The sequence below is a fragment of the Diadema setosum genome, chromosome 18, assembly GCF_964275005.1.
Source record: "Diadema setosum chromosome 18, eeDiaSeto1, whole genome shotgun sequence".
Taxonomy (NCBI): domain Eukaryota; kingdom Metazoa; phylum Echinodermata; class Echinoidea; order Diadematoida; family Diadematidae; genus Diadema; species Diadema setosum.
Window position 1 is genome coordinate 24,344,685 of NC_092702.1, and position 72,089 is coordinate 24,416,773.

Consider the following 72,089-nt stretch of genomic DNA (forward strand, 5'->3'; position numbering starts at 1 on the left):
GGATCACTCGAAGATTTTGGAGTGATCGCTTTGGTCACGCTCCAAAATGAGTGAAAATGAAAATTTTTACTCAAATTTTTCACTCTAATTTCACTCTAAATTCACTCTTTTCTGTTCTTCACTCCTTCAAGAGTGAATTGATTTTTTTTTTTTTTTTTTTTTTTTTTTTTTTTTTTAGAGAGTAATATGAGCAAACACACGCGGGAACTTTTCTCAAATGCGGATAAGGAACACAGTCACTGGATTTTCATGTTGCTGAAATTTCATCCGCTTGCTTACCTCGTCTGTATCGTTGCTTAGCAAGATTTATACTCGCCTTATTATGTCGCAATTTTCTCAAATTCTGGAAAGAAAATCGTTTATGAATCAAGCACCAGAGATGGTTACAAAAGAGTTGGACCTATATACACGCACTCGTAGCGGTGGGATAGTGAAACAGCCTGCTTTGTTTAGCTTGTAGAAGACTGTTGTTAACATGTAAATTGTCTGCCTATTTTCTCCCTTCGTTTTAGTCATGTCTGTACTCTCATACTCAATATATGTTATATCTTTTGTGTCCTGAATATGCATTATCTACAAGAATTGCATTCACTGTCTGTTATACTATTCATAGGCCTATACATTCTATGTTTGTTTGTACTCTCATACTCCGAGAGGGGGTCGAAAGAAATAATAAATTCCTATTAATTTTACTAATTCTACAAGAAAAAGTGCATCTTGTCATTGTTGTCTTTAAAATTCATGTGCTCAGTCATGCATGATTTTTGTCAACATAATTAGGTATCAATGGAAAGAAGAAGAGTTCTATTTTTCTCACAACTAACATTACGCTCTCCATAGGCGACAATTATTATGAATTATTATCCATACGGAGGATTTTTGGAGCCCAAATACAAGTGTTATTTTGTCGACGCACCTCATAACCTCCGACCCACTTAGAAAGTTTGTTGAACTCGACCGATATTTTTTGCCGAGGCGACCAATATTTAAAATATTGGACGGCAAGAGGGGGATTCCCCAAAGTTTTTATAAACTGCACCGTGATTGGCTGAGATATATACGAGATGACCTGAAATATGAAGTAAAAACGTCTGTGATTGGTCAATCACGAATTAACTAAAATTTCGTTTTTTTTCAAATTCAGTGTGAACAAATTTCATATATCAATTGATTGAAATTGTTTTGCATACAATTTTTCAAAATATCACTTTCATACCAGGAATTAAATTTAGGTTTGATGAAAACAAGTTGCATTTTTATTTGTGCAGGCGACGATTGATCAGCTCAGCGCTACTGCTAGATAGCCCGCGCGCGATATACTATGTACATGTAGCCGGCCGCCGCCGCTTGCATTTACATGCATAATGTGTTGCTAAGTATAGTAGGCCTGACTTTAGGCCATACAGTACTACTGAAGTAAATCTTTCACGATCTACGGTAGATGTGACGTGAATTGTGTCTCAGATCTCGGATACAAGAACACCTAATTTTGGTCTAAATTAGCTAGATCTCGGCCTAACAGTAACATGACGGCTACCATGGATACATAGATCACTGTTTTATCAGGGAATGAAGTAGATTAACTTGCACTTGTAGCCCCTGTTTGGTGCAACATTAAATGATATGTTTCATGTTGCATAGTTTAAATGGTTTAAACTAGAAATAGGATGACCAGGATGCTGCAACAAAATGAAAGTGGGCAAGCAGCTCATATTCCTAAGCACTATGGTCACTACCATGGGCGTAAATCCAGGGGATGGGGGGATAATAATCCCCCCTGAAATGGAGGAGGGGGGATGGCCTGTACAATCATCCCCCCCCCCTGAAATTTGAAAAAAAATGGAGGAAGCAGAAATGTGATTGTATCAATTTTGGCATACTGCATGACGTTCGTACGCCCGCCTTCAGACAGTTAACAGAGCTGAACAGTATTCTATCTTGTAGGATAATGTATACCTAATTTTCTCAAGCGCTCGCTCGCTTCGCTCGCTCACTCGCAAAGAAAGTAATATCGACATGTATTATGGTCCAGACGTTGACAACGTGTAATAGCATAGGCTTACATGTAAACATGCTATGAAGCGAGCAACTCGGGACCATCTGCAAATTATGTACGAAAACGAACAAACAATAACAAAAACTATACCGCCATAATTGAACCCCCCTCCATTTCCTGAATCATTCCTGAAACGATGATGACTCTGATACATCTATGGACATACAGTGCAGGGATGATCAGGGTCGTCGAATCTATCTCGGGGGGGGGGGGGGAGGGGGGGGGGGGCAAAGGGGCATTTGCCCCGTCCCTACGGAAATGTTGGGGGCAGACAAATCATTTGTCCCCCAAGCAATTCCCGTGATGAGGACAAATCTCAAACTTTCTTTATGGAAAATTGAACAACTACCGCCACAATTATGCTCCGGATCGCTGAATTGCAATCATAAACACTAGTATGCAAAAGCTCCGCTACTGGGTCCCTTTCGATAGATTTTGTACACTTTTGACATTGACGTTTTATTTCCTTATATTTATCAAAGAGTGTGCAGCAGATCTTTCACTTACAAGCGCTCCCTCATATGCAGAGGCGTCGATGGAGGGGGAGGGGGATGGCTTCCCCATAAAAGTATTGGGGACAAACAGATCATTTTGCTCCTCGTAACTCCCGAGATGATAGAAGACTGTCTCAAAGATGGCTGAATTTCAATTCTGAAAATACAAAATCTCCCTCGCGTAGAAAGAGGAGGATAGGCCTCCCCCCTCCCATACCCTCCCCGTTCAATCATTTCTACTTAATACACTTTAGATTGACAAGATTTCAAAATGTTTCATCTAAAGTGTGCACCAGGTCTGTTACTTCAGTTTAAAGAAATGCAAATGTTCTTTGGGTGTGAGGAGATATTAAGATATTTTCAATTAACGGAGGGTTCCCCCCCCCCTAAGAGAAAAATAGTATACACTTGTGGGATTGAATTTTCACCAGATTACATCATAAATGTGTTTACAAGATATTTGTTGCTGCCAGTAATTGCCAGCAGTTGCGCCCGGTGCGCCCCCATCCCTTAATTTCCAAAGCGAAAAAGTACAGCTATACAAACGGCAGTTTTCGGACTGTAAATTGTCAAATTTTTCAAGCTCACTCGCTTCGCTCGCTCGCATTAACTTTAATCGTCATGCCATTCTCCTGATGTTGCTGCCGGGTAATTGCCAGCAGTTGCGCCCGGTGCGCCCCCCCCCCCTTTATTTTTCAAAGCGAAAAAACATAGCTACAAACGGCAGTTTTTGGACTGTGAAATGTCAACATTTTCAAGCTCGCTCGCTCCGCTCGCTCGCATTTAATCGTTAAGTCATTCTCCTGATGTGCTGCCAGTAATTGCCAGCAGTTGCGCCCGGTGCGCCCCAATCCCATAATTTCCTAAGCGAAAAAATATAGCTACAAACTGCCGTTTTTGGACTGTACAATGTCAAAATTTTAAAGCTCGCTTGTTCGCTCGCTCGCATTATTTTTAATCGTCATGCCATTCTCCTGATGTTGCTGACGGGTAATTGCCAGCAGTTGCGCCCGGTAGGGCCCCCCCTTAATTCTCAAAGCGAAAAAATATAGCTACAAACGGCAGTTTTTGGACTGTAAAATGTCAAAATTTTCAAGCTCGCTCGCTTCGCTCGCTCGCATTTAATCGTCATGCCATTCTCCTGATGTTGCTGCCGGGTAATTGCCAGCAGTTGCGCCCGGTGCGCCCCCCCCCCTTTATTTTTCAAAGCGAAAAAACATGGCTACAAACGGCAGTTTGGGGACTGTGAAATGTCAACATTTTCAAGCTCGCTCGCTCCGCTCGGTTATGTCATTCTCCTGATGTTGCTGCCAGTAATTGCCAGCAGTTGCGCCCGGTGCGCCCCCCCCCCCCCCCCGGTGCCAGGTAAAAATGGCAGAGGTAAAAATGGCAGGGGTAAAAATGGCAGGGGTAAAAATGGCAGAGGTAAAAATGGCAGAGGTAAAAATGGCAGAGGTAAAAATGGCAGAGGTAAAAATGGCAGAGGTAAAAATGGCAGAGGTAAAAATGGCAGGAGTAAAAATGGCAGAGGTAATAATGGCAGAGGTAATAATGGCAGAGGTAAAAATGGCAGAGGTAAAAATGGCAGGGGGAAAAATGGCAGGGGTAAAAATGGCAGAGGTAAAAATGGCAGGGGTAAAAATGGCAGAGGTAGAAATGGCAGAGGTAATAATGGCAGAGGTAAAAATGGCAGAGGTAAGAATGGCAGAAGTAAAATGTCAGAAGTAATGAGAGCGATTTCGTCAGATATAAACGTATGAAGAGGTTTTGAATGATAACCTAGCCAGAGCAAACTGTATTTATCGAATTATCAAATCCAAATTGCAGATTTGAAGAATATTGAGAGAATTATGTTTTAAAAAGATTAGAGCACTCTCATTATTCTGAGTTTGATTCAAGTGCAGTGGCGTAATCTGTCTGTGTGCAGAGAAATAATAAACCAGCTAAGAGCCTATAGTAGGCCTATGGGAAATTATTTTTATTATTCAGTATTATTATTGTTATTATTATTATTATTATTATTATTATTATTATTATTATTATTATTATCATTATAAGGGGGTTCCAACAATGCTGCAAAGCCCTTAAACAGTATAATCCTACGTTATTTCGCCCAATGAAGTTATCACACACACACATACACACACACACATACGAACCCACTTTTGGTATAAACATATACGCAGATATACATACTCTCACATACACACTCTTATACAAACGAATTCCGCTCACGTCCAGGCAAGTATATTGTCATTATTGTTCATTTTTTGAACTGTTTAGTGTAAAGAAGTGAAGGAGACACAGTCGAAGCAAATCGTTAATTTTTCACCTGTTCAATATTATTTGCTCCATCAGGTTTCGTAGGAGCCTATTTATCTCATAAGGCCTGATCACGACATAATGTAGAAGTTACAAAAAGCAAAAAACAAACTACAGCAGATGTATCGGCAGACATAAGTAAGCTCTTGCAAAATATTTTCTTACATTGTTCAAGTATTACATGGCGCAAAAACAAATATCTCGAAGTTTAATGAACACTTGTCTTTGTGGTCACTTTACAAACTTATGCCTATTAAAAATGGAGACGAACTTTAGCAGTAAACTGTTCTAGTGAGAGTAAAAACTGATAGTTTGCCATGGGATTTCTTTCAATCATTGTTGAACGAATCCGCAGGCGAAAAAATGTAAATGCTTGATGCCTTTCAAACTTAGCTGTTGCTCCAAAGTCAGATTCCATTATGTTATCAACATGGTGTGTTGCTAAAGATTGGTAGATTCAGCCACCGAAAATAACGTTGTTCCCTCGTTATACAACAACAATAAGAAAATACAATCCAATCCCATCCAGGTAGATTTAAATCACCGCCTATGACTACCATGATCGCGATTCAATTTACACAGGGATCGATGAAGCTCTGCAAGACTCTCTTTACATGTGCCGCGGAGAGAAATGTAACACTGCACTATAAAGTTTTCCCCAGTGGTAACAGAAACAGTAAAAGATCCCTGCCAATTCTTCATACCTGCATGTCTGTTATCAAGCAATTTTATTTTCAGAAGTTTGCACACTTTTTAAAATACTTATCAACATAGTATACGACCTACCAGATCTAAAGTAAGTTCGATATTTTACTGACAAGATACCTGTACAGCTGTATAGTGGTTAATATGTCCATTTTCAGGTGTACCGAGGCTCATCTTTTTACTGATATATAATTGGAATGTTGACTGGCCGAGCATTTTTCAAGTTACATGAGTGTCGTATATTTCTCCCCGTGTGACATTTCTCCCCGGTCTCCCCCGTGCTTTATTTCAGGAGAAGGCACGAAAAGCGCGTATTGCGACCACTGACAACTGACAACTTTACCTCTGACATTTTTACCACATAATTATTTACCTCTGCCATTTTTACCGCTGCCATTTTTACCGCTGCCATTTTTACCTCTGCCATTTTTACCGCTGCCATTTTTACCGCTGCCATTTTTACCTCTGCCATTTTTACCCCTGCCATTTTTACCCCTGCCATTTTTACCTCTGCCATTTTTACCTCTGCCATTTTTACCTCTGCCATTTTTACCCCTGCCATTTTTACTCCTGCCATTTTTACCCCTGCCATTTTTACCTCTGCCATTTTTACCTCTGCCATTTTTACCTCTGCCATTTTTACCCCTGCCATTTTTACCTCTGCCATTTTTACACCGAACCGCGCCCCCATCCCTTAATTTCCTAAGCGAAAAAATATAGCTACAAACTGCCGTTTTTGGACTGTACAATGTCAAAATTTTAAAGCTCGCTTGTTCGCTCGCTCGCATTTAATCGTCGTGCCATTCTCCTGATGTTGCTGACGGGTAAACATTTGATAATTCCTCTTTTGCTCCCGCTCTTCAAAGAGCGAGGATGTGTTGAGCATCCCAGCTTTTGACAGTCTTCCAAACTTTTGGTATTTCAGGTCAACTCGATTACAGTGACCTGATACAATGGCTCAAATATAAGTCTGCACTGAAAACTTGCTCAATCTTTGCAATGGCTCGTACTTGGTTAAATTGTTAGGAACAGGTTTACAATGATTTAAGAAACCGATGAGAAATTGGACAGTAATCCAGACATGTAGGATTTAACTGGGATGCCTTTGGCATAACCGAATCTTATTGTAAATAATGTATATGTGTTCTTTATATAACCATTAAAGGAAGCTATATATTTCCTTTAAAGACAGTTGTCTTTATAGTTATCGATCAGCAGTCATGGTAGTGAATTTATTTAATCACTCTTTGCTGGTGAGCATAGTATGTGATGGTGAGTGTAAATGAAAGTGTTTCACCATGCTATATGTGTGAATGAATTGGTGTGCATGTGTGTAGTTGTGATTGAGTGATATTGATGTTGTTTGATGTTGCATGTATGTGAAACCTTCCAGTAGACCGAAAGGTGGGGATATGTATTATTTTGAGTGTTAGTGTATGTTAACATAATATCACATACACATAACAATAAGCCCAACAAAAATTCTTCCGCTGCGTGTTAAATCTGTTAAATGAAAGATCCTCCCCCACCCTAAAAGTTTCGGCGCTACACACTGAAGAGTGTACCGGTACCATACCCCATGTCAAGATCAAGCACAGTAGGAGACAATACAGCACTCGGAGACAGAAAGGGTATTAGTGAATGAATAGTCGAAGAATGGAACCCGAGTTTAGCCCAGCCGTGGATTGAGATAGTTAAGCCGTGAAGCTTGTTTATTCGATCTGTGAATAGATCAAAACCGTAAACAAAGAAAATATTAGCACCTTGTTGCTAATACACATGCAGTAACTTGGACATGTGAATCACATGTAATACTCAGGCATGCCTTGTACACTGAACTTGGACTTCTGAATCACATGTACATTATTCATGCACGTCTTGTACACTATACATTTGTATATGATTAAATCTTTGCATTGCCTGACATGCATATAGATTCAAAAACTTCTCTTGTTGTCACTGTCTCTTATTACCTTCATAGTATATTGTATGTGTATTGTACATGTACACTTCATCTGGATTTATACCTGTCACATATTGAAAAGCGACTAATAAATCACCATGTTTCTGTTACATAGGGAATCTCAATTGAACATGCACCTTGAATGCTTGGAGTTTGCTACTATACACTTGTATGCTAGATGTATGCTTGCTGTATGTGGGAGTTTGCTACTACAAAGTACACTTGTATGCCAACATTACAGATTCTTTCTGTCTTATTGAATGAGCTTTGTATAATATGTAATACACTGACTCATTGTGCTCATTTACTGTGTACACATGCAGATTAATCTGAGCACTTTATTTTGCACTCTTGCACTGTACTTAGCCGTGTTGTGCATATCCTGTCTAATTTGTACTTCTGCACAAACATGTAATTTTGTACAAATACAACATGTGTTATCACCCCTTTAACTCTCAGTGACTTTGCTTCATACACTTGCAGTCACAAATCATACGGATATGAAACAGAACTTACACTGTACATACAACTGTATGTGAAAGTCAAACCACCTGTACTTATTCTTACATGTTATATGTCAAACATCACTTGCATCTACACTCTGATTGTACTGTAGACACTCATAATCTCACTTTGAGCTCGGTAATTTATGCTGAATATACTCAATGTAACACCTTACAACAAATCTACAACCTGAATTTCTGCATTTGCTTAGCACTATATTGTACACTCAACATTGTTACCTCCATACCATGGATTCTAGTTCCACTCCAGAAATGCAAATTAAACCTTACAGCACACCATTGAGTAGATTCTTACACTTTAGATTCCACTTTAGGCACTACAAACACTGTATGAACTGCTGTCATTAAGCACAGTTCTGTAATTACCTTACAATTTGTCTTGCAATACAAACACCCACACTGATGCATGTCGATAAATCATACACAAAGAACCTATTAACGTGTGGTGACCTTTTCCCACTATCAACTCTATTCACCAACAACTTTGTCTCTTTGAACATTATTGACATTTATATAACACTAAATCTGTCTTAATGTCAATTTCTGTCACAACTGTATCTTCACACAACCACCACATCAGGTTGATGAAATGACATTACACATAGTTCATAAATTCCTGGCATTACATGCCTTGACATGAACGTGCATTACATGAACATGCACCAATGTTCACGTGCAATACCTGTGTAACCACGTATGTACCACGTTGCAACTCACCAGTACGCATGCAACAAATTCAACACTGTAACTGAGTTCAAATGAGTTCATAAGTTCGCTCAAGCATACTCTTATTTGCTTTCTTTCAGTTTTTAATGTTCATTTCACATTTTCCGGTATTTACTTACTCCTGTAGCGGGACTAAACTTGACTTGCATGAGTCTTCTGCAGAAACGGGCGAGTCAGCATTCGCATCCCATAACGCGACCAGTCTTCACGTTGACACGGTCAGCTGCTAACTAACTGAATGGCACAACCAAATTAGAAACTGCGCGAAACGTGACAAATGACAACTTTCACTCACTGCGCATGTCGTCTATGGTGTCCTCAAATTACAAATAAGGCAAACTCAAACGCAAACTTTCCTAACCAGAATCAAAACCCGCTTCGCTCCGCGAGACATCCTCCCCACCCAATGAGGAAATCTCTCCTCATGATCGCTTAACACTGAATTTATCACAAACAAATCACTCGTCGTATCCCTCAGCTGGGTAGATCACCGCGATCTTCGTAACTGGACGTCGATACTCAGCAGTTGGCGTTTTCACCTTCACATTGCGCACCTTACCATCCGGTCCCGGGTAGACTTGGATAACGCGGGCGATGGTCCATTTCCCTCGAACCGCGTTCGCGTCAGCCATCATCGCGACGTCGTCGACACGTACGTTGCGGCGATCGACGTGCCATTTCTGTCGCGGTGCTAACAACGGAAGAACGTCTCTCGTCCAGCGATGCCAGAATGTGTCGACAATTCTCTGAATGAATTCGACACGATGCCTCGGATTTCTCGTTTCCCGGAACGGCCCTTGAGCGACGTCGCTAGATGCACGCCCCAACAGCATATCATTGGGACATAGGTAGTTGCCGTCATCGGGTTCGGTCGGAATCCTGCCAATCGGTCGCTGATTCACAAGGTTGGCGACCTCCAGCAGGCACGTATACAGCTCGAACGGTGTCAAGATCTGCTCCCCAATTGCCCTCTTCAGAGCATACTTGCAGCTTTTAACCAGCGACTCTGCACTGCCATTCTGATGGGGGGCAGCGGGTGTCGTGAATGTCCATTCCGTGCCTTTCTCTGCACAGAATTCTCGTAGCTCCTCTTTAGACCAGCCTATTACCATGTCTCGTAGTTCACGCTGTGCACCAATGAACTGAGTTCCATTGTCGCTTAGGATTTTCCCTGGCTGGCCCCTTATAGCGAAGAATCGCCGCAGCACTTGCAGGAATTCCATCGTGGAACAGTCTGTTGCAAGCTCAAGGTGGACGGCCCTTGAGTTTAAGCATGTGAACAGGACGCCGTAGTTTTTTGCAGTCTTGTTACGTCCTACCCTCACTTGGAAAGGACCAAAATAGTCACATGCCGTGTAGTGAAATGGCGGCGTATGTGGAGATAGCCTCTCGGTAGGCAGGTCTGCCATTTCCTGGGTCTCAGTCTTGTGGTCGAATGCTCGGCAAACTGTACATCTGAACTTAACTGTTTTTGCCAAATTATGCCCTTTCAGAATCCAGTATCTGCGTCGAGCCTTAGCAGTCGTTACAGCCACTCCATTGTGACCGCTCTCATGGAAATGCCGTGTAATCAGGGTAGATATCCAATGCCCGTATGGAAGTAGCACTGGATGCCTCATTTCAAATGACATTTCAGCCTTGTTTACTCTGCCCCCTACTCTGATTATGCCTGTTTCGTCTGTGTATGGGCTGAGGGTCTTTAATTCTCCCTTGACGACTCTGGCCTTCATTGACTGCTGGGTTTTCTGGATCAGGAAATTCTCTCCCTTCTGCAGGTCATCAGGTGTCAAAGTGCAATCTGTGTCTTTCTCACTCTCGTCAGTTTCTCCTTTGCACTTTGCTTTCAGCTTTCTCAGGAACCTCAGCACATATGACGTCACCCGGATCAATTTTCTCCAGCTGGAGAATTTGGCACAGTCTATAACATCTTCATCTGGTGGTTGGGAGATGTTTAGAACTGACTGATCTTTTCTCATTTCCTTCTCCATTTCAGGCATCTTTTCCTCTGCCTTGCCTTCTTCAGGCCAGTCTGACATAGGCTCACGAAGGAAGTCAGGTCCGTGTTGCCATCTGGCGGTCAGCTGATCTGCATCTAGTCCTCTCGACAGGTCATCTGCTACGTTAACTTCTCCAGGGATATGACGCCACTTACTCGGGTCAGTAGCAGTCTGGATTTCACCAACTCGGACAGCGACAAACATCTTGTAACTCCTGGCCTTACTCTTTATCCAAGATAGTGTTATCATGCTGTCAGTCATGAAGATAACATTGGCCAGCTCCATTGACATCTCAGTTCTGATTGCTGTGTACAACCTGCTTGCAAGTACCGCTGCTTGTAGTTCAAGCCTTGGGATAGTCAACTGTTTCAGCGGTGCCACCCTAGACTTTGCTGTCACAAACCGCACCTCGTACCTCGCCTCGTCTACCTCCCATCTGAGATACGCACATGCTCCGAATGCCTCCATAGATGCATCACAGAAAATGCAAAGAGTTGGCTTGCCTCTGGCGTGAGCTGGTGTCAGACATCTCTCAAATCTGACATTTGTCAGCTTTTCCATTTCATGGAACAGCTTTCTCCATTCTGTCTGACTCTCCTCGGGTAGTTCATCATCCCAGTTCAAGCCTTTCTCCCATAGCCTCTGCAGTCCGATCTTCGCTCGTATCACTATGGGGGTTGCAAATCCAATGGGATCGAAGATACGTGCAACTTGGCTAAGGATGCTCCTCTTTGTCATCTTGATTGCTTGAATTGCATCCTCATTCAGTTTGACTTTGTATGAGAATGTGTCTGAGTCATTTTCCCATACCACACCCAAGACTTTCTCATCAGTGATCGTCTTCAGTAATTTGGGCTTTTTGTCATTCCCATCATGTTCTCTGGAGAGCTCCTTGTTTGATCTCCATCCCTTTACTTTGAACCCTCCATCAGCCAGTACTTTATCGATGCTTCTGCTCAGCTCCTCTGCCTCTGTCACTGTCGGCACCGATGCACAGATGTCATCCATGTAAGTATCAAGCATGATGGTTGATGCTGCTTTCGGAAACATCTTAGCGCCTTCCTCCGCTGTCTTCCGCAATGCCGTCTGTGCCATAGCTGGGGATGGCTTATCACCGAAAGTGACAACTCTCATGATATAGACATCTGGCTGCTTATCCTGGTTCAAATTCCTCCACAGAAAGCGGTGGACGTGCTGGTCCCTTTCAGGTATCATCACTCTGTGGTACATCTTGGATATATCTGCGCAGAGTGCCACCTCGTGTTCCCTGAATCTCATCAGTACACCAAACAGTCTGTTCAGCAGATCGGGACCCTTCATCCAGTAGTCGTTAAGCGAGTGTCCCTGGTAGGAGGCGGATGAGTTGAATACGATTCGGATGGGGGTACTCTGCTTCTCCGGTCGAACGACCGCATGATGCGCAATGTAGTGCACTGGGCCTTCATACGATCGCACTTCATCCTTTGACAGCTTTCTGGCAAATTTCATTTCAACCATCTCCTGGATCTGTCTGTCATATGCGTCTGCATGGTTGGGATTTTTTGCCAGTTTCCTCTCAGTAGCATATAGCATTCTCTCAGCCTGGGCCTTGTTATCCGGCAGAAGATCCGGCTCCTTTTGCCATGGATAGGGAACGAGCCACTGCTTGCCGACCTTCTGACAGGAATCACTGATTAGCTTACTCTCATCCATTTCCTGTCTACTCAGTCCGTCTGGTTGGTACTGGCTGGGACTATGACAAACTCCCATCGACTCTGTTGTCCAAAAATCTTTCAAGTCCACAGCATCTGTAACCATCACATTCAAAACTGTGCTTTTGGCAGCCTGATGATCCGGGTCAGCTCCAAATACCACCCATCCCAGGGGGGTATGTCTGGCTACCAAATTTCCTTTCTGCCTGGTTTCTCCTGTGTGCAGCTTAGCATGATCAATTCCAACCAAGACATCAATCGATCCGCTGCTACGATGTAGACAGTTCTGTCCCAGGTTGAATGTCTTGCACAAGTCATCTGTCTGGACTTGTACTACGTCATCATTGATGGAATCCAGTCCGACAGCCGACACTCTGTACACTCTGTTGTCATCGAGAGATCGCAGTCTTAATCGGTAGATCTTCGTCTGGACCTCTTCAGTGACACAGCCAACTTTCGTGATGTTGATGGATATCGGCTTTCCCTTTAATCCTAGGTTTTCTGCAACTGATCGTCTGACAAGGCTAATTTGTGCACCAGAATCCAGTAGACAGTTAGCTGAGTAGCTCTGGTCCTTGGAACCCATCATAGTAACTGTCACAACAGGCAGAAGGGCTGTTTTCCCTGAAACACTTGCCACTATCTCACGGGCTATTTCTTTGTGCAGCAGAGGATGATGAAAGGATGTGCACTGTTCTCCATTCAATTTCTCTGTGCACCTCTTCCGTCGCTTGCAAGTTTTCATGTTGTGATCCCTGCCTGCTCTCTTCAAGCAACTGTAGCATGCATGATTGTCTTTCATCATTTGGAACCTCTCGGGCTGACTCTTTGACAGAAGCTTCTTACACTGGTCTACCCAGTGATCAGATGATTTGCAAATCCAGCACTTGTGGTCCGCCTGTTTGCCTGACTTATCCTCTTCAGCAATGTGACTAACTGAAGCACTGGATCGTTTGTCTTTCTGTTGAGTGGAAGACCGTGCATCTCGAAGAGGGGCTGATGCTCTTAATCTCATCTTCATTTCCCCACTCATCCAGGTTCGCAGTGCCTCAAAGGTAGCCTCCTGTCTATCCCTCTGTAGATAGCGGAACCAAACCTTGCGATCATTGCTGGTCATCTTTCTTTCCACCAGTGCCAGCATATGGCTGTTATCCATATCTCCCGTTCTCCCCACTTCCTTCAGTGTGTTGTAACTTCTCATTACAATGTGCACAAGATCGCAGAATCTTGCATCATCTCCCTCTTTGAGTGGGGGGAACCGCTCCATTTCATCCACGATTACATCTGCTACGAGCCTTGGATCGCCGTATATGGAGTCCAGCAATGCCCATGCTTCATCATAGTCATTTCCTATCCCTCTGATTAGCTCCAAAGGCTTACCGTGTAATGCTGTACGAAGGATGGCCATCGCGTCCCGTTTACTGTATCGGTCTATCAAATGGTGAAAGTCCGATTTGAACGTAGAGTACACTCTCACGTCTCCGCTGAAATGTGGCAGTTTGGGCCGCTCTACCTGTACTCTGAATGCAGACTCTACTTGTGGACTGTTAGATTCATCTGGTCTTTCAGGTGAGGCTACATTGCTGCTATCATTTACAGCCGGTTGTGTCTCAGCTCTCTCAGATGCCTCACTTGCTTTTGCCTTGATGCAATCCTTCGCCTTTATCTGCATATCCATGAAGTTTGACTGACACTCTTCCAACCAAGTGCCCTCTTTGAGAAACTGCTCGTCATCCTCGATGATCTCACAGTAGGCTTCATGTTTCTCCTCTAAGTCCTTATACGCTAACTCCAGACTCTGTAAGGACTCGGTGACCTCGTCAAGATTCCTGTTGCTGTCCAGCAATTTCTGCAAGGCATTCAATAATCGGGTCAGCTTTGCCTTGGCAGTCCTCCTCTTGATCTTGAGGTCCTTCTCTTTCTGTTCTGCACTCATGACTGCATGCAGTGTTCCCTCTGTCTCCTATTCCAGGTCAGCTAGGAATCGAAGATGAATAGTCGAAGAATGGAACCCGAGTTTAGCCCAGCCGTGGATTGAGATAGTTAAGCCGTGAAGCTTGTTTATTCGATCTGTGAATAGATCAAAACCGTAAACAAAGAAAATATTAGCACCTTGTTGCTAATACACATGCAGTAACTTGGACATGTGAATCACATGTAATACTCAGGCATGCCTTGTACACTGAACTTGGACTTCTGAATCACATGTACATTATTCATGCACGTCTTGTACACTATACATTTGTATATGATTAAATCTTTGCATTGCCTGACATGCATATAGATTCAAAAACTTCTCTTGTTGTCACTGTCTCTTATTACCTTCATAGTATATTGTATGTGTATTGTACATGTACACTTCATCTGGATTTATACCTGTCACATATTGAAAAGCGACTAATAAATCACCATGTTTCTGTTACATAGGGAATCTCAATTGAACATGCACCTTGAATGCTTGGAGTTTGCTACTATACACTTGTATGCTAGATGTATGCTTGCTGTATGTGGGAGTTTGCTACTACAAAGTACACTTGTATGCCAACATTACAGATTCTTTCTGTCTTATTGAATGAGCTTTGTATAATATGTAATACACTGACTCATTGTGCTCATTTACTGTGTACACATGCAGATTAATCTGAGCACTTTATTTTGCACTCTTGCACTGTACTTAGCCGTGTTGTGCATATCCTGTCTAATTTGTACTTCTGCACAAACATGTAATTTTGTACAAATACAACATGTGTTATCACCCCTTTAACTCTCAGTGACTTTGCTTCATACACTTGCAGTCACAAATCATACGGATATGAAACAGAACTTACACTGTACATACAACTGTATGTGAAAGTCAAACCACCTGTACTTATTCTTACATGTTATATGTCAAACATCACTTGCATCTACACTCTGATTGTACTGTAGACACTCATAATCTCACTTTGAGCTCGGTAATTTATGCTGAATATACTCAATGTAACACCTTACAACAAATCTACAACCTGAATTTCTGCATTTGCTTAGCACTATATTGTACACTCAACATTGTTACCTCCATACCATGGATTCTAGTTCCACTCCAGAAATGCAAATTAAACCTTACAGCACACCATTGAGTAGATTCTTACACTTTAGATTCCACTTTAGGCACTACAAACACTGTATGAACTGCTGTCATTAAGCACAGTTCTGTAATTACCTTACAATTTGTCTTGCAATACAAACACCCACACTGATGCATGTCGATAAATCATACACAAAGAACCTATTAACGTGTGGTGACCTTTTCCCACTATCAACTCTATTCACCAACAACTTTGTCTCTTTGAACATTATTGACATTTATATAACACTAAATCTGTCTTAATGTCAATTTCTGTCACAACTGTATCTTCACACAACCACCACATCAGGTTGATGAAATGACATTACACATAGTTCATAAATTCCTGGCATTACATGCCTTGACATGAACGTGCATTACATGAACATGCACCAATGTTCACGTGCAATACCTGTGTAACCACGTATGTACCACGTTGCAACTCACCAGTACGCATGCAACAAATTCAACACTGTAACTGAGTTCAAATGAGTTCATAAGTTCGCTCAAGCATACTCTTATTTGCTTTCTTTCAGTTTTTAATGTTCATTTCACATTTTCCGGTATTTACTTACTCCTGTAGCGGGACTAAACTTGACTTGCATGAGTCTTCTGCAGAAACGGGCGAGTCAGCATTCGCATCCCATAACGCGACCAGTCTTCACGTTGACACGGTCAGCTGCTAACTAACTGAATGGCACAACCAAATTAGAAACTGCGCGAAACGTGACAAATGACAACTTTCACTCACTGCGCATGTCGTCTATGGTGTCCTCAAATTACAAATAAGGCAAACTCAAACGCAAACTTTCCTAACCAGAATCAAAACCCGCTTCGCTCCGCGAGACATCGAAAATCTTCTTTGCTAAAATCCTCTGTAGGATAATAATGATAATATTGGATGTCCTATTTTCGATTAATACAAGGAAATATTGGACTCGCTAAGCAAAATACTGGACTCGTCTTCCACTCACTCGTCCAATATTTGTGCATAGCTCGTCCAATATTTCCTTGTATTAATCTCAAGGCCATCCAATAAATAGCCCACCAAAGTTGGATTACCTTTTATCTTTTTCTTTTTTGTACGCACTGTATGTTATTTCACGCTTGTTTGGAACTTGCTCAAAGTGAGAATGACTACCTTCGTTGTGTGTGCATCGTATAGGGATGAGAAGTTGCATTTTAATGTATGCACACCAAATTTAGAAATTCTACTTGAAAATCAGATAGCAACTGCACTTGTCTGTGTATTGTCAAGACAATGACAATTCCATGATAACAAACAACCGGTATCGTTCACCATGCGTGCGGACTGCGGTGTCATGGGCAATAAATATTTAGACTGACAGTTTGTCTTTAAAGATCCTATCTTTGCTTTGATGTAACTGCCGCCAGCTCTCATACATCATAATAACTTCATTTGTGACTGTTGTCATTTTTAAAAAGATTATTCGTAGCCAAGCTCAAAGTTACGATTAGCAGAGTGGAGGACTCCTGTGTCAATGTGTCTATCTTCATGCCATATTAGGAAGCGTACGCAGTTAACTTGCCATATATGGGGTAACATCGGGCGCATTAGCCAATCACAAGCTGTGAAATGGAGGGGAAAAAATAATACTGTTATTGTGCGCACGGGGCGTGCCTAATGCAAAGACTGCGTTGTATTATGCAGACCGACCGGTGTCGGTTCGAGATCAAGAGAACGTGTACTGTTTGATAGTCCCTACGGCGGGTGGGTCCAAGTTGTCAGTGACCTAGTCCCATCTGTGTATTTACGAGTGACGGAAGGGATAGCGTTGTAAATTCGTCTGGAAAGAAGAGACGTCCTTTGGAGTTGTACATAGCAGGGAAACTAAGACACAATGCCACCCAAATTAATACGCAGTAAGTGTACTGTTGCATTTTCTTTTGTTTGTTTCGTTTTCTCGCAAAATCAAAATCACAGCCTTCACTAATTCAGTGGCAATGGTCGTCTAAAACTAAAGTAAAGTGAAGAGCCATCATCATGATCATGCGGATATGGATACGCACTCACGGCTGCATGCATGCCCTCGGCTCAGCGCTGTCTCAGAAGATCGAAGAGGAACTAGACATAGAAATACTAGCACACCTCAAGTCAGGAGCCTATGTTATGGTTATGCTAGTACGATAGTACGATTTAATAGAGGGACGCAGTGCCCCAAAATCCCAGGTAGGATAGCGGAGACAAAACTATTGCCCAAATTTATAAAAGGCAAAGTTGGGACGATTTCCCATCCCCACCGCGCATTGCACTGGCCGGCCAGCCGCCGCGCCGCATGCCATTCACTGCACTGGACTGGGCACTACACTTGACTGCTTGCACAGAAAAATCCGTCTGTCCGGTTTTTTTTTTTTTTTTTTTTTTTTACATCAGCTCTCCTCCATCTCCTTAGACATTCCATGAAGCCAGACAGAGTCTCCGTGGAACATATCCCAGACAAGATACAGACCCATTTACATTTTTCGGTCAATTGACTGCTTTACTTAAAGTTTAAAGTCTAGACCGTACTTCCCCGTACTCGTATTAACGTTAGACAGAAAAATCTGTCTGTCCAGACTCCAGAGAAGTCTTTTATCATTTTTTTTACTTTATCGGCTCTCCTCCATCAGGGAATCCGTGAAGCCAGATGCAGTCCCTGCGAAACGTATCCCTGACAACCAGATACAGACAGATCTTTCGGTCACAGACCACCCTAGTAGGTGTCCTAGTTAAATAAAAAGCATAAAACCCTTAGATTTAGGTCCAGCTGAAACCAAGCAACACCATCTGTATTTTTCCCTGACCATGTAGGCAATCCTGCTAAATTATTTTAGGCTTCTCTCTATCAGTGTTTCAGTCATATAATTTACCGTTGACATTGTCATTGCGATGGCCTACATACGTAGGTGAGTAGTATGGTGGGTTCTCTAATTAAATTTCATTCCAACCGCAGCTGCAGTGGCCAAAGTCAAATCCGATTTCATCTAGGCGTTTGTTTACTTGTTTGTGTACAAAATAATTCAAAAAGTTTTGTATGGATTTGGATGAAACTTGCAAGAAAAGTTGATAATGACACAAGGAACAGATAATTAAATTTTGCTAGTGATAATATAGATTTTTAAAGGATTTTTGATCTTTTGCAGATAATGTCAATGAACTTGGAGTTAAAGCTGCGCGTATTTTAGGCTTGCATATCCTCTAAAGCATGTGCTCTGCTTGGGCGAGGCGCTGCGCAGCTGGAAGCTGATGACGTAAACAAAAGGCTTCTATATTGTCTTCTACAACATAGTCCAAGGTGGACAAGGCGTCAATGAAAGTAACAGATTAACCCCTCTGCTAAATAATTTCTTGGACTCCTTAACAACGTCAGAATTTCAGAGCTTGGGTATTTGTTCCAACTTCATCGTGTCACTGCCGGCAACCAGGGATAGCCTGGTGGTAGTGTCGCTGCCTGGAAAGCAATAGATGACAGGTTAGAATCCTGTGGTTCCCTTTTTTCTGACATGTTTGTTAAATTATTGATCAGCAGTTGCAATCCTACAAATTTCATTTGTAGAGGGAGACAAATTGATGAAAACTCAACCTCAGCCTTTACCCCTCTGCTTAATAATCTCTTGCTTTCAGCGAAATTATTGTTGCTCAACAAGTCATGTGGTATTGGCAAAAGAATGTTGAAGTCAAGTGTAAGTCTTAAACACTTGAGTGTGATTGCTTTATTGCCCTTTGACAATTAATGTGTGGTCTTGGGGCATGATTTGTTTGCAACAGAGGTACAGAACTTGTGTTGTTTTTATACCATCTTTTCCCAAACTGTAGGATGGCTTGAAAGATAAACACATATGTAACAATTGCTAGAAGGTTCAGAATGTTTGATTGACCATGTACACCTACTATCATGATGAATAGGGTAATATTAATGTCTTCTTCATATCATCAATCCAGAGACTTTATTGGGATCTACCCCGGAGACAACTCGTGGGGCCCGTTGTTGCTTAACTGGGGACCCCAAAGGGAAGAACTTCCTGTACGTAAATGGCAAGAGTGTGTTTATCAGGGATATTGAGGTAAGAAGATGACGTCATACTGTTTAATACCTGGCAGCATGGGGATGCCATGGAGTGGGAGGCTGTCCTGGCTCGGATATACACTCAGCAAGAAAAAAAAGTAAACTCGGTTTCAAGTTCATATTTCTCATAGAAGATTTTGATAAAAATCAATGCATCATATACCATATCAAAGGTAATTTAATTGGCTGTCATCATGGTAAAGTAAAACAAAGGGAAATTTTACACATGAGTGAACACAAATTCGTTTCAAGATAGCAGTGATAATAAAAGACTATAAATGAGAGATATGAATGGAATAGCAAAAATAAGTTTTCATTCCCTTGTATTTCTTTGCAACTTCAAACAAATACAAAGTGGGAAACTAGAGGGCAAAATAAGAATTTTCTGTCACAACTTAAACTTCAAATGACATCAGGAGTAGGGGCAAAGATGATGAAATGGACAAAATTTCTTGATTTCATTCTTTTAATTTAGGAATTTAAGAATTCATGAGACAAGTTCAACCAAATATTACTTTAAATTGTCCTAATTTGAAATAATATTTCAAATTTCTACCGTTTTGTTAATATTACTTCTTCTCTAATGTCATTTGAATTCAGATTTCATGAAGATTAGATCTTCATTTTTCCTCATTATTTTTAGCATTTCTTTATCTTTGGGGGGTTCCAAAGACATTGTAGAGATCATAGGTTTATTTTTGCGAATTAATTTGTGTTCTTATTGTTTTAAATTTGTCTTTTGTTCTTAGATATGCAAGAGCACTTCCACATGAGAGACAGCTTATTCATTTTTGCAATTTTTACTTTTGTGCATTGGAAGAGAAAAACGAATGTATTCACATGTCAGGTTGATAGCCAATTACATTACCTTCATATGGTATAGAAAACATTAGGTACTGTTTACCATTGGGAGCAGTGATTTAAAAAATGTCAGAGATATCACATTTGATGCATATAGATGTGTAGGTCAGTTGTACAGTGAACTCTCGTTATAACAAAGTCCTTGGGACCAGCAGTCTTCTTTCATTATATCGAAATTTTGTCTTAAACCAAACAAATAAACAATAAAAAACATAGAGCTGATAATGTTGCAGCTTGAATTTTTTCTTTTGTTGTAATAGGAATTTCGTTATAACCGTGTTCATTATAACGGGAGTACACTGTATCACAAAACATCCTACATACTATGTAAGCATTTTGCAATGAAGCCTTGAATATAAGGAGATATCACTATTTTTCTCTCTAAACCATAACTGTAGACGGCTTTGTCCAGAAACATTTTCATCATACTATTGTTCACAATTTGTATATTTAACAATACTGAACATTGATTATACTGATTCAAATTTTATACACTGGTTGTGTCTATCCCCAACTCATATTTTAGAACTATTTTGAAGCACTAAAGCTGACTTTCTGTTTCATATGCAAATGATAAATTATGCCTTTAATATTGAGCCAAACATTCTGGGAGAAATGTGAACTTGAAGAAGTGTTTACTTTCTTTTTTTGCTGGGTGTATTTGAGAATCTTTGTCACAAATTGTGCACAGTTTTATCACTGATCTCTATGTGAAGAACACCCACAGGAGAAGAATCGTCACTGGAGTCAACTGTTGCCGATGAGGATACGCGTTCATGCACATAATCGCTGACGGGAGCTAGGTGTGGTGTTTTTTTTTTTTTTTTTTTTTTTTTTTTATTTACCCCAGTGAGCAGCAAGTGAAGATCAGACCACTCATGTTACCCCCCACGCTACTGGGTCTTTAACCCGTTGAGGACGAGTCCCGAGTATACTCGGGCAGGTGTCTGTGGGAAATGCATGTTGTAGCAAAATCAGTCTGTTCTCATTGGGTAAAGTTTCATGGTGACTACAAACAATGCAGGAACTTGATCCTTTTGGTCTTTTTACTTACTTTTGCATTGAATTGTACTTATTTCATTCAAGACAACATTACGTTTCAGCCAGAAATTTAAAGGGACAGTATAGTATCGGTGGAGGTGAGGATTGAGCTTTTAACTTTCTGTGAGGTACCGTACTAAGAAACCACTTGTGAAATGCTACAGAGCATATAATTCTAAGAGGAATTCAAAGTTTATTTGATGAAAATCAGGTTTTGAAATGGCTGAAAAAAAAAAAGTGATCCTAATAAAAGGTGGTCCCACCTTTTATTAGGATTGCATTGTTTTGGATATCTCGGCCATTTCAAAACCAATTTTCATCATATAAAGGCTGGATTCTTCTTGGAATTACATGCTCTTTCATATTTCATAAGAGATCACTCATTATCTCACCAAGAAAGGTTAGAAATCTGAAGCCTTGTCTCAAACATCATCCCTTTAAAATGACAGTTCCTCTGTGTGTTAGACCAGCACTCGCTAAAACATTAAGGCAACCACTTAGAAACACCTTTGGTGCTGAAAACCAAAAAAGTAGTAAGAGACAACTTTCTCTTTAGGGTGTCATCCATTTAGACACACTCGTGGGTCTGCATTTAATGGTAGATGATGTCACATGGAGTTGTAAATTTATGTTGTGATTCAATACCACACAAGCTTTCCATTTCATAGTCTGCTGGCTCAGTTTAGTGGGAGAGTACCGGGTAACCCCCCCCCCCCCCCCATGATGTTAAATGCAGTTGAATGTCATGCCAGTTAGGATCTATTGATTCCACTCCAACAAACACAATCTCATATTAGTGTCCTAAGCCTGCTAATCATTAGCAAGTTTTGGAATATTGTTTGTGATATTTTAATGTTTATCAAAGTCCTGAGTGAAAGGGAATTTGTATTAATAAAACAAACAAGCAAAAAAAAAAAACCCCAAAAAACCAAAAAAAAACAAACCCCACCAAAAAACAAAACAAAACAAAACCCGACTATTTTAACACCACATTTGGCATGTTGAATTTCTTAAAATACTTTTTATTCCGTGTGCAAAGTGTACGGCACATTGGCTGAGGAAAAACTTATTCATGAGTAATTTGCAATGTCACTACCATATCTCTCTCTGTCTGTCCGCAGAACCCGGTGATTTGTGATGTGTACAATGAGCACCAGTACGCTACCACCTATGCCAAGTACACTCCAAGTGGCTTCTATATTGCTTCTGCTGGTAAGAAGGAGTGGACGACTGGAGTGCTGAACTTTGCAACTTAATATTTCAATGCGAACACAAATTGTACACATCCCATATGATGGATCATACATCGACTCTACTGGAGAACAGTAGTGATTGTGTGGAGTCAGATTGGCACATGTCACCATGGTCACTTTTGTCAGCCAAAACTTTGCATTATATACAGTTGCAATGCCCCTGGACTACAGATTTAAATCACGTCATACATATTTGGCAGTGTTAGTGTATTCGAGTACCGGTTTGTGCGAATGATTGGGTCATATAATATATACATCAGAAGGGTTCCAGTTTAGTTTAAGGGCTTATACATAAGTTATCTTCAGGAGTAAATGTTACTGAAATTGTCATTCTTCAGGTTAGCTTTAAATGATAAAGCATAGAGTCAACCAAAAAATAGAAATAAAAACAAAATAGAATGGCAGGAGGCTCATCAAGATTGCAAAGGAGAAGGATTGCAAAGAAGAAAAAGAATTGGAGAATATTTCACATGGTAATGAAACAGTGATAACAACCCCGTATCATTGGCTTAGAACTAGAAAGGCACAATCCGGTTCGTAGATTTGAGCCTAAAATGAAATGAAACTATAAATTTTAATGAATAAAAAGTTTATTAAATAAAAAATGAGTACATTTAAGAGAGTTGTTTCAAATATCAGGCAAAAAAAGTGCCCATGCGGTTTTGGTTCTTAATGCTATACTGAAGATGAAAATGATGTTAAATTGACCCCATAACGAAGAGAAGATCAAACTAGCCCTACAGCCAATGATATGCATATTTACCTCCACCAAGGGAGGAGGTTACATTTTTATTACAGTTGTTTTGTTTGTCCGTGTTCAAAATAACTCAAAAAGATGCACACAGATTCAGATGAAACTTGCAGATAAGGTTGAGATTGACGCAAGGAACAGATGATTAAATTTTGGTAGTGATCCAGAAATATTTATGGATTTTATGAAGGATTTTTTATATTTTGGGTGGTAGGGTCAATGAACTTGGGAGTGTGTGCTCTAGTTTCCGCTAGAGCGAGGCGCGCCTTGCAGCTGAGGATTCATGACGTAACAAAGGCTTCTATATTGGGAAATCGGGCGATTTTCAGCATGCACATGTATGGGTGGAAATCACTGATCTCTATGGAAGAGCAAGATCATCGATGGAAAGTAACTGCTTGTCAGAGGTCTGTGCTCTCAGAGTGCTTTTCTAGTTTGAGAAATAATGATGTCATCACCTCACAAATCTACCATTGATGGTACACAATGTGGTTTTGAATTAATTGTGGGGTTTTCGTTCGTTTGTTGCCATTTTTTTTAAAACCACCAATGTTCTTGTATGAAGATTTTGATACATTGCAAGTCAACACAGGTCGAACCATGTTGATATTGAACTGAGCTGTTTTGTTCCTCATGACCTGGACTCTTGAGGAGTGCACAATAATTTTCTTCTATCCTTTTCATCCAGACAAGTCGGGCAAGGTGAGGATTTGGGACACTGTGAACAAGGAACATGTCTTGTATAAGGAGTACCAGCCCATAAGTGGGGCAATCAGAGATATTGCCTTTACCGAGGACAGCAAGAGAATGATTTTGGTTGGAGAGGGAAGAGAGAAGTAAGTTTAGTAGAAAAATGCTGTAATATGTGTTGTCCTTTTCCCATATTTTGGTGATACTATATGCCTGTGCTTTATCAGATCATGACAAAATGCCGGGACATTTCCCAGGCAATCAACATTTTTTTTGTCCCCGCCGAACGAGTTCGAGCAGGGGACTATGAAACGGGCTCCGTACGTGTGTGTGTCCGTGTGTCCGTCCGTGCGTCCGTGCGTCCGTGTGTCAGTCCGTGCGTCCGTGCGTCCGTGTGTGATCAAAATGTTCAAAATGCTACTCCTTCGCCATTTCTAACCCGATTTTGATTCTGTTTGCTTTATATGATAGCACTACATGGGAGCTTTGAAACTTCTATACAGAATTTCATTTGTGACCTTTGACCTTGACCTTTGACCTATATTGTACATTTTGCTTCAAAATGCTACTTCTTCGCCATTTCTAACCCGATTTTGATTCCGTTTGCTTTATATGATGGCACTAGGTGAGGGCTTCAAAACTTCTACACAGAATTTTGACCTTTGACTTCTTTGACCTTTGACCTTGATTTTTGACCTATATTGTACATTACCTACAAAATGCTACTCCTTCGCCATTTCTAACCCGATTTCGATTCCGTTTGCTTTATGTGATGGCACTAGGTGAGGGCTTCAAAACTTCTACACGGAATTTTGACCTTTGACTTCTTTGACCTTTGACCTTAATTTTTGACCTATATTGTACATTTTGCTACAAAATGCTACTCCTTCGCCATTTCTAACCCGATTTCAATTCCGTTTGCTTTAAGTGATGGCACTAGGTGAGGGCTTCAAAACTTCTTCGCAGAATTTTGACCTTTGACTTCTTTGACCTTTGACCTTGATTTTTGACCTATATTGTACATTGGCTACAAAATGCTACTCCTTCGCCATTTCTAACCCGATTTCGATTCCGTTTGCTTTATGTGATGGCACTAGGTGAGGGCTTCAAAACTTCTACACGGAATTTTGACCTTTGACTTCTTTGACCTTTGACCTTGATTTTTGACCTATATTGTACATTTTGCTACAAAATGCTACTCCTTCGCCATTTGTAACCCGATTTCAATTCCGTTTGCTTTAAGTGATGGCACTAGGTGAGGGCTTCAAAACTTCTACGCAGAATTTTGACCTTTGACTTCTTTGACCTTGATTTTTGACCTATATTGTACATTGGCTACAAAATGCTACTCCTTCGCCATTTCTAACCCGATTTCGATTCTGTTTGCTTTATGTGATGGCACTAGGTGAGGGCTTCAAAACTTCTACATAGAATTTTGACCTTTGACTTCTTTGACCTTTGACCTTGATCTTTTTACCTATATTGTACATTTTGCTACTAAATGCTACTTCCGGCGGGGACTTATATTACGCACCGCGTAATTTCTACTTTTCCTTGTTTTTTTTTTTTTTTTTTTTTAAATGGATTTTATGGTTAAGAAGGACTTTTGTGTTTCTGTATTTTCATTTCTGTATATCCATTCCTATGCAGAAATTGAATAGAATAGAAACAAGTCAATTCAAATCAAGTGAAAGATTTGATTAAAACAAAAACATGTTATAAGTTGCATGCATGCCTGGGTAGATGCAGCAGCACACAAGTCACAGGCGCGGTGGAGCACCCCAATTATCTCGCAGAAATCCATCGGCAGCCGAGCCTCATTTGCATAAAGTAAACAACATGTACTCACGTAGTTGAGAAAAAGTAAACAACTTCTCAAGCTAATAACAATTTAAGGAAACCTATTTTCGGATTAAAATTGAGTTAGTTTGAATTTGAAAACATGTCCGAATGTGCACATATAACATATTAAAGAATTTGACAATGATAAAATGTGAAATTTTAGCGAAAACCTGGCGAGCAAAATCACCAAAAATATGCTTCGAAAATCATCCTAAAATTCAAGAAGTGTGATTGCAGAACCAAAGCGCCATTCGAACAAAGTACACCGAAATTTATTTATCTGCTTGCATTTTAAATTTCATACCGTAATATTCCCGGCCATGGTTGTGTCGGAAAAAAACAGAAGTTGATGTCAAAAATGACACGAACGCAAAGCGTACAGGTCGGTGCCATGTATATATAATCGCGTCACTGTATATTCTAGCGTTGCATGTCACAGCACACACAACGCATTGCTGCATGCAGCGTGCGCGGCAGCAGCTCAGCAGTCACCGTACCGCCGTGCGACACTCAGCAAAATTGACTGCGTCACATGCAAACCAACAATGAGCACGAAATCCTGAATCTCACGTACCACGCATGCCCAATATTACGGGAAAAGAAATGACGTCATTTTCAATTGTTTCGGTGACTATAATTTTCTATTCCAAACCCTGTAGAAACAAGTTGATTTCTCAAAAAGTACAGGTGGAACCAAGTGAAAACTTTCACCATATATGGATTGAGGCCTGATGAACTTATGTTGCCAATTTCGGACACATTGGAGCCCGGCCATAGTCCAGTCGGAAAAAAACAGAGAGCATGTTTTGCGAGAGGTGATTTTCAAAACGCTTTAATATCTCAAGTTCTGGTGCAGCAAATTTCATAATTTTTTCATCAAAAGGAAGGTTTTTTAAAACTTAGATAGTGTGGGAAGTTTGAGTTTACTAGCGGCACGCATAGTGGCACAAGGAGAAGGTAAAGATTTGACTTTTTCATGCTCACAGTTTCGGGCAGCCGTGGATGCCCGTTGGAAATTCAAATAGAACGGGGCGATAATGAGATGCAAATTGGGGTGCTCCACCGCGCCTGGTCAGTGGCATGTGTGCACCTTCGGAATATGCTGCAATTCAAATCTACCTTCAGCACATACAATCTCTCAGCAAAAATAAAGCGACCAAGATAAATACCCAATTTTACTCGTGGCACTTCTCTCTGTAAAATGTGCAACTTTTTTTTTTTTTATAGAGATTTTGTCAACTATTCCACATTTATGTTCTAACATATCATCTCAGTGTGTCAGACATACTGGTTGTGTTGCCCACTCTGTTAAAGAGGAAATCCACACCAAAAATAAATTAACTTCAAAAGAAAGAGAAAAATATTTCCTACAGAACAATACTAAAAGGACAAAAATCAGATAAGAAATAAGGAAGATATGACATTTTAAAATTTATCATTTTTTTTGGGACAGCATTTCTTGACCAGTACTTATCAATATTCAAATCAGCAAGTCGACAATGGCATGCTCTCACAATTTCTTATTCACTTTGTATACAGAGATGACAAAAATCTTGTATTTCAGCTGTATGAATATAAAACTTGCCCACCCAAATTAAAAAAGAACAAATATTAACTCTGATATATCTTGGTATGGGAACATGTTTTAACTGGTATTAGCTAAAAATATGTATTTTCATATCACATACATGAAATATGGTGAGGGTATGACATCAACTGATTTGAATATTCATATGGACTGGTCAAGGAATGTCTTCTAAAAAAAAAGAAGAAATTTCAAAATGCCATATTTTCCTTATTTGTCATCTGATTTTTGTCATTTTTATATCGTTCTGTAGGGAATGTTTTTCTCTTTCTTTCGAAGTCTTTTTTTTTTCCTTCTAATTTTTGGGATGGATTTCTGCTTTAAGTACTAATCATGAAGACTTTGCTCATGGCCACCGTCCTTCCCATCAGATATGGTGCAGCAATTTTGGTGGACACCGGAACCACTGTAGGAGCCATTGATTCTTTGACCAAGACAGCAATATCCTGTGATATCAGGCAGTGCAGGCCGTACAGGGCTGTTGTTGGTTCTGATGCCTACAAGGTCAACTTCTACCAGGGCCCACCTTTCAAGTTCCACAGCAAACATGAGGTAGGCATCATCAATTTGAAAAGATACAGCACCCTACTGTACAGGTAAAATATGCCTGCAAATCCAGCTGTCAGTTTCCTGTGCAAAAGACGTGTTTGTTTGTTTTTTTGTCCATTCTTCGCTTTTATTTGTACATCGCCATTGCTATTACAGTCCGACCTCTCTTATCCGGCCTCCCTTTATCCAGCTTCCCTTTATCTGGATCTCTCTATTATCCTGATAACCATCTCACTGTGATTTTTTTTTTTCTTCAGTCTAATAATTATGGGGGAAAGGGGTATTTCAAGCTCAAGCAACATTGCTACATAAACTTATTTTGAATTTCATATCATTCCCAACATGATTAGCATACATTGCATTCACATCAAATCTAAATCTGAAAAACATTTATCAAGACATTCAGTACCCTCAAATCACCACAAGAATGTAGACAGAAACTTTTTATTAAATCAGGACATGGTTCAAGTGATCGATGGGGAATTTATAGCTTTGAAATTCTATCAGGCTGAGATTTGTCTTATTATGAAATTTATGTTTCTAAGATATATTTTGGCATTTCTTCTGAATGCAGCGCCACACTGGATTTGTGCACTGTGTACGCTTCTCCACTAATGGTGCCCTGTTTGCGTCAGCCAGCGCTGATAAAACGGTAAGATATGCTGCAGTGATAATTCTTACTTTTTTGATCTGTGCTCTTTCAAAACAGACCCACTCCCCAAAAGAGGATATTCTTTAAATGTCAATGTGTGTGTGTGTGACAAGTTCTCAATGTCATATTCCAGTTTTCATCAGTATAAATGTCCCAGTTTGCTGTTTAACAATAGCAATTGTTATGCACTGTTCTTGTATTTTCAGGAAGGTAGAGTATTGTATAGATTGCATGATTTTGTTGATATGGAGTGTTTTTTTTTTTTTTTTGAAACAATTGTTATGCACTGTTCTTGTGGTATTTTCAGGAAAGTAAAGTATTGTATAGATTGAATGATTTTGTTGATATGGAGTGTTTTTTTTTTTTTTCTTTTTTTTCACAAATGTAATGTTATAACTTTCTGGAGCATCAAACATGGCCAAAGTTAGTCTACCTGTACAGACTTATCACTGGAACTCCAGTAATGTTTGCATTTGTGTAACTTTTCCGTGTTTCCGGTGTAATTTTGTTTTCACAGTGCTACCTGTATGATGGTGCCTCGGGAGAGTTCAAACGTGGCCTGGCAGGCGATGCGCTGCCGCATGATGGTGGAATTTATTGCGTAAGATATTGTCCGCTTCCTAATGATAGTATTTATCTTCTGTGTTCTTAAAGCTGCAGAATTGTTCTAATATGTGTGATTATTATTATCATTATTATTATTATTGTTGTTGTTGATGTTGTTATTATTATTATTATTTTATTCAGTATTTCAGACATATGCACATGTACGTGGGTGAACACAAAACACATTTGATTCAGCCTAACAAAAATAAGATAAATTATATCACAGAGGCAAGCACAAATGAGAGAAAAAAAAACAAAACTAAAAACCTAGATCACAACATAGAAAACAGGGCTGCCAGGGGCAAGAAAAGGTAAACTTAATTACCATGACCTGCAGGTCTTCTACCCCACACCCCATAAACTATGTCAAAATCTGTACATGAAATAACACATTGTATCAGTCACAGTGAATTAAATATACAGTCATACAGGAACAAAATGGGGATATAAGGAGGGCAACATGATATGATACACTGTCTGTTTCTTTTATCTCAAATTTTCTTTGCGCCCGAAGGATACTTGGTGTCTTTTGAATGCTGCCAGCCACATGCTGGCAGAATTTATAGCATAAGTTGCTAGCATAAAGATTAATGCATTGGCTGATTTTTCATGTGGTATTGTTTTGGGGTCACGAAGGATCCATACTATGGTACCAATGATACCTAGAATGGCAGAAATTTCAGAAAAAACAAAAAACAAAAACAAACACGTTCCTTTTCCTCTCTTCCTCTATATGTGACTGTGCATCACAAAACGAACAAAAAGTTGCTCCCCTTGATTTCATGTGAGGACTCAAAAAAGGTGAAATTGGTCAACAGAGTCAATCTTGAGTTTTTCATATTTTCTGAAAGAGCTATCCTACATTAATCTTTACTTTGGGATAATAACGAATGGGAAAGTGTGTTTTCAGCAGTTTTTCTATAACCCATTTTTGGGGGAGAATAGAATGATCAGTTATGTCTTAGCTTCCCCTTTTCATTTCTTGAAACCCTTTATACTTTCTTCACTTTCAAGTCTAATAACTTTTGAAAGGATAACTCTACTGCTTTGAAAGTTGGCATTAATCATGGGTAGAATGTGTTCATAGAACATGCTCAATTTCAGCTTAATCTGATAATCCCTTCATTGTTGTTGCTCCAGTGGTTTACATCCTGTGTTTTGTCCCTTTCATTGCACAGCTAGCACGGCTTGGTAAAGATTAAGCGCTTGAATAGACCCTGTACTTCAGAGCCTCTTTTCTCAATTCACACTTTCCCAGAGTGTGCACTTTCTTTCTAGTATTAAGATAGGCTAGAGGAGTCCATTTTATATGAGTTACACATCATTTTAAAGCTTAGAGTCTGCTCTTTAAGAATCTGTCCTCAACTAAAAATCCATGTCTGGCGACTCTTTATTTGTTTTGTGATGCAGGGTCACATATATGGATGAGCTTGCATCTGCAAAGACTTCTTGCCAAATTTGGCTCTTTATCATTTTTTTCACTCTGTTGGTGCAGCTGGTCAGATTCTAGGTTAGATTTGAGACTGTTGGCATGAGGCTAAAGAAGGCCACAATCTTTCTTCCTTTGAATTTAGCATGGCAGGGATGAAGGGAACAAATGACAGGAAGAATGATTTATTCCCGCAGGTTTCTTGGAGTCCAGACTCTTCCCAGCTTCTTACATCTTCTGGTGACAGAACAGTTAAGATTTGGGACGTAGAGACAGGCCAAGCGGTGACGTGAGTGCAATGCTTGTTATCTTCTTAATCTTTCATGTATTTTTCCTGCTTGTTTTGTGTGATTTTTTTATTTTTTTATTTAGGTGTGAAATGTTTCATTCTTATTTTTGTTTAGTCTTAACTATTTTTGGTGTAATTTCATTGATCTAAAAATACACACCTTGAATACCTCTGGTCCCTTTAAATAGAATTTAACATTCTGGTCATGATATAAATTATATGAAATAACACAATCTTGATGAATGAGACATTGTCTCAACCAGTGTGTATGACCTCAAGGAGATAGAAATTTTCAGGACACTTCATTTTATTTGTTTATTTTTTTTTGTTCATTTCATGTTTTTTTTTTTTTTTTCAAGCCCACTATCAACCTCAGGTTGTTGTTGTTGTTTTTTTCAATGAGTATGTACATCATTTTACAGCATATAATGATACAGAACAAAAGATAGCATTCACAAGATGAAAAAGAACATATTGGCACAAAAACAACAACAACACTAGAGGTTGACTGAAGTTTTAAAAAAAAAAGTTGTCTTGATAGAATATAAAGATGATAAAAGAAGCAATATAGGTGTTCATTTGCAATATCGTAGATTATCTTACGTCAAATTGTGAATGGACAGAGCTGAAAAATGACTATTTATATACATGAAAACCAAAAGAAATCAATGATTATTCAGATCAGAAATCACCTTTTTAAAACAGAGTTTGGAAGATGATGTGATCAAAGTTTGACAAAAGTTGATTTAACTGGCTGTCACATCTGAGCTTGATTTGGAAGCTGTTATAGACATATGACATTACATACAGTGTGCTGTTTCTCTTAAACAGTCTATGTTTGGCTTTAATAAGGAAACCTAGGATTTATTATTTATCAGTCGATAGCACGAAAATTTTGTTCTTATTTTAGCACAAATCTCGGTAGGAATGAGTTTGTGAAGTAGTTTGAAAACCAATATGGCTGAATCTTTTTTTTTTTTTTTTATTTCACACTCGGACAAGAAAGGGTATACACACTATAATTATGTTTCATACAGTAACTTTCAACTTTTTTGTAGTAAGCTTCAATACTTCAATTTATTTGTACATGTTTCATTTCCAATAAAAAAAATATGAAACTGAAATAGAAAAGAAAGAAAAGAATGACATGAAAGTAGAAAGTGATAGAAATATGTATATGATTATCTGAGGTGCATGAAACAACAACAAAGATGCAATGACTGACTGGAATTATTAATGATAGCAGTGTTGCACTTGACATACCTAGTGCACCTTGAAGGACAAGTCCGCCTTCATCGAGATGTAGATTGAGTGGATGCAGCAATATTAGTAGAGCACATCAGTGAGAGTTTGAGAAAATCGGACTATCCGCTCAAAAGTTATGCATTTTTTAAGTTTCTGTGCAGTCACTGCTGAATGAGAAGACTACTACAGCTTGTGATGTCACATGTTACAATGATATATAGAAAATTTGACATAATTTCACTTTTCTCGCATAATAGCAAGACACTTGATTTCCCTCAGTCAGAAGGCAAGGGAAATAACGTTACCATTAACATATGTCAGTGACAAGTGGAGGAAATGTATACCTTTTTCAAAAAGTAAAATTTTGTGAAATTCTCTTTATGTTTTCCTTTATCATTCTGCGCATGTGACATCATACACTGTAGTTGTCTTCTCATCCAGCAATGACTGCGCAGATACTTGAAAAATTCATAACTTTTGAACGGAATGTCCGCTTTTCCCCAAACTTTCACTGATGTGTTCTACAAATATTGCTGCATCAGCACTCAATCCACATAGTATGAATATGAAAGTGGACTTGTCCTTTAATTAAAATGCATCGTAGATCTTGCTTCCACGGTGTTTTGTCTCCTGTGATTAGGACCTTTAAGATGGGCGATGATAAGGTTAATGACCAACAAGTTGCCTGCTTGTGGCAGAACAAGTATCTTCTTGCGCTGTCCCTCAATGGCAATATCAGCTACCTGGATCCTGACAATCCCTCCAAACCCATCAGGATCATCAAGGTATGCTCATTCAAATCAATGATTCTTATGTTGAGTTGTTTCTGTAGCAAGTGATTGCCCTTTAGCAACATAACTAAACACCAGGTATTCAGAGTATTTGAAGTAGTGATGATAGAAATCATGGGCATACATTCTTGGGTTTGTCTTGAACGATAATCTCCTGATTGCTAGACATGCTTGTTCTTCCCCTTGGTTATTGTTTTGAATGTGTAGATAGTGTCCTATCTGAGTTTTTGTCTTCTTCATTTTTTGCTCTTCCTGCTTTTTTCGTTGATTCCTCCGTGATGTGAGAGTTGTTGTTGAAACTTTGATAGTGTATACGTATACTACCAAATAAAGATTCTCCAGAGAGACTTTCGGGTCATGAGGTCAAGGGCAAGTGAAAACGTTAAAATTTCACTTTTTTCTCCACAAATGGTTCAGGGTATCTTCATGGAACTTACATGTTTATTGTACATGTAGTACTGATGTAATACTAAATTAAGGGTCAGGGGTCAAAGGTCAAAGCCAACTCCTCAAAATTTCACTATTTCCCAAATATCTATGCAATGCCTGCAATATTTTTCTTGGAACTTAGTTTATGCATGTATTACCCAATAGAGATTCTCTTGCCAAAAGGTCTAAGGTTAAAAGGTCAAAGGTCAAGTGAAAGTACTAAATTTCACTTCTTTCTCCGCATCTCAACAGTGACACAAGGTGTCATCATGAAACCTGTATTTATGCATGCATGTGTAACCTGACATTCTGTTAAGAATTTTAGGGTCATAAGGTCAAAGGTAAAGGTTCAAAGGCTAGGTTTAAATGCTAAAAGTTTACTATTCAGTAGTGAAATTACACTTTCTCTCCATACCCTGAAAATTACTCAATGCATAAACTTATAAAAGGGTAAATATCAAGTAAAATCCTCAATCCCCAAATACCTGCACCTTTGGACAATTATACCCATTCATCCAATGAAGTAAACCTAGCTCAAGGACAATGAACATTCAACACATTTATAACAAACCTGTCATTTTTATATTTTGACAGTGATGTGAAATTGTCATCACACACTGTCAAGACGTTGTATTATAGACCTATTAGGAGAAATATGCATTATGGCGGAGGCATATCAGTCGCCATAGCAACATTTCTAGTTTTAGTGCATTTAAGTATCTACACAGATAGTGTTTTCTTTTTCTTCTTTTTTTTTTGTACGTGCATAATTGAGCAGAGCCTAAGAATTCATTTTTATTGCACAACTTTTGACATTCATCGATCATCTGTAGAAGTTTTGCGTTCAGATAGTAACATTTTCTGTGCTGATTTATAACAAGAATGTTTTACTATCTGATCTATTTCCCATGTCCCACTCAGGGTCACCAAAAGGCAGTGAAGTCTATAGCAGCTACTGAAGACAAGAGCAAGGTCTACGCTGGAAGTTACGATGGCATCACGAATATCCTTTCCCAATTTCACATGCATGTGGCAGTTTGTTGTTCTAGTGTATTGTACGAAGAATATGCATAGTATGAAAAGTAGATGAATATTCAAGGAAAATAATATTGTAATAAGGTGTGGTCATTGCATTCAAATGAAATGATTAGCCGTTGCAATTTGAAGATTTATTAAAAGCTCACGTCTCAAAAAAAAAAAAAAAAAAGCTGTAAAATTGACATATCTTATCTGTACCAAAAAAATCAGTACATAATGATTATGATGATTTTAATGTGAGGATGTCAGTGCAGACCCTCAGTGTAAGAATGTGTTGGTGATGTAAAAATGGCTTGTTTTGTTAAACAAGGATTTCTCCATTCTTATCTAGTTCAGGTTCATATACCATATTTTAGGAAGAAATAAAATGCCCTTTACGATGATGCCATATATTATTAGGAATTTAACATGTTGCAAATCCTCTAGTTGCTAACTTTGCTTGAGTTAAAAAGCAATATTAAAGGGTGTGTACAGTTCTGTTTTAGGTGAGGATTTAGCTTTTAACATTTTGCGAGATATTCAGAAACCACTCTATGAGATGTCAAAGAGCATGCAATTCTAAGGGTTATCAAAAGTTTATTTGATGAAAATCGGTTTTGAAATGGCTGAGATATCCAGAAACAAGGTGAAACAAAGAGAAACAGAGATCCTAATAAAAGGCGTGGCCTGTCGCCTTTTATTATTATCACTTTTTTGGATATCTCAGCCATTTGAAAACCAATTTTCATCAAATAAACGTTGAATCCTTTTTAAAATCACATGGTCTTTCATATTTCATAAGAGGTTTCTCATTATCTCACGTAGGAATGTTCAAAACATGAATCCCCACCTCAACCAGTACTGTACAGTCCCTTTAAAACACATCAGTTATGAATTTTTAAAATTTTGGTGCCGTCATCAGTGGAATAAGAAAATTTGAGTTCTTGACGTTGTGTCTGGACAACATATAAATGTATATATATATATATGTATATATATATATATATATATATTTATATGTAGGTTTTTGTTATTGTTTTTGTTTTGGTAGTTCTCTATGGAAACTTACCATTAGCATTACTTCAGTCTGTAGGTGGCAGTTGATTGTCAGTCTAAATTTTGTGCCTGACTGCGGAAGGCACTACTGTAAAAGTGGACATTTTTGCAGTGTGGAAATTTTCACGCATTTTGTGTGATCAGAAATTAATGCAAAAACAGAAGCACATGAATTTTTGATTGCTTGTTTTATATACCACTTTGTAGTGTCTTGATTCTGCAGACTTTAAAATACACGAAATTCGTCTTCCTCGGTAGTGCGTGAAAAAGTGCTCGTGCGAAAATATCCATTTTTACAGTACTTTGGCAGACACTTGGACACTGTAAGAATGGATCATGTGTGTGTGTGTGTGTGTGTGTGTTTAAAGGCAGGACGTTACGTATCAGACATTCCCATGTTCCTAACGTGTTGCTTCTCCTGTGACCACGTTGATTGTAGCTACTGCAATTGCAGGATGTGAATATATGGATGCCAACGGACAATTTTTTTGCCCTTAACCATGCCTCTGCGTGCATGCACATCTGTGGGACATTGATACTGGTGAAGCAGTTACCATGGAGGGGAGTGACAAGCCTTCGCTCCTCTCCCAGATCTCCTACTGCGAGAAGAAGCTCTCTACATGCGGCATCGACGACGTGAGCCGCACTGCAGAGGATGGCTCATTCCAGTAAGTATGGTAGCATCTTCCCCTCCTCTTCTTCTTTCTCCCTTTGACTGTATCATATTAGCTGCTTGATAGAATGGGTCAAGAAAACTGCGATTTCATTGGTCAAGAGCCATGCATTAGTATTCACAGGCCACTGTTCGATATAAAGTCACCATTACAATCACTAACAATAGCCACCATAAACGTGCCATCGTGCAAGAGATAGCTAGCCACTCATCCAGCATTATTCCAGTAGACTTGCCCTTGGCCATGAAATTGTTCATGCTGTGATAGATGTACCACATATTTGCAAATGAATATGGTCATTGACAAAATTGTACCTTAACAGTGCACAGAAAGTTCAATCATGAAGCTCATTTAAATATCCAAGTGATTGCTCTCTGAAATAATTTTGTTATCCAAATGAAACTTGGTTCAAAGAATGTATAAATAACCACTTAATGTTTGTTTGTTTGTTTGTTTGTTTGTTTGTTTGTTTGTTGCTGTTGTTTTTGTTTTTTTTTTGGGGGGGGAGGGTTTACCATCAAACCTTCAAACATTGTATCATCTCAGTTTCATGCAAATCATATGAAAGTTTAATCTCACATTGTCAAGATGTACTGAAAACCCGCTGGGAGAATAATGCAGTATAGTGGATGCATTTCTGCTTCATATGTGAGTCATGTTGACACCATACTACCCTACTGTCTCAGACATTCGATAGTTTTACAAAAATGCAGAGGAGGCTTATGTAGCTAAATGGTGATTTGATCATTTGTGTAAATTTTGTTAAGATTTGAGAGCTTCATAACCTTACATCCAATTTCAAAGTCCAGAAATGCTCTGAAATTTAAATCATTTGTTGTTCTTGAAGCATGTCACTCCAGTGTCGTGAATTAACCCACAACATTTAAATTCCCCAACTCCTTCAATCCTCTATACCCTTACTTTATTTTTGGTTAAAATAAAAGAAATAAAAAAGTATAGGGGAGGGGAGGTGAGTGCGCCCCCTTTAATTTTGCAAAGGCGCCTCCCTTTCACGGAATTCCTGGATCCGCCCCTGGTGTGAGTGTGTGACTGCGCTTATGAATGTGTATGAAAACTGAGCCAGACAATTCACTTTAATATGACAGTGTCTTCTGAAAGCTTACAAGTACTCGACTTTATTGAGTGTTTTGGAGTGTTTTGGATAAACAGGTCTTGTAGATTATCCTTGCCGACGGGCTTCAAATCTTTTAATACACAAACAGCATGACCAGGCTTGGGATATTGCTATATGTGGATATTATACGTGTTGTAATATGTGTATGTGTGTTTTTGCTTTTGTTTTTCAAATGATAGAATGTATTGGTTTCTCGAAGCAACATGATTATACAGCGGATGGATGAAACACAAAATTATTACTTGTATGTGTGTATGTGTGTTTGTGTGTATGTGTGCATGTGTGCATTTTTGTGTGTGGCTTTTTGCTTTGCTTACTTTTGTTGTTGTTGTTTTTTTTTCTTTCTTTTCTTTTTGGAAGGGGGATTGGTAATGCAGAAGAATGCATCCTTTCTTGTAGATTCTCGTACCAGACATACATAATGTCCTTATAGTTGTTATGTCCCCGTGTGATGCCTGTATTGGTCAAGGAGGGATTTGACCTAGACTGAATTTCATTTCGCATTATTCGCCAACATCACATCTAAAGCTGGGTAGCTTCTCTGGTCTTCTTCTCACCTCTCACACAGTGATACGTCATGCAAACTTGACTCGCAGCCTCAGGGGATTGTCAGGGGAGCCGGAAATTTGGCTATCGTGGCAGGAATTGAGAAGGTTTGCAACAATACTTTTCATAACTGTTATATTTCTCAATAAAGCTTTTGATGTATTTTCCCATCTTTTTTGTGCAAGAGAAAAATGGTGCATATAATTTTTCATGTTCAGAGAAAAACATGCAGGGCAGATTGTGGTTGGGGTAGACTATCTGGAATACAGATACCATCAAATTCAGCATTTAATGCATCATTCATCATTGGCAGAGAGCTGTGTGGAATGAAGTTTAAAAAAAAGTCATTATTCTGTATTGGAATAAACAATGTAAACAAACACAAACACACATACATGATGATAAGATAATGTTTCATTTCATCTCATAAAATGTCTTTATAAGACCAACAGAAAGAAAAACAAAATAGCATTCAATTTTTATTCACTCAACCTATGTCTGATGGTTGTTTTGTTTGATCAGATTTTTTTTTTTCTTTTTGTACTTCATGTGATTTTGATACACAAATACTCTCTCTCACACACAGACACCACTTACAGGTAGACATACATGCACACAAAAATCTATCCATCAAACACACATGTCTTTACTTTGTGAGTGTTGCACCAATGAGTCCCAAGCCCCCACCTTAAAACTTGGGTTTCCGAGAAACGGCAGCCACTTTACACCCGTTATTTAAATAGGTGTAGATCAGGACAAAGAATAAACATGTGACACTGTCTCTTGTATGGTGCTTTTCCTATAGATTGAAGACTAATAACCGTGCTTTGCATATCTGGACACAAAGTATGAAAGTGAGATGATGAATACAGCTTCTTGTGGATATATTGAGGATGAAGCTTGTGAGCATGTCTTGTGAAATAATTTCATACTAGAGTGTAGGGACCAACGTACAGTAGGCGTACTCATTAAAGGGTACTGTATAAGTGGTTATTTTCGTGGGGGTTTACCTTTCACGAATTTCGCGAATTTAAGAACACGCGAAAATGTTGCCATACGCTAGAGTAGCAATGCATGCAAGATAGCGTTAATGTCGACTCACGAAAACAACATCTCGCGACGATGTCTGTGACCTTCTAATTCGCGAAAATATCTGTACGCGAAAATAACAGCTTATACAGTACTCTCTGACTTTGTTTGCAGCATGCTATCTCCAATGTGCATTTTTTTTTTAATGTGTTGTTCCCATTTGTTATCATCATCCACACGTGGCAAATCACAGATCACTGTCATCCGAAATGACCAGAAGGTATCTGCGCTTGATGTCCCGTTCAAGGCAACGTCTGTTGACCTCCACCCCAACCAGTCCGAAGTAGCAGTTGGTGCCGAGGTATGTTGTAATGATTGATGACGATAATACTGAGGAGAATTTCTGTAGTGCAGCTACTATATACATACCGGTACACTGTCTGCTTGGTTTCTCACTTAAATCATAATAACCAAAATGATTACAAATTTATAACAATATCAGCTATCAAATTTGTGTGTGTTTGTTTGTCTTTTAGTATATAAAGCATGCTCATCAATGCTCTTACTGAAGATGTTTACCTGTTGGGTGTCATGCCTTTCGTCACGAAAGTTCACACAGGCATTCTCTCCCCCCCTTTCATGTATTCATAATTATTAGCAATGCAATCATTGAAAAACTTGTGTTGAATGCCTAATGAGTCCTTATAAAAAAATCAAACAAACAAAGAAACAAACCAATACACAGGAGACACAGCAGTTTCTCTTCAAAGGCCAGTCTACATCAATTGTCAATGTAGCCGGAATCCAACTGCTTATATGCATCATGTACAGGAGAGAAAACTTGCTCACAAATCTTTCAACAAAAATCCTGCTTGATATTAACAAGACTGCAGGGCAGTGGTAATCTTTACATCTTCAAAGTTTCTGATACAAGATTGACCTAAGCTGGGCATTTCCACTGTATGGACTTTTTGGTAGCTATGGTGCAAGTGATAAATGTCCATTCATGTCGGGATTTTTTTAAAAGAAATGATGCCATAGTAGCAAAAAGATCTGTATGTAACACCTATACAAAGTATGGAATTAACTCAATTGTTTTACCAAAGGAAGATACTGAAATGAAGTGGAACAAATACAGGTAGAGATTAAAAGCTCTCAAGATCTTAATATCAAATTACCTGGGTAAGTGCTATTACTGGAGGATCCCTGATGTGCAGATTTTTTTTCTTTGTTTCTAATGGATGAAGGATGCCCCCCCCTTTTTTTCCAGATACATTTAACTGTAAGTAAGCGTTTGTGGGGTAATTTTGACCAAGTTGCTATTTTGTCATGTTATCAGGATGGCACCATGTACATCTACACCCTGGCGAGTGACACGCTGACACCGAAAACAAGCTTCAAGGCCATAGAGGGAGAGATTGTTAGGTGTCGGTACTCTCCGGATGGAGAATACCTCCTAGGGGGCAGCACAGGGAAATTTGTGGAACTCTGGAAAGTCCAAGACAATTATAAGGTAAGATAGTGGTTCTATTCTCATCAGCTTCTAATCAGTACTATGCTGTATGTTGTAAATATATGTGTAGATACAATGGTGTATGTACAACTGTATGTGTTGATGATATTAATGGAACTAGATACAGACAAATAAACAAACTTCTCTCCTCTGGCCTCAGACTGTCATCGTTGATAAATTAAAGGGACTGTACAGTTCTGGTTGATGTGGGGATTCATGTTTTGAACATTCCTAAGTGAGATAATGAGAAACCTCTTATGAAATATGAAATATGAAAGAATGTAATTTCAAGAAGAATTCAACGTTTATTTGATTAAAATTGGTTTTCAAATGGCTGAGATATCCAAAAAAGTGATAATAATAAAAGACTACAGGCCACGCCTTTTAGTAGGACCCCTTTGTTTCACCTTGTTTTTGGATATGTCGGCCATTTCAAAACCGATTTTCATCAAATAAACTTTTGATACCCCTTAGAATTGCATGCTCTTTGACATCTCATGGAGTGCTTTCTGAATATCTCACAAAACGTTAAAAGCTAAATCCTCACCTCGACCAGAACTGTACACACCCTTTAAACTCCATTTTAAGGTGGATTTATCCTTTAAAGGGAAATTCTTCTTAATCATTGTTGAGTCCAACATGTGTGGGTCATCCTGCAGTGTTTTAGGTGTTCTAGCATGCCTGGTGATATCCCATGCCATGAGTGAAATCATACTACCTATATTCATGAAGGTGTTTTAAATCAAACCATAGTTTGAATTTAGTCCATGGACGGAAGTAAGCATGGAATAGGTGTATCTTACACTTGAGTGTGTTATTGTGCAGTTATCCTTGGATGCCTATTGACATACACAATCTTTCACGCACATTTATGCAAAAGAAGTTTTCATAAACGATGGACTGAATTTAAACCAACTTTGACAATATAGGCTTTTTGTCTCATTACGTCTCCAAATAAATTAATTCTCGGAGGTTGAGCACCTTAAGCCAAAAAGTCAGTTGGGCCATTACAGTAAAATTTTCACCCATGTCAGACAATAAGTGATTCTTTCATTGTTATTGTCATTTTTAAGCATTTCTTTCCAAAGTGACTGAATGCATTTGATGGATGAACAAATACAGTGGGTTATTTGGGTCCGTGGTAGACTCATAGCAGACAAAAGCAATAACTATGCTTGAAATCTTTTCTCGGTGAAATGGTCTGTCACCTCCTTAACCATTCACTTTATTGACCTGCTGACAGGCCGTTGGTCATGTAGACTACAGACACTACACCAAAGTCCATGACGTAGCCTGGAGCCCTGACAGTCGTCATTATGCCTCCACATCCATGGATGGCTCAGTCTACATCTGGGATGTCAATGAAACTGCTCCACTCATTCAGGAAAAGGGTGAGTCAGCATTAAACATCCCGTTTCTTGTGTGAAGATGTAAGGCATTCAACATCTGATATGTCTGTCTCATCTATAAAGTCCATTCTCTTATCCCTCTGTTTTTGTTCTTTTTTCATTCATCTGTAAGGGTTATTAGGTGAACAGTTAGAGACTGATGTCAGAGGTCAACTTCAAATACACAAGTTTTCATCATAATCAGAAAGACTTCCACAAAGCCCTATTCATGCGATGACATATTTTGGCTAACTTTTCAAAAAACTGCAACTTGAAAGCCATAAATTTCATTACTGTGCAGCGGTCATAATGAATGGCAAAAGTGAAATGCACTAGGTAGAAAGATACTTCCTAACCTTGTTGGAATCAATTCCTTGTTTGAAATTAGCAGAAATTCCAGCAATGCTGCATTGCCTTCACTGCTATTGTAGATATCTGAGGTATTTAGTTATAGATGATCCTATCATGTACAATTTTGTGTTCTGCATGTACATGTATTTCTATATACTGTATAAGCTGTTATTTTCGCATACAGATATTTTCACGAATGAGGAGCTCACAGACATTTTGGCGGGATGTTGTTTTTGCGAATTGACTCCGACACTATAGTAATTGCGCATACCCTAGCTAGTGCATTGCGACATTTTTGCGTGTTCATAAATTCACGATCCAACTGATTTGCAAAATTCGCGAAAATTAAACCCTCGCGAAAATAACAGCTTTTGCAGTATGGCTTATTTTAGTGAAAGTATGACTTTGAATTGAAATGAAGAAAGCGCTACTATGATGTTGTGCGAAAGCAGTGTTCATAAAGAAATGTATGTAATTTCATGCAGTGACCTTGTTGCCATCTAGGGCAATGGAGAAAAAAAAAAGACAAACACATTGAGGGATACTCATCTCACTTTCTAACTTCACAGCGGTCCATGGTCGCTCGGAGACGAACAGTGTCCAGTGGGTCTCGGAGAACACCATAGTAACGGGCGGGGGAAACTGCTGTCTGGTAGTGAGCGATGTGGAATATTGAAGAGGAGGCGCGAGGGAGGAGGATGCTCCAAATGATTGGGATAGGAAATTTCTATGATCTGTGTGTGGTTCAAGCTGACGGCAATTAAGTCTTCTATGTCCCGTGCTCTGTCTTTTGATCTGTCAGACCGAAGGTTTATATTTTTGTGAGGGTATAGTGATGGTGTGATAAATGGCGTTATTTGTGTGATTATTCATTAACAAATGATTATGATTAGAGGCAGGTACATAGTGGAATTGTGAAGGATATAGCTGAATAGATAGCCATTCTGAAGCACTTGAATCAGGAGAAAAAGAAGGAGATATGCACTCAAAATGAACCAATAATATTAATGATGTCTAAATCATCGTCAGTATAATTTTATGATAATCAACATAGTTTCATGTTGAGCATTACTCTTGGATAACTCTCGCCTAGGATAATCATTACATAGCCGCAGAAATAGAGTGTTAGCCTGCAAAATATATTTTGTTTGTGTGTATGTATGGCACAGATTCCTTTATCTTTTCTTTTATAGATCACGAATAGATGGTGTCTTATGCCCGTGAAGGTGGAAAAAAAAATCATAGTGGTGTGTTTCCACACATGATGAAGGAATACAGAGAGTCGGCCAATGACTTCTATGTACTCCTTTCAATGTCATTTAGGAAAACATTTCTTTTGAATATGAACAAACTTCTCTGGTGCCGTATCAGATCTAACATGGTTGTCAAGTTCAAATTTCCATGGCTCAAGTCTAGATCACTTTCCCTAGATTAAAGTAGCTTCACATGGCCTTGGTGCACTCCTGACAACTATTCTGAAAGAGTATTTCCCGTTGGTGTCATGTTCCTCTTCAAGTTGACTTCAACAGTGTGTTTCATGAAGTTTGAACAATTACTTTTTACGAGTATTTGATGATGTCATGATTTGCAATGCTACCTCTGTTTTGATAAATTGATATCTGACCATTCGATCAGAAACTCCAGATTTTTAGGCCTTTTCAATTTCTAGTTGGCCCATGGAATCCTATATAGGGATTTACAATTGACAGGACATTCCTGTGCTAAGAGCAAATCTTAGACATTTCTTCTTGCAAACTAATCATGTTTAATAAAAACACTGGGATGTGAACGTGTGCATTTCATTCGGAATCATTCTGTGTGACATCTTCAATAGTAAAACTTATTTTCCCCCAAGTTTCCCAAGCTTTTGGCAATTGGTATAAACTCTCTTTTACATTACATGGCTGCCCCTTGCTGTGGGACCAAGTCCTTCTAATCCCCCCCCCCCCAAATGGACAAGGGGAAGACTTGGGGAGACTCAGTTACATACACTCTCCTGGACCGTAGGGTCTTAGCTCATAAGAAATCATGTACTAAAATGTAGTTTAAGATATGTACAGGTACATAGATGATGTTTCTTTGGGGTTTTTTTTTAATGCCCCCCCTTTTTTTTTGATAAAAAGTAAATTTCATGTCAGTCTTACATGTCTCCATGATTCATGAGGGACTACTGCTGATTTTATGTGTTACTGCTTTTTCTTTGGAGAGTGAGAGAGCTATTTGCGTAGTTATTGTCATAAATTTGTAGAGCAGCAGTTTAACATGCTCGAAAGTGGGATCTCCTAACTTCCTTTTGTTTTGTTTGTGTATGGGAAACAACTAAAGATCATGTCAAACATATCATGGGTGATGTTTATTTCAGGAGATATAAAGTTATTAGTGTGTGTGTGGAAACGAAAATTGTTTATGTTCATTTCCCATGCCTTTGTAATTATGTCATTTCAATACCATATGAAGTTTGACTTTAGGGTATTTGCATAAAGTGTAGCTGTTCATACAAAAAAAAAAAAAAAAAAAAAAAACTTTGCTAATTTGTCATGGAAATTGACACTTGTGAATTTTCTGTATAATGCCTCAACAAGAAAAGGAGCAATCCATCCTTGTTTTTCAAATTACTACACTAGTACGACACTAGTACATGTAGCTTTGTTTCCGATCCCCCACCCCCCCCCCCAAAAAAAGAAGATATTATATATATATATATATATATATATATATATTATGATTTAAAAAAAAAAAAAAAATCTTACGCCATATTTCCCTACATGCTACCAGTGTGTTGGATATTGCATGAAATTTAAGCTCTGGCCAAATTGCATTAGAAAGAAAAAAATATCGCTGAAAGTTTCAAAAAAAGAAAATCTGTGATGAGTAAAGGGATACCTCAGTTTTGTCATGTAGATTGTAATGTTCGAATACACAATTTTGGAAACAGTCTATCAACATGAGGACATTTGTTATAGATATCTTGAAAGTGACTGCACAATTTTGTGAACTTTGTTTACTCTAACTTTTTGTTGTTGTTGTTAATCATCCCCTTGAACATCACACAGCTCAGTTAGCACAGTTCAGTGATGAGGTCTGTAAGGCAAATCAAATCAAAAAAGAAATTAAATACATATAATTTACAATGTTGACATGTTTTCCACCAAAGCTTTTTGCACAGTTTACAGAATTGTTCCCACGTACATGTATTAATTATGTTGCTATCTTTCCTCGTTCTGTGATTCAATTTGTTTAATGGCAGTAAAATCCCTGCCAGTGTCTCGGTCCTAGGGAATTTCAAGGATTAGTTATAATGAAGCAATAATTATTTACTGGTATGTAAAATATCTGTCATTTAGCATTGTTTCATACAATAATAACCAGATTATATTTAAAAAAAAGATTTTTTTTTTTCTTTTTTAATCTGGTTCTCATCTGCATCAGTAACATATATTAGTGGTCAGTTGATTGTACCTATCATGTTTTAACTGAATTGTAGGATTTGCACGGTGACATCATCTGTATTTAATCCTTTTATTGGCTCAGTATTTTGTATCTCAAGCCACAAACAGTTTTTTACCGATTGTGTGCTGAGATGTGAGCTGGCAAAATATCTAGCTAAATAAAGACGGCAACAAAATGCATTTTGGTAATTTCCTCTTGGTTGCTTTTGTGAACATTATATTAAAAAGCACAGCCTGTAAAATGTGTTTCATTGTATTTTATTTTGTTGATTTCAGGAAAATTGCCTGTGTATTCACAGAAACTCTTGGCGCATGCATCACACAACTCTTATATACGTATGCTATTTGATGGTTACTGACAGCAAGTTGATATTCACAGCATGAAATCTTCGTGAATTGGAGTCGATGGCCTTTTCTGCGGCATGAAATTTTCATAAATTGTCACAGGCATTCAGTGCATATATACAGTGCACTCCCGATATAATGAACACGATTATAACAAAATTCCGGTTACAACGAAGTAAAAGTCCAGGCTGCAACATTATCCACTCTATGTAATTTTATTGTTTATTTGTTCGGTTATAACAAAATTTTAATATAACGAAAGAAAACTACCAGTCCCGAGGACTTCGTTAAAAAGAAATTTCGTGTGAATTTACTTTGGTGAATCTTGGCTCTCGCAAAAATCACGAAATTAAAATGCATGTGAAAATTTCTGGTGTTACAATAGCACAAGTGTTGTATATGAAGACAGTCAGATATTTCATATCTATATAATAGTCAAGGCTTTGACTGCTTACCCTTGTGGAGAAAGAACATGCCCAACAGATTAAGTGAATATTTTTGGTGCCCATTTAATCGAAGTCTTGGGTTGATGTCACCATTATTAAAAGACCGGTATTATAAAGACAAATATAAAATGTGAAAGCTTTAAGGCTGCTGCATGTATATTATAACTGATACACATTTCCTTTAATAAACATTTAGAGGGATGTTATAGCTCTGGTTGAGATGGGGATTCAAATTTTAACTTTATGCGAAATGGTTAGAAACCTATTATGAAATGTATTCAAGATCATACTATTCTAAGAGGAAGTTTATTTGATGAAAGTCGGTTTTGAAAGGGTGGAGTATACAGTACCTCCGTTGTCATGAATAGGTTCCATAACATATAATACTTAAGTTTCCCCGACAATTATGCTCCTTTGAAAAACAAAGAAAAAGGAATGCTCTTCCACATTTACCCCACTGACAATATTGATTCACTGATAATTGTTCCGGAGATATGCAACAAGTACTCAGTCGTTCATTTTCCATAGATGTGCAGCATTTGCTCCACCGGTGATTGCTCCGTACATCATGCGACATTTGGTGGCGACAACTACACTGTCGATTTTGTTTTGTTTTGTTTTGTTTTGTGTAGTTACATTGATACATGATACATTGTTCTTGAAATTATTTTCTTCTGCCCACAGTGAGTGTACATAATACATGTATACCCGACTCAGGGTAATGTTACGACCAAAATCACTCTGAGAATGATCGCACAAAAGAAACCATCAACTAATGTTCAGGCGGTTTATTAACAGTGATATTGACCTATTGTGGGTACAGACTCGTAATCGGTTTTTACATCAGTACAATAATGATAAAAAAAAAAAAAACAATTATAAATCAGTAATAGAATCACTTACACGCATTACATGCAATATCCCTGGAAATGTCCAAATGCGATGCTCGATGCACAAATGAATGATCCGCGATGCACCGATGAATGATACCTCCGACGTAAATCCAGAGGCGCAGGTTACAATACTCCACGGTATAGATCCAGGGTATATATCCACGTTATAGATCCACGGTATAATGTTCACAGCGAAATGTGCAGAATCCAACGTTATGACGACCACGTCCAGTCGATGCGTTGAATGATGATTCAGCCAATAATATCTAGCTAGGAATCCAGCCCGTCACAGCTTTGCCGTAGCAATGTCCGTTGACATTAAAATATGGAGTCTATCTCCAATGAAGGCAAATTAATTCTCTGCAGGCAAAATGTCTCCCAGGCCTTATCTCCACAAACATAGCAGGTCAGCAGGTAACACAGGACTGACTATAACAAGTCGCTTCAGAGCCAGAAGTGACGTAACTCTCAGAGCAGAGGTGTTGGGTACTCTGCCTACTGCAGAATTTCTCCGGCTTTTATATCCATTCACCCCTTTCTAGTACATTCTGTAATTTTCTCCAACCTGGGGCCAGACCCTTGTTTATACTAGCAAGTCCAAGACTGTTCCAGAAATCCTAGCTGACTCACTGCCGAACTATGTGCATGAGCCTACCAAAAATAACTACCAATCACATTGGGCTACAGGGACAGTGCCTCACTCAGCCAGTTAGCACTTCCTAGAACATTCTGGAATGGGTGGAATCATTCTAGATTGAGTGAGCTATAATGTATTTCCTGTCACATGCATGTACTGTAGCTACATTGTATACCACCTAGAAAATTCTCCACTGATCTGGTCAGCCTGTGTGTACTATATCTATATCATACAGAATGTACTCCATTAATCTGGTCCACCTGTGTACATATAAACAACCATGCATGCAGTACATCATACATGTACATAACTACCAGTGTGTACATTTGTGACAGTAAGTCCAGCACGTACACCACGGACACGGCAGTGCCAGTGGGCGCTTGCGCGCGAGGGGGGTGGGGGTGGGGGGGGGGGGGAGGGTGTGGGAGGGGGTGTTCCCCCCCCCTCCCACGGTGTGGAATTTTTTTGTTTTTCAATATCAAAATATGAGATTTGGTGCATGCTTTTTAACCTTTTTAAAGGGTTCTTGGTATTGATAAAAAAACGTATAATCCATGTAAATCTATGAACTATTTTGTAGACTATGCATATAAAAATAAAATCAGACATATTGGTAACTAATTTTTGTAGGCTAAGCATATATGTGAAAAAGTAATCAAACATATTGGCAAATAATTTATCCCCTTATAGTGTACTTTCTATTGTGGAGCTAGTTTGATGAATAATGTTGCCCTCACCAAATCTAAATTAATTAGCAGATGACCTGGCTGTGAGATTCCTGTACGTAGCAGATTTTGCTCTCTTCTGCAGTGTTTGGGAGGGTTTCCATTCCTAGCATTCACTCTTGCAGAACGTGAGCTACCAAAACATTATGCGTGGTTCGAGTTACACGTACACGTGTGCAGTAAGTCTTGCACGCACGTAGATATGATAGAGACTAGTGCGCCACTGCAGTGTGCATACATGTGTGCATATTAGAAGGCTGAATACGGCGTTTTTGGCGAAATTATTATTAGTATTCTAATTACTAGCTTATATTAGGGAGTCAACGCAAAATGAAGGGAGAATATGACTTCGATTTCATTTTATGGTAGGTTAGCTACAAAATCGGTAGATCAGAAGAGAAAATCGGTAGCCGGTCAAAACCTCTAAAAAGCGGTAGTCTACCGCCAAAAGCGGTAGAGTTGGCAAGTATGCAATAATGACATGGACGGCTTGCCAACCCATATAGTTGGCGCCGTAGGGGAAACCGGGGGGGGGGGGGGGTGTTTGTCAACTGTCAGTGCTTACAATTCCAGCAAAATCCTTCGTTTTGATTGGATGAGATGCTCTGGTCACTGACTGTTACTATGGTGATTGTCGGCGATGACAACTTTTTACGCTGACAAACGTTGATGAAACACCCCCCGGGTATTTAATAGTTGTTACAAATTGTACATTTTGAGGTCTGTTAACCAAACAAACAGAGAAATTTATTAATTTTGGTCCATTGCCCAGTTGGTCTAGCCTCTGTCTATCATTAATTTAATAGTCTACACCCATTTAGTCTAATAACCATTGATCTTATTGTCATTTGGTCTAATAGCCAGCCTCCTGATCTGATCAGGTACCACTTGGTCCAATCATCGTTTTGGACGAAATAATGACTAGACCAACTGGTTATTAGACCAACTGATATTAAACAGTCTATTAGACCAACTGGCTGTAGACCAAGTGGTAATAGAGTGTAAACCGATCCGGACGATAGCCTCTTTGAAATAGTTGTTTGAAGGTTAAATATAAATTCAAAACTCGTCTTTTGAATTAATATTACATGAGAAAAAGTACCAACGCACCCTTTCGGCAAAACCGGGGGGGGGGGGGGCTTAGGACGAAGGGTGGGGTTCCAGTCAACGCGACGCGACCCAACGCTCCCAACGCACCCTTTCGGCAAAACCGGGGGGGGGGGGGGGGCTTTGGACGAAGGGTGGTGTTCCCATTAACGCGACGCGCCACCACCCAACCCACCCTTTCGGCACAAGCCATTCAAAGTTCCTCAAAAGACAACGCCTTTTGTAGTCATTCACCTTTGTTCTTCCATTATTCAAATTTCGCACCTCGGTCAAATAATTTAGCATTTAGGCCTCATCAGTCAATTCACTCAATTATTTAGCAGAGAAGGGTTGGCGACCGGGCATGAAAGAACGGTGGGCACAAAATCAAAACGTGATGATAATTGTAGGCCTATATACTAGACAGTATTGAAATTAGGGGAAATTAGCTTTTTTTTTTGTTTTTGTTTTTGTTGTTGCAATCATGAGTGAAGATTAAAATGCTGGAATGCGTTTTCACAAAGTCTGTAAGAATAAATACATGTGTCTATTCACAAATAAATGAAAACATAGAAAAGACATGAGCAATGATTTTATCACCTTCATGGATTGCTCGAAGTGCTAAATCAATTACTTCCAAACGAATTTAAATGTTGGAGTATAATAGCGGCATTGCGCGATAACATCCTCGTCTCTTCCTATATAAATTGAATGGCAGCCTGAATGGAGAAATCGAGAACTTTCTGCGAGTTTGATTGACAACATTTATTCTTAGATTTCATCGACATGAATAATTGACTGATCCAACGTAGATATGAAAGACAAAAAGGCTGCGTATTCATGACCAAAAGCCTCGACGTTGAGTAATTGTGATATCGGTTTTACTGGCGAGTTTTATAGGGGTGCACGTCACGAGACCGACACCCACGAGTCATACAACCCACAAGTCATACAGCCCACTAGTTATACAGCCCATGAGTTCGACACTGAGTAAATAAAGTCAATGAGTTCGACATCAAGTAAAATAAGCCCACGAGTTATACAGCCCATGAGTTCGACACTACGCACAAAAGGCTCATGAGACCGACACTAAGCAGAGAAAGCCCACGAGACCGACACTACGCTTCAAAGGCTCACGAGACCGACACTATAGGCAAAAGAGGCCCACGAGACCGACACTAGGCAAAGAAGGCCCACGAGACTGACAGGATGAACAGTGCCATCTATAGACTATTTAATTGTATAGGGTGTCCAGATAATGGCATAAAGAAGGTATAAAGATGGAAAAGGAAAGTTGCTAGGGTATTACCTCGTCAATTGCCCTCCCTCATCCCCTGAACGGTTCAAGATCTTTAATTGTGTTTGCGTATGTGAGTGTTTGTGAAAAAATAAACAAAATTCAGTAAAAGTGCATGAGATGTTTCAACATTACTTTCGAAAATACCAAAACACCCTCGTTTACCTATCTGAAAAGCCCATACCGGTATACACCTACATGTACTTAGAAAAAAAAAATAAAATGATGTGGACATTGAGATCAACCAGCTAGAAAAATACCCAGGTATGAAATGACGTTCACTACAAGAAGGGCACTACTTAATGTCGTTGATATGCAGAATGGTGCTGTTAGTTACAATCGCTCGCTCGACAGCGTAACGAAATTGCACCCGCCAGTATGTAATTTTACCCTTAATGGAACACCCTGTACAGGTACATATTTGTAATTGACATGTAGATGGCGCTGTTCATCCTGTCGGTCTCGTGAGCCTTCTTTGCCTAGCGTCGGTCTCGTGGGCTTTCTTTGCCTAGTGTCGGTCTCGTGGGTTTTCTTTGCCTAGTGTCGGTCTCGTGAGCCTCTTTTGCGTACTGTCGGTCTCGTGAGCCTTAATTATGTAGTATCGGTCTAGCGGGCCTTCTTTGCTTAGTGTCGGTCTCGTGAGCCTTTTGTGCTTAGTGTCGAACTCATGGGCTGTATGACTCGTGAGCCGTATAACTCATGGGCTGTTTGATTCATGGACCTATTTTTGATGTTGGTCTCGTGGACCGTATGTGACCGTGCATCACAAAACGAACAAAAAGTCGCACCCCTTGATTTTACGTGAGGACTCAAAAAAGGTGAAACGGGTCAACCAAGTCAATATTAATTTTGTCATATTTTCTGAAAGAGCTACCCTTCATCTACATTATTCTTAACTTTGGGATCATAAAATGAATGCGAAAGTGCATTTTCAGCCAATTTTCTACAACCCTTTTTTGTAGAGTATTGAGATCAGGTAATCTTACAGGCCCCTTTTCATTTCTTGATAGCCACTTGCACACTCTTCACTTTCAAGTCCGATAACTTTTGAAAGGATAAAGTTACTGCTTTGAAAGTTGGTAGTATTCATGGACAGAATGTGTTAATATTGAGCATGCTCAATTTCAATTTAATCTGATAATCCCTACATTGTTGTTGCTCCAGTGGTTTACATCATGTTTTTTGTCCCATTCATCGAACAGCTAGCACGGCTTGGTAAAGATTAAACGCTTGAATAGACAGTTAGACCCGGTAATTTAGAGCCTCTTTTCTCGGTTCACACTTTTCCAGAGTGTGTGCTTTCTTTCCAATATTTAGATAGGTTAGGAGAGTCCATTTCAATTGAGCTATACATCATTTTAAAGCTTAGAGTCTGTTCTTTCAGAATCTGCCTTTAACTAAAAATCCATGTCTGGTATGGCGACTTTTTGTTTGTTTTGTGGTGCAGGGTCACGTATGACTCGTGGGTGCCGGTCTCGTGGGATGACCCCGTTTTATAGACCACAAAAACCTATAATGATTACTGATATGTATCGCACATAATGTGCGTGTGCTCTAGCTGTCGAAGTCCCAGGGGTTTGATGTTCTCTCTTTTTAAGTACCGCCAAGTGAGTATAATAGGCCTAAGTATTCACGACGCTGTCATGCATGCGACTTGAGCTGTTTATTGCCTGCAGTGAGGACCGTAACATGAACTAATCATGCTTCTAGAATCATTAAAAACACCCACTTACGATAAAACACAATCCTGATTCTGCTATTCCTTGCCTTTACTCAAGGGAGTGAAACATGACTGGCATGATGCACCGAAACAGTAAGCTAGTATCTCACCAACGGAGACGTCTCCGCGACGTCTCCAACTTATCAGTCGCAGCAGTCGCGCAGACGTCTTCAACATAAAAATATCTTGCGGTCTCACCAAGGGGACGTCTCTGAGACGAGTTATGGCAGATGCCAAAAAATTTCAAATCTTAGGGAGCCGTTGCAGGGTCACCTGACTTGATCTACGCAGGATGTCAGCACGCAGATAGGTCACGTGGTTTTTAAGTAGGTCAAACAGTGTCAAAATAGAGTCACGGAGACGTCGCGGAGACGTCTCCGCGACCTCTCACCAGTTTTTCTGGTCTCCAGCAGGTCTCGGCGACGTCTCTGAGACATCGCGGAGACGTCGCGGAGACGTCTCAGCAGTCGCGGATATGATTAGTCTCCGCGACGTCTCCGCGACTGATGGAGACGTCTCGGAGACGTCGCGGAGACTTCGCGAAAAATCGAACATGTTCAAATTTCTTGCGACTAATCGGAGACTCTGTAATTTTCAGGAGACGTCTCGCAGACGTCGCGGAGACGTCTCTGCAACTAGCAAAACCTAGAGTCGCGAACTAGTCGCGAACTAGTTTCAAGCCCGGTGAGATACCCCCTAAATTCACAGACAGTGACTTACATCATGTTCTAGCGCCGGTTCCAGTGACGTCCACCATTTTTGTGGCCATCCTGAATATCTCAAACACTCGTAAGGATGTAAAAGTTTTTCATCCAGATTCGGATACAGCACCCTTGAACACAAGGTAAAACGACACACACACACACACACACACACACACACATACACACACACACACACAATACATACATTTTTTAAAAGTTTCCAGTGTTAACACTTTTTCACCAGTTATATATAGGAAGGTTGTAGGAATTTCAGTTTAGACGGCCTTTTTTGTGACCACTTATAATGTACCTAACCCCTCAAGAATACAAATGTTGCATCGGAACAGGAAAAATCATATACCTATATACATCTTTTATTCTAATTCTTATCACCTTTAATATGGAAATGATTAAAGGAATTTCCGTTTTGGGGGCCATTTTGGCTGCCATCTTAAATATCTCAAACCCTCAAGGATACAAGAGTTGAATCATCCAGATTCTGATTCACTACCCTAGTAACGAAGAGGACTAGAATGCGAAGAGGGAGGGGAAAAAAAAGGGGGGGGGGAAGAATGCGAAGAGGGGAAAACGGGAGAATGTCTCAGCTACACGGCGCACTATACGTTTCAGGCAAACGGGGCTGCCCTGGCCGCCGGGAGGGAACATGCATGGTGTTAACGCAGCCTAAGCTATCACCTATATGAATATCCTATCACAGTTTACGAGATACGCACCTAGGCTTTTTGTGTGTGTGTGTGTGTGTGTGTTTGTTCTTTTGATCCTTTGACCAAGGAGCTACAAAACCCGTGAAGCATATCTCGGCGTGTCACAATCGTCTGGGTTTTTCTTTCAGCAAGTTCTGAAGAAACCAGGGACCTACGAAGCCTATATAAGTGGCATCGAAAAGCTGTCACGACCCATACATACTTTTGATTCGGGGTCGGCTCTCATCCTTGAAAAAAAAAAATAAATTCAAACGGGACTATTGGTACGACTGGTTTTGCTGTACATGATTTCAGGCACGTATTCAACAATTTTGCCCATATATGGTTGCATATTATTTATTCTATCCGTCTCCATATCTCATTTCATTTGATCGTCTATGGAATTTCTGTTATCTCTGTATTGCACACCTGCACTCTCATTTACCTGTTTTTGCCATCTTTCACTAAAAGGGAGTGAAAAAAAGAACGAAATCATTAAGGAAATATGAGCATCAATTGGAAGGCGAATATATCCGATGTACCCTCTCTTGTCTTTCAGCACATATTTTGTGTTATATCATGCATTCTTACAACATGTGTACAGATGGCTGCTCTGACGTTCTTAACAGAAGACCTAGATCACTACGCCAAGGCGCATCAGACATTCTTGCAGTATGCTACCAAAGTAGGCCCTGCCGGAAACTGGAGCGAAGAGGCCTTCGGAAGAACAGTCGTTGCCGATATATCCGCTAGATGTTCGCAAACCTCTCAGCTTCGAATTTTGGGTATCGGCAGTGGAGCAGGTACGATAACGGGTATTTCATTTTTTTTTTTTTGGCAAGAGTTCCATAATGTACCCTTCGCTAAAATTTGGAAAAAAAAAATCAAGTGATATCTATAAGTAATATAATATGATTAAATAATTAGGTGTCTTTAGGGTTAGTGTTAGAGTTTAGGGTTAGGGTTAGGGTTAGGGATGGTACAGTATTGGTGGATATGAGAATTGAGCTTTTAACTTTTTGCGAGATACCAAGAAAACACTTATGATATAGTACAGAGCATACCATTTTGAGAGGAATTCAAAGTTTATTTGATGAAAATCGGGTTTGGAATGACTGAAACATCAAAAAACAAAGTAAAACAAAGCGATCGCAATAAAGTGTGGGTCCCACACTTTATTAGAATCGCTCTTTTTTGGGTATCTCAGGCATTTCAAAACCAATTTTCATCAAATTAACGTTGAATTCCTCATAGAATTACATGCTCTTTCATACTTCTTAAGAGGTTTCTCATTGTCTCACCAAAAAATGTTAGAAACCTGAAATTAGGTCTCAACCAAAACTATACGATCCCTTTACGGTAACGTTGATCTCGTTGTCCTAGGGCAACGCGGACCCCGTAGTAGAGCAGTTAAGCCTTCAAAATCATGAGAATTGTGCAAAATTTGACTAAAGCATGAAACTTTCACCAGTGTTAGTACATACCGTAAGATTTATTTTAAGATAGGGAGGTAAGTCTGATTTGACCTCCGATGACCTTCAGAGGTTAACGAACTTTAGATATCAGAATATTGCTATTTGTGAATGATAGGCCTAGACAAGCGCGCCGGAACACTTCTGTTTTTTTTTTTTTTTTTTTTTTTTTTTTGGGGGGGGGGGCAAAATCTCAACGGGGGCACATAAATTTATGTGACGATGTGAGATCCTCGGCGCGGGAGCGAAGCGAGCGAGCGGGGGTGGGGGTGGAAAGGGGGATAACCCCCCCCCCCCCCCACTGTAGGGAGCGTTTGTAAAACAGGGTACAAAAGTCGCGTTTATAGACCATTTAAAAGCATTGGATGACAATAGCAAGTTGCAAGACACAGGATTGCTTTATGTGGAATGCATGTTAGGCCTCACAGTACGTCGTTTTCCAGATGGTCCATGACGTCACTGTATGCTCCCGGACCATGAGTCGTTCATCGGAACCAGACAGCCCACGAGCTTGACACTGGCCAACACAGGCTCACCAGCTCGAAACTAGGCGGGAGCATATATTGCCCGTGAGCTTGACACTTAGGCAAACCAGGCCCATAAGAGTCTGATACATCAATGGGGGTGGGGGGGGGGGGGTGGGGGGGGGGGGGGGAGGTCCACAAGACCTACACTGAATAGATTAAGCTCTCTGATGTAATACATGTACATAATAATATTAATCTCGTGGGCTTTGTTTTCCTCGAGTGTCGAGCTCGAGGACCGCAGAGCTTGTGGGCCTATTATTTTGATGTCGAGCTCATGGACCTTAACTGTTCATCTAGTGTTTAGGTCACGGGATGTATGACTCGTGGGCTGCGTAACTTATGGGCTGTACGACTCTTGGGTTGTTTGACTTGTGACGTACATCTGATGAGGTGGGCCTGTTGTTTTCGGTTAGCTTCTTTCACCCTTTCATCCAGTTGGCTTGTGCCGAAAGGGTGGGTTGGGTGGTGGCGCGTCGCGTTAATGGGAACACCACCCTTCGTCCAAAGCCCCCCGGTTTTGCCGAAAGGGTGCGTTGGTACTTTTTCTCATGTAATAATAAAAAACGAGTTTTGAATTTATATTCAACCTTCAAACAACCATTTCAAAGAGGCTATCTTCCGGATCGGTTTACACTCTATTACCACTTGGTCTACAGCCAGTTGGTCTAATAGACTGTTTAATATCAGTTGGTCTAATAACCAGTTGGTCTAGTCATCATTTCGTCCAATTACTGTTTGGTCTAATTGTTATTTGGTTTAATTACTATTTGGTCTACAGTCAATTTTTCGGCTTATCATTCTGCTCTACTACCGGAGCCTAACCCGCACTGTATAGATAAGTGGGGTACATATGGAATTCTTTCTTTTTTTTTCTAATAGTCACGATGATGATAATACAACGCGTTTATATTGCTCCATTATCTATTCAAACTATTCCGATTTGGATTGCATGAGCTTGTGTGTGTGTGTGTGTGTGTGTGTGTGTGTGGATTGCATGGAGATCGATTGATAGGTCAGCAGTTTCGTCATTCGCAGACTGCCCCATGATTGGTCACGCTTGTATGAATGTGATGATGCTATTGATTTGTCTTTTAATTGATTGTTACAAGGAAATCTTTTGCTAATTGTTATTCCAAAGCAATATATGTATGTATGTATATACAAATATATATGTATATAGTATATATATATTATATATATATATATAGGCGTACCTGTGTTTGATTTGATTTGATTTGATTTATTGATTCCTGTATTATCATTGTACATGAACATACATGTACATGTATGATATATACATACATTGTTGGAGCCATATAATCATCAGTTGTTAACATAATATTTTTTCTTTATTGCCTTTACACAATGTACAGCAGAAACGTATCAGCAATACAAGCGTACAATGAATAATACAGCAGGGCTACAGCTTAAGCGTGGCTTGATTTGCATGCAGCCCTCGTACATAATACACATAGAAAAAAATAGGAGGGAGGGACGATCTGCGTATAGAGTAGAAAGGAGAAAGGGAAAGGAGAGTTATGTCTGCTTTCACTAAAGGCTTACACAAAGTTAGTTCACCTGGATCGCTGATCAGTAAGGCGTGACAAAATATTTCTCACTGAGGTACAGGTGAACAGTTACAATTCATGGTTGGAACCATGATTACATAATAGATGGAAATACGGTGATACTTCTACCATGGAGCTACTAACAGAGTAGCTCCATGCTTCTACCAAGGAATTTCGTGTATTATACACTAACAATGACAACGAAATCACTGATATCAAAAAAGTAACATTGTTTTTACAGCTTTCCCAAAAGAACAAGGACTTTAAACTTCGAATATCAGAAGGAAGAGAGTTCCAAACATCGGGTCCGGTGTGTCTGATAGATGTTAGAGCCATCACTGTTTTAGGATTACATAAATGAAATTTATCAGATTGTCTCGTGGGATAAGAATGGACTATGTCCTTGTTTAATTGAAATAGTGAGAAGAAAGAAGATGGCAACTGACCATTATGTAAACGAAACATAAAGAGTGAATTTTGAAAAAAAAATAATGTCATTTACCTTTAGTGTTTTTAATTCTGCGAATAAAAGATCTGAATGGTCTCGATAACCTGAGTTGGTGCATATACGTATAGCTTTCTTTTGTAAACGTAATTATCAATGTGACTTTTTGAAGTTGCCCATACAATGTTGCAATATGAAATATACGATAATATCAACGAGATATATAACATAAATGAAATATTCTTAGGGACATAATACTTTAGCTTATGGAGTATGCCAACGTTACGAGACATTTTATCAGAGATGTATTGCACATGAGTGTTCCATTTCATATTTTCATTTATGTAAATTCCGAGAAATTTGATACTTTCTTTTTGTTCCAATGTCATACCATCCACCATAATATTCAAATGCTGCATTTAATTTTCATGCTTCTTATTATGAAAATAAATAAGATTTGTCTTTTTTAAGTTGAGTTATAATCTATTACTCTTAAACCATGTAGATAATTTCGGTAATTCAGTATTAAGAGTTCTTAGGAGGGAATGAAAATCAGAATTGGAACAGAATACGTTGGTGTCATCGGCAAACATTGCAGTAACATAGATGAGTTAGGAATATCATTCATATACACCAGAAATAGTAGCGGTCCCAATATGGATCCTTGTGGGACACCACATTGTATAGGTAATACTTCAGAGTTAACATATTCATAATACACATATTGCTTTCTATTGGATAAGTAATCTTTGAATCATTCTAGTGGAATGCCACGAACTCCATAGCAATGCAATTTACGTATAAGGATAGTGTGGTCAAGAGTGTCGAATGCCTTGCTTAGGTCCATGAAAACACCAATGACATGATTTGTTCAGCTAAGGCAGTCAACACTCTATCGTACAATTGGGCTAGTGCCATATTATCTGTAGAATGAAATTTCCTGAAACCATATTGGTCTTGATGAAGTATATCATTCTGAATAAAAAAAAATCATACAGTCTGCTATAAACAAGCCTTTCTATTACCTTAGAAAGACTAGGAAGAATAGAGATAGGACGGTAATTGGATACAAGAGAGGAGTCATCTGTTTTGTATATTGGAATAACTTTTGCAATTATACATGCATTGGGAAATATACCAGTTGCGAGGGACAAGTTACAAATATGTACAGGTGTCAATATACTACCAACAATTTGCCAAAAAAAAAAGACGTGCTCATTTCATCATGACCAACTGTATTACTTGATTTCAATGAATGTACAATGTCGAGGATCTCAACTGATATAATCTGTTGGTTTAAAAAAATATTGAATTATCATTTGACGTACCTAAATACTGCGAGAAATCTGTTTGTGTGGGATCTATTTTTGAAGCTTGACTAGGACCTATATTAACAAAATACTCATCAAAACAGCACGCCACATTTCTAGGATCACAGAGTGTTTGTCCGTTACGTATAACTTGAAATGTTGACACCTTCTTTTGCTTACCAATAACCTCATTAATAAATTTCCAAGTGGCTGACATATTTCCAGAAGCATTTTTAAATGCTTCCGTGTAATACATTCTGCGGGAAAGCCTTACAATTTGTGTCAATTTATTTCTATATAATTCATATCGATCAACATTATCATTATTAGGATGCCGTAAGCTATATTTATATAACACATTTCTTTTCTTAATTGAGAAAAAAATCCCCTTTGTTATCCAAGGAATTTTGATTTTTCTGTTGTTTTTCTTTTCAATTGTGGGGATATGTTTGTCAAAATATAAGAAAGAAATGTATTCCAGAACGTATCATAAGCAATATTTGGGTCTGCGCAAAGTAATACATCATCCCATGTTTCCGTGATTAAATCGTCGTTTAGTAATGATATATTTTCTGATGTGAATTTTCGCGTCTTCTTACGTTCTGTTTGCTTGACATGGGAATACTGTGTGTCGTCACAGATGAAAAATATAGGTAAATGATCGGAAATATCACTTTACAGAAGACCAGATTTTGAATAATCTGTATCAATATTTGTAAATAAAAATATTATCAATCAATGTCGATGAGTTGACCGTAATTCTTGAGGACTTATCGATTGTGATATTACAAAAATTTGCTCGCAAAATATTGCAAAGGTTGTTCTAAAAAATTATTGTCTTGATTCAAAAGATCAATATTAAAATCGCCCATCAAGTATCTTTGTTTTCCTGATTGAGCAACTCTAATAAAACATCAAAATTTTCCAAAAATGAATTACTATCCGTATGAGGGGGCCTTTATATTACACAAAGTATTATATTTCTTCTATCATACGTATTAATTTAAACAGACATGCAATCAAATTCATTTCCGTTGTATATCAAATCAGGCCTTACTTTAAACGATAAAGAGTGTGAAAGGAATAGGACGACTCCGCCTTCTCGTCCGCATTTTCTATCAGAACGGACAACAGAATATCCATCAATGTTATATAACGGGGGAGATTTGTCGTTAAGCCATGTTTCTGCGACACCAATAACTGAAAACTTCATATCAATCGCTGATAACAGTAATTGCATATTTTCATAATTTCTCAAAAGACTGCGAGCATTAACGTGTAATACACTGAAAGAATGTTCATTATTAACAAATTCTAAATTGAACTCTTCGGGTAAATAATACCGACATTGGACATTTTTATGTGGACATGAATTAATTTCATCCATATTTAAAACAAGAACAACACATGGACCATGACATGGTCGTGAACATTTGCTTCAGAATTGCTGAAAGCAGACAAGAAGAGAAGGAAGGAATATAGCAAGTCATACGGAGTATAGATTGTTTACAAATACTCTCGTGAGTAGTGGCCGCATCGGACTATTGAGATCTCACAACAAAGATCATTGCTATATCAACTTTCCCTGCAGACAATATACATCAGAAGTCAAATTGTATCTTTGGAAATATTCTATATACACAAGATACATCGTACACAATGTGATATTTGATATAACTATATACACATAATATTTACATATTCGCGGTATAGACATAGAGATTGACAGAGAAAGAAAGGCGGAGAGGTGGATGATCGGGGAAAGATAGAAGTAGACATAAAGAACGTGATTATGACATAATGAATGAGTTATTGAGAAGCAATACAGCACTCATACCGAAGTGACCTAACTGGAGGAAAGGAAGTTGTGCGGGACTCGGGTTCGGTTCCTCCATTTCCCAGCAAAGAAGCGAAGCTTCACGCCGTTCTTGTAGAGCTCCTGAACGGCTGCGGACCACTTCCTCTTCTCAGTCAGATCGTCAGCAGTGAGGTCATCTGTCATGAAGTACGCTTCCTTCGCGAGCTTCAGGCGCTGATCATTCTGCATGATGTCGACTTTCTCACGGTACGACAGGGTTTTGAAGAGGATGTGCCTGGGCCAATCCTTGGTTGCTTTTCCATCATGGTGCGCTCGTTCTACCTTGATGTCAAGCCCAAACTTCTCCTTCGCGATCTTCTCGACGAGAGCTGTGCAATCCTCGTCGCCGGTGGTGGACTCGGGTATGCCCACGATGCGAATGTTGTTGCGCCGTGAGAACCTTTCGCTCTTGTTGATTGCCGAGTTGTGCTTCTCCACTTCCGATCGCAGGGCACCAACCTCCTTTTCCAGCTCTCCCATTCTTTTCTCTAGCTGCTGATTCCTGGTCTCTACCTCCGTCACTCTCCTGCTCTCAAACTCGATCGCCTGTCCCAAATGTGTCTCCACCTGTTTAATGTTCTCTATTCCACTGCTTTATCATCCGCTCGAAGTTCTTTGTTGCTTCGTGGAAGTAGGCGGGCAATTCCTTCAGGTGAAGTTACGTCAGCTCCTTTGTCATGCAGATCTCTTGATATGTCGGGCACGTCAATGGTATCTGATGCCAAGGGTGCTGAGGGGGGTGGTGGGGGGGGCCGATTGGGGCGGTCGCGCCCCCCCCCCCCCCCTAAGATTTGGACCGGGGATTTGGGAGGCGGAAAAAAAATGCGTGTATACTGTAACGCTATATGCATGCACATGAAGCGGGTCTCCTTTGCAACCTTTCATCAAAATAATAAGATCATATTTTTTTTTTTCAATATTTCACTCAAAGTGTGCACCAGATCGTTGAATTTCAATTCAAAATATGCAAAATCTCTCGTGCATGGGAGGGGGTATCGCCCTCCCAAACCCTCCCCCTCTGTGCCTCTTTCCCTAGCTTAGTACACTTTTCAGATTTACCAAAAATTATGAATAATTCTGAGTGCACAAGACTTATCACTTATATTCCGAAAACTCAAAGTTCCCTCATGTACAAGGGGAATTTCCCCTTTTAATCGACCCTTTCCTCCCTCAGTCTCCGCCCCCCCCCCCCCATCATTTTTTTTTTTTGTGATTTCCCAAATATTCCATCAAATATGCGTATACGAGATATCTCAAAAGCTCCATAGTAAGGGAAGGATGCACGGAGATAACACTCGCCCTCGCCTTCTCCCTGCTCGCCCGCCCCTCCCCCCCCCCCCCCGCCATGCATATAGAAGTAGACTGTGACTACACTTTGAACATAAACAGTTTTCCAAATATGACACAGAATGTGCGCACCAAAACGTTAAATTGCAATCAGAAAATTATACAGAATCTCCTTCCACAGACTTGCTACACTTCTCTTCTGATTGACACGCAAATTTCCAGATATTCCAACAAAAGCGCGTGCCAGATTGTTGAATTTCAGTTCTAAAAGCTTAAAACTGAAAAAAGAGGTCCCTTGAATATGGGAGAGTTATCTCGATTGCCACCCATTCATTGCTTGTTACCCACTATAGACTTGGTACATTTTTGGGAATGACAATTTCCGAATTTTCCACAAAAAGTGTGCCCCAGATCTCTTTAGTTCAATTCTAAAAACGCAAAAGCTCCGCGAGCGGGAGGGGGAATCCCCCTTCCCCTAAGCTCTACCTCACTAGACTTTGAACGTACACACAGATGATGCACATTCGGAATAAGAGCTAAATTCCGTGATTTTAACATTTCGATGAAAAAGTATTGCACCAAAAAATTTCACCAGATCGCTGAATTTCAGGTCTGAAAACGCAAAAATCACCTTCGTGTGGGAGGGGATATGCCCTATCTACACCCTCGTGTGCATGCTTTTTCTGTTTGATTGCTGAACAGACAGCGTTCATGATATTCAGTGTAAGAATTAATACAAGAAGATAATTTAAATGATACCATTTTATAGTCAAATTGTTCAATAATAATCTACACTAAAATATACTGCAACCTTAAACAAGTGGGACTGTTTCAACTCGTTAAAGCACGCAAAAATATGCATCAAATTGCATCATTTGCAACATCAAAATGCTAAAAAAAAAAAAAAAAAAAACTTTCTTCTCTTTGAGATCGTATGGCTTGAAGGGCACTGAGCGAGTCACTGAAAATAATCACTGTTTGAAGTGCTGCTAATTGATCAATCCAATACAAAGCTAGCATGATAGTCGCCAATTCAGCTCTATAAACCGATGTTTGGTTCTGCATTCTTTTACTCTGAACATACAATGTATTCATACACTGGTACATAAAATGAAGAGGCTACCTTGCCTTCGAGTGATTTGGAGCCATCTGTGTATATATTATGTAAATAGTTTTGTCATTTGGTATACATCACTTCTAAAGAGGCCTGTTTTTGGAAGGCTGTGTTGTCGGTCTTTGACACACACTCCTCTAATTGTGTCGATACACAAGGCTTCCACATCCAGAATGGCACGTTAGGAGGTTTTACACACAATTCAACTTGTGGATCTAAAAATTCGAATGAGTTTTTAGTCCTTTGTCCGAAAGGTTTCTTTGAAGCAGTGTTTTTTTTTTTTTACAAAATTCAAACTGCCAACAATTCTTAATCCCTTCTTTCATAGGATGATTGGGGGTATTCTCAATACATGCTTTCAGTCTAGCCGAGAGCATCTCTCGATGTAACTCTGGGGGCATTTGTCCGAATTTCACTTGGAGGGTCTTTAGGGATGTCCCTTTTTTTGCGTTTGCACAAATAGTTAAAGTCTGATATTGTATGGAGTTTCCACATCGCCGAGACAGACGTGGATCGATTCAGACTTGCACAAAAGGCTTGCCAAAATCTGGTCCTTGCTTGCCGTATCGTTCGCTGCGTTTCTGCTTTCTTCTTTTTATACCTTTTCAAATTTTCCTGAGACCAACACCGAGAAAGCCTATTTTTCAATCTATTCCTTTCTTTAATTTTCAAAGAACATTCTTTTGTCCACCAAGGCTGTGGCTTTTGGTGTCTATTTTTTCTTCTTTTAACTCCAACTGTATCTTGGTATGGTATGGTGGTATGGTATTTATTTCCGTATAAAAAATAAAAAAAAGGGTGGATTGCCCATATTCAGCGTTGCCAACATGGCAACGCTGTTCTTCCATGGGGTCCACATACAATGAGTACAATATTTATGGACACGTAGAAAACAAATTATACAGACATGCAGGTGGAAACACATACAGTAAAATGGGAGAGAGAAAAAAGAACAACCGATAACAGAAAAATCTTAAAGGCAATTAGATATAACAAAGACCAAATCAGAATATGTTTAGATATAAAATGGAGTGTTTGAAAATAAAATCCTCAAACATATCTATGCAGTGAAAAAAAAACCAGATTATTGTAGAATAATTACTTTGATAAATTTAGACTAAAAATACGTAGTAAAGTAACTGGGGACTTGTGTAAAATGCTTAGATGAATCTATGACAATTTAAGAAAAGTAAAATTCGTGGCAAGTGATACGTCAATTACGGAAAACTAAAGGTGAGGTATATAATGATTGTATCGAAATCAAAGAATAATAATTTAATGGATAAAAAACAAGTACAACTTGTAAAAAGTTTTAAGAAATATTTTGAAACATGGAATAAGTTGGAGAGCTGATTCAAAATTTCAGATGTCATGAGTTGTTAGAAAAACGAAAATAATAAGATATTATTATGTGATACGGATTGCATACAATGTATATACCTATTTACATGAGGTTAAAATCAAAAGTAAATGACAAAATTCAAAAGCAAATCCAAAGAATAGATAAAACAATTGAAAATTAAATCTGGGCATGCAATTGCAACATTACAATGAAAAGAAACAAGTTCAGAAAATATCACACCAAAACAGATTATATCACATTATAACTTAATGAAAGACAATTGATTGAGATTTGAATAAAAAGTACGAAATATATATAACAACAGTAAAAACACATCGAAATCAAAAGATGACTTCAAGAGAAGAATTGACTGAAACTTGAATAACTTGACATAAATCTGGAAAAAAAAAACAATTAGAAAATCAAATACGAGGGTTGAATTACAATAATTGTTAGCTAGTAGGAAATATGAAGTGGTTAAGGTGAAGATTTGCACAGTAGTTGAATAGTTTGAACATTTTACCTCTTGGGCTGAAAGGATAATAACAAACAAACAAACAAACAAACATATGAACAAACTTAAATTCAACTCTTACGGATTTAATGTTATTTTGGATTTGAAAACATCAATTGTAGTAGAAGATTTTATATTACAAGGTAAGGCGTTGTACGCCTTCGCACCTCGATATTTGAAAGACTTCTTTAGGGATTCTGTTCTTGGTTTTGGTAAAAGCAGTTTTTCACCTAGTCGGGAAGAGTAGTGTTGGGGAGCAAGATCGAATTCACTGCGTAAATACGAGGGAGTTAGTCCGTGCATAACCTTGTACATGAATATAACAGTATGATGTTGTCTTCTCTTTTCGAGGAATTTCCAGCCCAGTGCATTATGCATTTCGGCGGTAGATACAGTTGTTTCTGGCTTTACTCTGAGTATAATACGGGCCGCTCTATTTTGTAATTTTTGAAGTTTGTCAACATATTTATCATAGGCTGAGCCATAAATTATGTCGCCATAATCAAAATATGGTAAAATAAGGGCTTTATATACTGAGTTCACCAGCGACTCATTCAACGAACGTCTTAATCGTCCAAGAAATCCTACCATTTTACCAGCTTTCTGAAGTAAAGTTTCAATGTGGTGATTCCAGCTCAGAGTTTCATCACAAATCAAACCTAAGTACTTAAATTTCCGTACTTGGTTTAGTGGGGACTCATTTAAGACTACATTTAAAACATTTTGTTTAGCTAGCATGTGTTTGCTCCCAATCAGCATGCACTCTGTTTTCTTCCGATGACAGTTAGTTTGTTTCTGTTCATCCAGTTGTTTACATTCTCAAGATCAGAATTAAGAGCAGCCTCAATTTTTTTGGTCGATGAGTGTGAAAAATAAAGTACAGTGTCATCAGCGTACAACTGGACCTGGCATGATTTAACAGTCTACTAAATCATTTATATAGATGATAAAAAACAAAGGCCCTAGTAGTGAGCCTTGCGGGACTCCGCACGTAATACTCGATTCGGTAGAAAGTACAGAGTTGACAAGTGTCCTACAGACTCTACCCGTTAAATAGCTTTCCATCCATAGCAATGCTTTACCGCTAATCCCAATGTTTCTAAACTTTTCAAGAAGAATATCCCAATCTACGGTATCAAAGGCTTTTTTTAAATCGACAAACACCGCCCCTGTGTATTCTTTCCTATCAATTGCGTGGAACCAATCATCCGTTACCTTAAAGGGTTGTAATTGTTGAGTGTTTTGCACGAAACCCGGACTGTGCTGGTGAGAGGATATTATGTTTATGTGAGTATGAAACTATTTGTCGCTGGACGATGCGTTCTAAGATTTTTGATACACACGGGAGGAGAGATATGGGCCTGAAATTTGATGGAGTGTCTATATCACCACTTTTATGTACCGGAATGATTTTAGCAATCTTCCATTGCTTAGGAAATTGGCCACTTATTAAGGAGAAATTCATCAAGTAAGTAATGCTAGGAGCTATTTCATGAGCACATAATTTCAAAACAAAAACCGAGATATCATCTAGTCCCACAGACTTCGTGTTCCTTAAGTTTCGTATAATACCAATAACGTCATTTTCATTAACAGGAGTAAATTCAAAAGATTCATCCATTGTCTTAGTGATTTCTTGAAGAAAAGGAGTATTGGGCAATTTATTTGCAAGATTGCTTCCGACCTTAGCAAAGAAATTATTAAATCTGTCTGCGGTTTTTGAAACACTTGCAGAATTTATTGTAGAGTCACCCTTTTTGTTAGGCACGTTGATTTTAGGGTTTTCCAGGTATTTTTTGAGTCATTGCAGTGTGCCAATTTATCAGAGTAGTATTTTGTCTTTGCCTTTGCGATCTCTGCTGTTACTTTGTTACGCAATTTCCTATATTCACACATAAGTTTATCATCATTTAATTGGCAAGCTTTCTTTTTCACTTTGTCACGTTTTTTTTTTTTTTCATGAGTTTGTAGATATCAGATTTCATCCAGGGCGAATCCCTATCCCTAATCCTCTTAGTACGCATCGGCATGTGTTTATTTATTACTTTTGACAGAAGGCTCTGCCATGCGTCAACGGCTTGATCGATTGTATTGCACTCAGTAAGTTTTGACCAATCCTGTTCACGAACATCGTCCCTGAACTTGTCTGGATCAAGATTTTTGCAATTTCTAAAGGAAATAAATCTGGAAGTTGAAGTTACTCCACAATTCCAAAATAAATAGCTTATAGAATGATCACTCATACCGTTGTGAGCTACACCAAATTTCTTTACCTTATACGGGCAGTTAGTAATCATATGATCGATTAAAGTTGCTGAGACGGGAGTGATTCTAGTTGGTGTGGTTTCGTTTATTTGCACCAACCGAACATATTATTAATTTCTTGATATCGTTTACTCACAGCTGATAGAGGTTTTGACAGAATATCACAATTCGTGTCACCGACTAGCACTATGTCGAGACTAAGACCGTTTAGGTAATTTAAGAAATTTTCATATTGTTTCAATACGTCAGCATTCGAAGAAGGTGGTCTGTACCAAGTTGAAAAAACCACTGGCTTTGAATTTTTCAGATAAATTTTGACCGAGACGATTTCTAATTGACTTATTACATCGTGATTTAGCTCTTCAAAATGGAGTGACTTGTGAATGTAGATCGCTACCCCGCCTCCATGCCGATTTCTGTCTTTCCTTAAAAGGGAAAAATTATCTATTTTAATTTCGGCATCAAATATAGAATTATCAACTTTGATCTCATTTAATGCTAGCACATGAATATCATTGTATTTCACCAATGACCTAATCTCATCAATATGTTTAAGAATGCTATTCACATTTAGTTGGGCAATTTTGAGACCACACCCATTAAATTCCTTGTAGTTTGTATTATTAAAATTTGATTTACCATGACTGAATTGATTCCTAGACTTAGAAGATGGTTTTTCGACATCTTCTTGGTGAGCATGAAACGGCATTTGTTGAAAAATACATATATTACATTGCCAGTCGATAAACCTTTCCGACGGATCATCATAGCTCTTACCTAATACACCTGCACATAAAATATGAAGCCACTGTTTGCATTTGGTACATCTTAATCCTTTCTGGTTGTTCTTGACAGGTTTCTTACAGGAAGCACATGGATATTTGCAAGTATATGACCTAGTTTCCATTCAGATATACAATAGTTATCAGATAAGAGAATAAGAAATGATATATAACCATTCACACATAAGAACATTTAAACATGCATCAATACATAGAAATAATGCGAAAAGCAATAAGATTCATAAAAAAGGCGAGAAAAAAAATTGTTATGGGTTATTGAGATCAGTTCCAAAACCTAACACGAACTGTTAAATTCCAAAGAAATGAAAGTCCGTGCCGTATCAACTATAAATTCTGCTGAGTTAATCAAAAGAGCAATTACCCAGTTTTGGGGGTTTTGATCAATTTGGGAATTGCGGCCCCGAGTTCGAATAATCAGTTAATAAGTTTGCGGTATTATGGGGCAGGAGAAAAAATGACGGCGAGTTACAGATTAGTCTCGTTGAGTAAACAATCAAGCCACAATCAAAAGTTTCGAAACGCCTCTTGGTATCCGCGAGAGACGACTGGATGACCAATTACAAGTGAGAATGTATACTCGTCGACTGCGCGAGAGATGGCTGAGCAACCAATCACAGGCGAGATAACACATTGCAAAACCGCGTGATCCATGTTCCATGCAAAAGCAGGCAAAATCAGACTGATACCGGTCACCAGCGAATTCAGAAGTGATGAAGCGCGAGATCCTCGTACAACGCAATGCTCGTGGTCTTGGCTGAAGATGGCGCTGATCAAAAAAAAAAATAAATAAATAAAAAATAAATAGGGTTCACTTGCGCAATGGCTGGTAACCATGCCTCCGTGACGCGAGCTATAGGTACGACGGTGTGCGCTTCAGAGCGGATAACGAATCCAAGACGATGTGTGGGAAAGTGAGGGATCCACAGGAGAAGACGAGCCAGCGCTTACAGCATAATAGTGGAGAGCAAGTAGAATACGCTGGTTAATCACTTGTTTGGCGACAAAAGGCGATAATAATAGAGAGATTCACGCTCAGCTCAAGTTGTGTAGGACCATCTTCTTTCTGAATACAAGTGATAACAAGTCACCCCTTTCAGCACAAGGAGAATTTCAATTAAGCGAGCTCAGTTTGTTAAGAGAGGGGCAAGACTGTGCTATTTAAATTCGGGCTATGAATACAATGGAAGAATTTAGTCCCGAGTGAACACGAAGAGAATAGATTCACTTTATGTACTGTTTAGCTTGTGCATGTCACTTTCCCTTGTGATTGAGATACGCTTTTTCGACTGTTTATGTATGCAAAGGATGCGGCCATCTTGCGTCCACAGTGCTTCCAAGACATCCCTGAAATTGTTCTTTACTTTGCGGAATAACTCAGATCTCAACCTCGTTAGGCTTTCGTGAATGTAGATTGCCCCGTCCTGCGAGGTCCTCAAGTGTTTACGTTTCTTTAAAGTTTCTAGCAACGGGGCCCAGGGCCCCATTGCTAGAAACTTTGCGTTTAAAAGCAACTTGCAACTGATTGTCACTGGCCAATCAAAATCATTGTTGCATGCATGTCTTCTTAATAGGGCAGACCCTGAGCCAATCAGAATGGTTGTTTCAAAATTAGCAATTATTTGCAATTGATTGCAACTTTCTTGCAACGGGGCCCAGGGCCCTTGTATGATAATTCGTGAATTTGACAATCACTCCCCTGCTTTTCTTTTCTTTACTGGGACCCATTCTGTGACTTCGGTCAATATCCCTTTCGCTGAGTTTGATGCTAAGTTTTTTGTCACACAGAGAGATTATGGTTTCATTGGTATTTTCGTTCTCTCTTTCCTCCACACCATGAAATACTAAACAGTTTCTGCGCGAGTATTGCTCGGCTTCATCTTGTTGGTCGAGTAGGGTTTGAATTTTGGTCTCCAGAGAAGTAATGAGATTGTCTCGAGATTGTAGCTCGAACTCTATATATTCACGTATGTTTTCAGTCACCTTTTTGGTGATGATGGGGGTGATTTCTTCAATAAGAGTCCTTTGAAGTGCACTCACCAGTTTGTTGGCAATCTCGTCACTCTCAAGGGCTCTGTTGAGTTCAGTACGTACGGCGTTCGTTAATTCCTCGGTTTGGAGCTTGCTGCGTGTGTTCGGTGTCGGAGCCATGACAGTGATTCGATCCTTTGCAATTTCCAATAAAATACTGGCTATAAATCCGTCGAATTTCGGTATGCACTTCAGCAGCAAACTCAGTACGAATATTTGAAGTAGGAGAAGAGAGATAACGATTTAAAGGCCGTGTGAAGGCACAATGTTACGATGAAACGACACGGGTTTTGGAGCACTTAAAAAACACGTCCGCACATGGCGGGCACAAAGGTCATGTTCAAGTACCTGTACCTCTGTAATGTGTGACATAAACATCTCATAAAATATTTTAGTATCCACATTAATATTATCTATATCTATAACATTTTCACACAGTTGAGCAAATTTTTGCAAATCCATATTTTTTTTTAATTCCAACTATTGCTTACATTGCTCATTTCTCGGAGGAAGGACTTTCCTTCCACACACAACTCAATACAAACAGGAAAACGATCACTGCCTAGTTTGTCTGGCTTAACATTCCAGGTGCACTTACTTGCTAACTGAGATGAAATCAGAGACAGATCCAAACAAGATATTTTTTCTGAATTGGGGTCATTTAATATGACTAGATCATTTCGTAAAACAAATTCCTCGATCAACTTACCATTTCTATCCAGTTTATCACTATACCAAAGGGGGTTATGAGAATTAAAATCACCTACAATCAATAATTTTGCAGGATCTTTAGCTTTACTTATAAATAAATCTCCAGCATCACAGCTTATCTCTTTACAAGGGTTATAATAATTAACTACTGTAAGGAAAAACTTACCCCAAAAATATTAATCACTTGCAATTCAAATTCAGACTCGCAGGCTTTATAATCAGAATATACAGAATCATGTACATAGAAACAACATCCTCCTCTAATTTGTGTTGTTCTATTTTTAAACAAACAAATATAATTTGGAATCTGCAAAACACTATCATCATTAAACCATGTCTCCTGAACACATATCAAATGTACAATATCAGATCTATTTTTGCTTAAAAAATTGTATCAATTCTTGTCCGTGTCCACTCATTCCCTGAGCATTCCATTTGAGAACGAGGAAGACCGACATTTTATAAA

General features: G+C 39.0%; 2 protein-coding genes across 2 annotated transcripts; one reads left to right on the forward strand and one right to left on the reverse strand.

The window, feature by feature from the left end:
• Positions 1-7,260: 7,260 nt before the first annotated feature.
• Positions 7,261-14,239, reverse strand: LOC140241747 (uncharacterized). Its single transcript, XM_072321497.1, has 4 exons — positions 12,470-14,239; positions 10,156-10,915; positions 9,917-10,077; positions 7,261-9,880 (listed from the first exon to the last, which is right to left on the reverse strand). The coding sequence occupies exons 1-4, from the start codon at positions 14,154-14,156 to the stop codon at positions 9,249-9,251; spliced, it is 3,240 nt and encodes a 1,079-aa protein (XP_072177598.1). The 5' UTR covers positions 14,157-14,239; the 3' UTR covers positions 7,261-9,248.
• Positions 14,240-17,314: 3,075 nt separating this feature from the next.
• LOC140241532 (WD repeat-containing protein 1-like) lies at positions 17,315-45,074 on the forward strand. The gene is made up of 16 exons (XM_072321266.1): positions 17,315-17,468; positions 19,528-19,649; positions 22,675-22,765; positions 24,246-24,393; positions 28,046-28,226; positions 28,798-28,875; positions 29,393-29,476; positions 31,108-31,199; positions 33,085-33,229; positions 34,586-34,667; positions 36,258-36,405; positions 38,115-38,199; positions 39,375-39,482; positions 40,461-40,634; positions 41,878-42,025; positions 42,943-45,074. Exons 1-16 carry the CDS (start codon positions 17,447-17,449, stop codon positions 43,047-43,049), a joined length of 1,815 nt encoding a protein of 604 aa, XP_072177367.1. The 5' UTR covers positions 17,315-17,446; the 3' UTR covers positions 43,050-45,074.
• Positions 45,075-72,089: the final 27,015 nt, after the last annotated feature.

Bases quoted from the DNA above. Each gene is read 5' to 3' on its own strand.
- LOC140241532 (XM_072321266.1), top strand. From the start codon at position 17,447: ATGCCACCCAAATTAATACGCA. The intron at 19,650-22,674 runs GTAAGAAGATGA...GTCTGTCCGCAG, and splicing joins TGTTTATCAGGGATATTGAG to AACCCGGTGATTTGTGATGT. The intron at 33,230-34,585 runs GTATGCTCATTC...TGTCCCACTCAG, and splicing joins AACCCATCAGGATCATCAAG to GGTCACCAAAAGGCAGTGAA.
- LOC140241747 (XM_072321497.1), bottom strand. From the start codon at position 14,156: ATGGATATGCAGATAAAGGCGAAGGATTGCATCAAGGCAAAAGCAAGT. The intron at 10,078-10,155 runs ATTTCACTACAC...AAAAAACTACGG, and splicing joins CTATCTCCACATACGCCGCC to CGTCCTGTTCACATGCTTAA. The intron at 9,881-9,916 runs GTGAACTACGAG...GCTGGTCTAAAG, and splicing joins TCAGTTCATTGGTGCACAGC to AGGAGCTACGAGAATTCTGT.